The 61,650-nt window shown below is 52.1% G+C and overlaps 1 protein-coding gene and 1 long non-coding RNA gene across 3 annotated transcripts; both read left to right on the top strand.

The window, feature by feature from the left end:
- Positions 1 to 1,222: 1,222 nt before the first annotated feature.
- On the top strand, positions 1,223 to 11,006 carry LOC137385120 (uncharacterized). Its single transcript, XR_010977736.1, has 4 exons — positions 1,223 to 3,136; positions 5,905 to 6,082; positions 6,874 to 7,006; positions 10,873 to 11,006. It is a non-coding gene; the product is annotated as an uncharacterized lncRNA (long non-coding RNA).
- Positions 11,007 to 14,449: 3,443 nt separating this feature from the next.
- Positions 14,450 to 58,364, top strand: LOC137385119 (endogenous retrovirus group FC1 Env polyprotein-like). Of its 2 annotated transcripts, none has more exons than XM_068059914.1 (3): positions 14,450 to 14,590; positions 52,751 to 52,915; positions 56,032 to 58,364. In XM_068059914.1, exon 3 carries the CDS (start codon positions 56,937 to 56,939, stop codon positions 57,858 to 57,860), a length of 924 nt encoding a protein of 307 aa, XP_067916015.1. In that variant the 5' UTR covers positions 14,450 to 14,590; positions 52,751 to 52,915; positions 56,032 to 56,936; the 3' UTR covers positions 57,861 to 58,364. The 2 variants fall into 2 exon arrangements, with proteins under 2 accessions (XP_067916015.1, XP_067916014.1); XM_068059913.1 differs by having other exon boundaries at positions 52,747 to 52,915.
- Positions 58,365 to 61,650: the final 3,286 nt, after the last annotated feature.

The raw sequence follows: 61,650 nt of genomic DNA, 5'->3' as shown, positions 1-61,650 counted from the left end.
CTGCTCCCTGCTTACTCTTCCCCTTAGTCACACTGACTTCATTATCTAGTTCCTTACAAGCTTTAGTTACTACCTCCTTACTGTCCACTGACCTTCACATCCCCCTGCCACATTAGTGTAAACCCTCCCCAACAGCGTTAGCAAAAGCACCCCCAAGGACATTGGTTCCAGTCCGGCCCAGGTGTAGACCGTCCAATTTGTAATAGTCCCACCTCCCCAGAACCGGTCCCAATGTCCCAAAAATCTGAACCCCTCCTTCCTGCACCATCTCTCAAGCCACGCATTCATCCTGACTATTCTTCCATTTGTACTCTGACTAGCACGTGGCACTGGTAGCAATCCTGAGATTACTACCTCTGAGGTCCTACTTTTTAATTTGGCTCCTAACTCCCTCAATTCTGCTTGTCGGACCTCATCCCGTTTTTTACCTATATATTGTCTCTCCATGTTTTTCCTACCAAAATTCTGTTCCCGTCCCCTGTGGGATTTTTTTTTTCTTCAGCACTGCAATGTTCTCCTTAATCAATGCCGCCACTCGCCCCCCCACCACCCACCCCCCCAACCCCCACCACCCCCACTTTGTCCTTATCCTATCTTTCCTGAACACCTTGTATCCAGAAATATCTAACACCCAGTCCTGCCCTTCTTTGAGCCAGGTCTCTGTTGTAGCCACAACATCATACTTCCAAATCGCAATCTGCATCTGTAACTCACCAATCTTATTAACCACACTCCTAAACTCTGGAATTCTCTCCCAAAACCTCTCTATCTCTCCTCCTTTAAAACAAATGTCTGATCATTTTGCTATTGTCTTTATTCTTTGGCGGAGGATTCATATTTTCTCGGTTACACTCATGTGAAGAGACATGGCGTGTTTTACTAAGTAAAAAGCGTGATATAAATGAACGTTGCAATTGTTATAATGGACAATCCTTCCTTCCCAATCCTTCTCCAATGTATGTCTGGATGGTTCGGTGCATTTACAATAATCAGTGGGGTTCACTTGTCACTATTCCATTCGTGGTACTGAACACGAATCATCACAGTTTACTGTTTCAGCACAGGAAAGGAATCCCAGCACCGATTAACAGCGCGTTCACCTATAATAAGCACTGGGGCAGAGACTGTCACAGCTCAGTGACTATTCTCAAGTAATGGACCCTCAACTGTCCCCTGCAGAAATCGCTATGTCAGGGCGGTCTCAAGCCGTGTCCTCGAGATGATAAAAAGCGACGGCTTCTAAAGGCATTGCAGCAATGGTAATAACAAAGAGAGGGAGGAATGTGACACCTCATTTTTATATTTTAATATCCAGCTTTTCTCCAGAGAATGCAGGTCACACAGCATCTATGTGGAGGGAAACTGATTTAACGATTCAGATCGCTGACTGATCATCAGAACTGCTTTGTGTAAAGAAAGTTATTGTGTTGTTCATCGGACAACTCAACAACAATGTACAATTGTGGCCAAAATATCCTTCAACGCGCCGATATCATATCCTGACAGACCGACCTTCAATCAGACTGACCTGTCCGATATCAGTGGAAGACTCACAGAATGCTTATCATCTACTTCCTGCTCCCACTGCCAAACATAAGGAAGTGCTGCCTGAGTCCCTCAAGAAACCTGCTGGACAGCATCGGTTACCCTGACCAGAACCGCCTGATGCTGAAGGAACACTTAGGAGAGGGGAGAGACTGCGATTAAAATGGTCCAGAATCTCAGAACCAGCATTGTCACTGGGATTATCAAAAGAAAAGAAAACAAAATGATTTAATTTCATTATTTAGCATTACTGAGATATGGCAGAATGATTTGGAGAATTTGCAGTGTTTTTTTGATGAAGACACGTCACAAAAAGGATACAGTGAAACTGGAGGAGATGCAACAATGATGTACAAGGAGGTTATAAACATCAAGGACTGAACACCCTGGCGTATTGATTTTCCAGCAAAGTGAAGATTGGGTGGTGAAGTGATCGAGGTCTTTAAAATTATGAAGTATGGGGAGACGCAGTGAAGGTGTTTCCATTTGTGGTGGAGTGAAAAACTGTGCATCATGTAGCATAGAATTCCCCATGTATATATTTATATATAAAATGGGGAATTCAGGAAGAATTGCTTTACTCGGAAAGTGATGAGAATTTGGAACTTGCCACCACTGTTCGTTGATGTGAACAGTATAGATGCAGTTAAGAGGAAACTAGATAAGTACATGGGGAGAAAATAATTGAATGATGTACTGACAGCGTTATATGACGTAGGGTGGAAGGGGTTCTTGTGGAGCATAAACACCAGCTGGGATTCGTTGGGAGAAATGACCAGTTTCTGTATGGTAGATTCTATGCCATAACATGTGGAAAGGAAATTAGGATGTTTTACGCCAGGAGCCTTGGTAACTGTGGCGGAGAGCTCTGTGATACTGCACTGGCATATTTTACAGATATATTGCATTTTGTTTCCATTCTGGTGACCTGCGGTCACAGATCTCTAATATTGGGCACTGGGCACTCCTGGGAGACTCCTTCCTGAAGCCAGTGCTGCTCTGCTTCTCCCCATCATTTCCCTTTTCCTCTCCTTCACAGACACAGGTTCAGGGGAAAGTCCTAAATAAAACCATACTGTGCCGATAGTGATGGCGAAGCTGTTCGCTAACTGGAGATAGTAAAATTCTAAAAACGGGGACTCTTCAAAAAACAAGGTTTTCAAAGTACACAATACCAATGAATTAGTTCCAAAAGCAATTGCTCACCACAAAAACCACCGAGCCACAAGCAATATATATTTGATGGTTTATTAAATCGGATCATAGAGGGGAACTTCGAACAGTATTTCCAGCCCATTTTTGTACAGTGGTCAGGGCGGGTGCTTCCGGCGGATGGACCATCGGGAAATCAGAACCAGGTTTTCCCACCGCTCGATCCTACAATATGAACAACAGGACACACTCATGGGGTCCTAATATTGGTTTCAGGATTAAATGTAAATGCCAAATCGGACACTATCCCTGCGTCCGAATATTATTGTGAGGATATAATTGTAGATCCCAATAGGCCACTCGCACTGCATCCTAATAATGGTGTGAAGATTTAAATGAAAATCAACATAGGACTCTCTCCTCGTGCTCTAGTATTGATGTAAGGATTTAAAATTTAAACCCGAAAGGACAATCCGACCAGCTGCTAAAGCTAGCGCACGGAATGAAATGTAAATCCCAATAGGACACGCACACTGGGTTCTAATATTGTTGTGAGAATTTAGATATAAATTCCTCCTAGGATACTCCCTATGGGTCCTGACATTGCAGTGTGAATATAAATGTTATTCCCCAATCAGGTACTCTGCCTGGGTCAAAATGTTGATGTTAAGATGTAAGTGCAAATCCGGGATAGGGCACACTTCCTGAATCCTAATACCAGTGTGAGGATTTAAAATAGGAACCTCTTCTTGGGACTTAATAACTGAGTGAGGATTTAAATTAAATCAACATTAGAACATTGTCACTGGGTGCTGATACAGGTGAGAGGGTTGAAATGTAAATTCCATCGAACACGCTCATTGGGTCGGATTATTAATATGAGGATTAAAATATAAATCCCAATGGGACCCTCTCCCTGGTAACTAATATAGGTGTGAATATTTAAATGTAAATCACAATAGGATTCTCTCCTTGATTTCCAATATTATTTTAAGGATTTATACGGTAATCCCGAACAGGCACTATTCCTGGATCCCTAATATTGGCGCGTGGATTCAAACGTAAATTCAAATAGGTCACTCACATTAGAATCTAATACTGACGTGAGTTTTTCCATGTAAAGCTCCAACAGGAGCTATGTGTGTTAATATTGTTGTGAGGAAGTAAATGTCTATCCACAATAGGACACTGTTCCTGTGTCCTTATATTGGGGTGAGAATTTAAATGTAAATCTGTAATATGATACACTGTTTGGGTCCGAACACTGGTGTGAGGATTTAAATGTCAATGCCCAAAAGTACACACTCCCTGCTTCCAAATAATGGTTTGAGGAATTGAATCTGTATCCCAAATGAATCTATCTCCCTTAGTCTTCATATAGTTCTATGATCCTGTAGTTTTTTTTTGGAGGGGGGGAGGGTGGAGGGGGTAATGCGGTGTGCCTTTAAGGCTGGAAATGGAGCCATACTGCTTCAAGGCAACAAGCTCTAAAGACTGAGTCAAAGAGTGCATTCTCGTTGCCTGGGATACAGCCATTCGGGACTAGAAATCGAGAGATACATTGTTACAATTTAATTTTGAACTGGCTTTTGTGGAAACAGACTTTTCCAACTCAGAGAAACAGACAGACAGTTGTATGTTAGCACCTGAAATGCAAGCTCTCACAGCATTTAAACTGAAGGAAGAGAATTTAGTCTGTTTATTTATTATTCTTTATCAAAATTCTAAAAAGTAAAGCCAAAACAGAGATCTCTGATAATTTAAACTGAAGGAAGGGAAGCTAGACGGTGACAGTCTGTTATCCCTCAAAAACTCTAAAGCCAAACTGATCCATTAAAAAGCGTTTGCAAGTTGTTAATTGGTGAAATTCATTGCTGGAGAAGGAAAGCATTTCAAATTTCAATTGCTGAGTTAGACTACAGACTGTTCTACTGTTGAAGAACCTTTTTTTCCCCATCAGATGGCTGTGAGGACTTCAAGCAACCTTGGACTGTTCCACACCAGGCAGGAGCGTAAATCTGCAAGGGCACCATTTTTTTCTATTTTAAATGTTGTTTATATCTTTGTGGTGTTTAAGAATTTAGTTTTTCTAATTAAACAGTTAATTTGTTGATTTAAAAACACCTGGTTTGGTTAGCCTCATGGTGGGGGTGGAGTGGGGGCGATGTTTAATAGATGATACAATTTGGCTGGGTCTTTCTTTAATTTGGAAAGTTTAAGATGATAAGTTAGGCGATCTGTGGAGGGATGGGATTGAATTAACAGTGCATTTCACCCACCACAATCAGAATCATATATTATGATTGAGGGCTTTGACTGGAGCAGTCAGTCATAACAATAGGCACGAGGATTTAAATGTAAATCCCTAAAGGACAATATCTTTGTGTCCAAATATTATTGTGCGGATTTTAATGTGAATTCCAAATAGGACATTCTCCTTGGGTGGGTCCTAATATTGGTGTGAGGATTGAAATGTAAATACCGATAGGACACACACCTTGGGTCGAGTGGGAATGTCAGTTCACACAACACTGTATCTCAATGTGTTGGACTGCTTATGGGATCAACACATGATGGATTAAAACAGCTTTCAGTTCTGCTGAACAGGGTTGCTTTGTAAAGGACGAGAATCTGAAGGAATTAGTCAGTCATTCTTCCATGTCTTGAGGGACTGGGAGATGTTTACTCACTGTTTATAGAAATAATGTAACACAACTTGGGTGGACATTATAACCATAGTAATGGAATCATTGGGAGAGATTGATGAACCTGAGTTTATCTTCTTGACTCCATGTTACCTGAAGTTTACCTTGTGTGCGTTATCATTTATTTTAATTTCGTGTGAATATGCATGGAATGTATAGATCAAAGGTAGAATTGGTGTGAGTGTTTAGAGCAAGCTCCTGTTGCTGTAGTCAGGCTGGAATGGTAAAGTGTTGTAACTGAATTCTTGTGGCAAATTTTGAACTCAGTATCAAAGAAACATGTAACCATACTGGAATCATATTTTGTCATTTGGCTGAATATTCATGTTGAATTGCGTAACATAAGGATCTGATTCTGAAGTTGTTACAACTGATGCCTGTGTTTAAAGGAAAAGAACAAAATAGAACATCCAAGCAGTCCTAACACATTGATGACCCCGACGTGATGTTATAATATAAACAGACGTGATCTTTCAGATATGATTTATTTTTTTTATTTCAGATATCGTTAAGTCAATGTGTTTCTTCATATTTCGCCAAATCCAGTTCACAATGGATGACGTTTGGTGATTTCCTTATAAATGGATTGAACCTAAAGGTCCTTTTGAGATAGGAGAGGAAACAATGACAGGAGGATGGCGAGAGACACTGAAGCCCTTAGCTGAGTGTCCGGTGAAAATGTAAGGGATTAGAGTTCAAAAGTGACAAGAAGAAGAAGGCATTTTTGTTAGTGTCCAATGCTGTCAATTCAAAAGTTAGGCGAAGAGGCTGAGGCCAGAAATAAGGAAGTTACAGAACTTACAGAGCGACTAATGGCAGCTGAGGAAAAGATAGAAAACTGGAGATTTCAGGCATTTGGAGCAGCCAGGACTGTTCTGACGCAGAAAAGGCATCTTCAAATGAACAGATCAGGAATTACAATTTATAGAAATGAATATTTAAATTGCAGCATGTGTAGCTGGCTGAGACCAAGCAGGCAGAGTAGTTAGAGAGGCTCCTATCACCCCGTGTCCTGTGAAGAGAATGGAAGGGCAGCAAGTGATGGTATTAGCTAGCCCAGCAGAGATAGAAATTGTTGGTGTCTGGTGGTGTTTGGAGGATCCCCCAGCTCCAAAAGTAAAAAGAAAGGCATCTTTAGGACAAGGAATACGTCCAGTGATCCCTTCCTCACCCACTTTAACTTCTCCAACTTTGGAGCCTGGAGCCCACATGGTTCCAGTGGCAACGTTAGGTACAGAGGAGGAGCAGTTAGATACCTCTTTGGCTTATTGGATACATGTTACATCATAGCAGCATGCTTGAGCTTTCAGTAATATGGAGAATGGGTGAAGCACGATTGGGTGGACAAGGTGAGAGCCTCACTGTAAATATTTCACTTTCAATGGAGGATGTTGAAGGTAACACTGTCTTCAGGGTTCTGAACAAGAGTCACATCCGATTAGAAACGTCAACTCTGATCCTCTCTCCACAGATCACAGCATTGTTACAGCACAGAAGGAGGCCATTCGGTCCATTGTGTCTGCACTGGATCTCAGAATGAGAAATTTACCTAATGCCATTCCCCAGCCTTTGTCCCTGTAATGCTGCACATTCTTCCATTTCAGGTAACAGTCTAATTCCTTTTGAATGCCTTGATTGAACCTGCCTCCTCCACATGCTCAGGCAGTGCATTCTAGATCTTAACCACTCGCTGTGTGAAGAGGTTTTTCCTCATGTTGCTTTTGCTTCTTTTGCCAACCACTTTAAATCGTGCCTCTCATTCTCAATGCTGCCAGACCTGCTGAGTATTTCCAGCATTTCCTGTATTTATTTGCAACACTACTTTATTGGTTTTGGGTATTCCTGGTATGAGCGAGGAGGAGTACAGTTAGAGGACATGATTGATTGTCTTCACTTCCACCATCCTCGTGGGCAGTGAGTTCCAGGTCATTGCCACTCGCTGTGTAAAAAATGTTCTTAAGGACATCCCCTCTTTCCAACACTACAATGTCTTTCCGAATCAGTAATGCCAGCCCACTTGCCTTTTTTTCTTCTCTATCTTTATATGAACAATATATATCTTTGTATATCAAGTGCCAGTCCTCGCTATTTTTAAGCCACGTTTTTGTTATTTCCACCACATCATATTCCCATATTTGTGCTTATGGCTCACCAACATTATTCACCACATTTTGTGCTTTTACATACATGCATTGTAATCCAGTCTTTGAAGTCCTCATCACCCTTCTCAGTCTGCTCCTATCTAATGTGGAAGTGTATTATCAAACACTCTCAAATTATGCACCTTATTCCTCTTTTCTACTGCTATATGCTGCTGCACAAGCCCATGCCAATTTAGGTTAAACCCTCTCCAAACACTAGTGAACCTCCCTCCGAGGGCATTGTTTCCAGTCCTGTTGAAGTGCACCCCATCCCTTTTGAATAGGTTCTTCCTGCCCCAGAACTGTTCCCAATGCTCCAGGAATCTGAAGCTCCCCTTCCTGCATCATGCTTCAAGCCATGATTGTCCCTATCTTCCTGTTTCGACTCTCGCTAGTGCTTGGCACTGGGAGCAATTCAGAGATTACTACCTTCGAGGTCCTACTCTTTAACTTGCTCCCTAGCTACTGAAAATCTGATCATAGGACCTCAAGATCTGCCCTTGCTATGTAGTTGGCACCAATGTGGACCACAACTTCTGGCTCACTCACTTCCCCCTGCAGATTATCCTTTACTGTCTCTGTGATGTCCTTTACCTTGGCATCAGGGAGGCAACACACCATGCGGTTCTCACGATGATGGTTACAGATATGCCTGCCTCTCCCCTGACTATGGAATCTCCTGTAATGACTGCATTTCTCCACTTTGTTGCTCACTCCTGTATAGTCCCTTGCCCATTGCTGTCATGTTCTGGACTGCACTCCTTCAGGGTATCATCACCTCCAGCAGTCCCCTATGTCTTGATGTTCAGTCCCTGGTTAGAGGCAGTTCATTTTCCATGTTTCGATGTTTAGTCCATGGTTAGAGACAGTTTATTCTCCGTGTCTCAATCCTCAGTGCCCGGTTAGAAACAGTTCATTCTCCATGTCCCCCAATCTTCAGATCCCATTTAGGGACACTTCATTCTCCCTGTCTCGATGTTCAGTCCCAGTTTAGAGAAGTTCATTTTCCATCTTTTGATTTTCAGTCCCTGTTTGAAGGCTGTTCATTCTCCATCTCTCGATCTTCAGTCCCTAGTTAGAGACAATCCATGTTCCATGTCTCGATTTCAGTCCATTATCAGAAGCAGTTCTATGTCTTAATCTTCAGTCCATGGTTAGGCACAGTCCATTCCCCATGTCTTGATCTTCACTCTCAGGTTAGAGGCAATTTATTTTCCATGTCTTGAATTTCAGTCCCCATTTAGAGTTCATTCAGTCCCCATGTCTTGCCTGTTTTTGGACCACATTTGCTATTTTAGATTCAGTGGCCATTCCTTTATATTTTCTGGATGAACTACATCCAGGGGCCAAACTCCCAATTTCCAAGTCTACTTTAGTAGCGTCATCAACAAACAGTGAAAGTTGATGGGACAATATCCTCAGCAAAATGTTTTACCAGCAAAAGAAAGCAGTACAGTCACAACACTGACTGGGAAGTGTGACTATTGTAGTCAGTTCACTTCACTTAATATTCACCTATTACTGCACAACATGGGGCTGAACTATCACAGAAGAAAAATATTTCTGCGGCTGTGAGTTAATGTTTAGTGTGCACATTCCAATGTATAAGAGTTCATGACTGGGTTTCGAACAATCTTGCACTGACACTGTTGACTCTGAGAGACTGGATGTGAATCCAGTTAGCTGTAAAATCCAAAGTAGCGGTGGGTAAGGAACCTGTCTTACTGTAAGTGAGATATTTGCATAGTAATTCCTCACAAACAAAACAATTATTAATGGTACCTCATTGGGAACTTACAGAAGGAACTTCTACATTTGAGAGAGCGAGAACTCAAGAGAAAATAGAAGCCATCAGCAATTAATTTCTTCTCTTTTGCTATATATTACATCTCATTTACAAGCCTGTAATAAAATATAGATCAGAGAAAAGCAGAATAAGTAATTGAATGATTTAATGTAGAATGCATAATGCTAAAAAGCCTATTCTTTCTTTTTGAAGAAATGAAACACTGTCTCTAGAAATATGAACAGTAGTTGGGGGAATTTGAGGATTTATCGGGATCACTCTCCAGACATAATGTGATTGGGGGGATTGGAGATTGAAGATTTATCGGGATCACTCTCCAGACAGAATGGATGTCATTGGGGGGATTGGAGATTGAATATTTATTGGGGTCACCCTCCAGACACAATATATGTATTGAGGGGCTCCCACTTTGGCTGGAAGAGAAAATTCCACTGAATTGCTCCAGTGTTTCCCCAATGAACTGCAAATTTTACAACTATACTTTGCAGGCTTCAGATCTATGTTGTTTCTACAAACAGCCTGCAATTTATGTTCCAAAAAATGATTTAATGTGTCTGGGTAACAAAATTCTATCATTCTTCGTGTGCTGCTGGAAGATACATTATAGAAATGGGTCATTTCAGTTAGAAAGGATACTATTCACTACAAGTACAGAAACATTATTTTCTAATCAGAACAAAACTATTTTGCAGTTTCCTTTAAGATAATAAAGATAAAAACCAGGACATATGCATTGACTGTTTCCTCTGCGACACCCTGGTCTACTCCTCAGGCACCCCCAACCTACCTCCCCACTTCCAACCACATCTTCCGATGCAACCACAGGAGACACAATACTTGTCCCTTTACCTTCTTCCTTCTCATCGTCCCGGAGCTCAAGACGTTCCTTGCCTGGTGAAACTGTGATTTACTTGTACTTCTTTCAATTAGTAACTGCATTCACTGCTCACCACATCATCTCCTCCATGTTGGGGAGAATAAATGCAGATTGGGTGTCTGTTTTGTCAGTGAGTGTGACCACAAGCTCCTGCTTTCCTGTCATTTTCATTCTGGTCTCGATTTCCACACTGCTGTCTCTAGGAACATAGGAGCACGAGTCGGCCATTCAGCCCATTGAGCCTACCCTGCCATTCAATATGATCATGGCTGATCATCCACTTCAATGCCTTTTTCCCACATTATCCCCATATACCCTTATGTCATTTGGATTTAGAAATCTGTCAATCTCGGCTCTAAACATATTCAATGACTGAGCTTCCGCAGCCCTCTGGGGTAGAGAATTCCAAAGATTCACAACCCTCTGAGTAAAGAAATTTCTCCTCATCTCTGTCCTAAGAGGCTTCCCACTTATTTTGAATTCTCAGCCTGCTGCCTGGTTCTAGTGAAGTTTAGTGTAAAGCTCAAGGATCAGCAGATCATCTTTCAATTCAGTTCTTTACAGCCTCTACAGTCAACAACCAGTTTAATAGTTTTACAGCAGAACCTCTGCCCTCAGTCTATTTTATATTATTTTATTCAGCAGCTGTTGGTGGTGACCTCCATTTCCCCATTGACACCTCCTCTAGACAACCACAACTTATATTTATATTGTGTCTTTAACATAATGAAACATCCCAAGAAGCTTTGCGGAAGCATTGCAAAACAAAAGACGACACCGAGCCACATATTGGGTCAGATGACCAAAAGCTTGGTCAAAGAGGTAAGATTTAATGAATGTCTTGAAGAAGGAAACTGAAGCGGAGAGGCAGAGAGGTGTAGGGGAGTGTATTCCAGAGCCTGGGGCCTAGGCGATAAAGACATGGCCACCAATGGTGGAGCCATTAAAATCAGGGATGCTCAAGAGGCCAAAATTAGAGGAGGGCCAGTATCTTGGAGGGTTGTGGGATTGGAGTTGATTACAGAGATAGGGAGGTGTGAGGCCATGGAGGGATTTGAAAACAAAGATGAGAATTTTAACATGAAGGCACATTGCTTGACAGGGAGCCAATATATGTCAGCAAGCACAGTGGTGAAAGCGGAATGGGACTTGCAGTGAGTTATAACCATTTTTACTTTCTTTCCTTATCCCATTGTCATTTCTTCCAAAAATATACTTTATTCATAAAATCTGTAAAAGTACATTACATAACAATTCAAATTTGACATGACATAAAGTGTAATACAGATCAGTTTCTTTCAATACAATACATGAAGTGCCTCACTACACTTACCATTACAGGTTATATTTTACAATGAACACTTACATGTCATGTCAAACATTCTCTGGTGTATACAGTCCGAGGGATTTTATACTATTCCCAGTCCCTTGGTATGTTATGGCAGGAGGGAAGTGCAGTCACCTTTCCTCATTGAGCCTTTGCAGCTGTCTCTATAAACTTTAGTGCATTCTTCAGCAAGTAGTCCTGGACCTTGGACTGTGCCAGTTAGCAACACTCAGCCATCGGCAGCTCCTTGTACTGGAAGACCAGCAAGGTTGGTTTCCCCAGGCTCCATCATCCTTTTCCCCTGGACTCTCTCCTGGCTCCATCATCCCTTTCCCCTGGACTCTCTCCTGGCTCCATCATCCCTTTCCCCTGGACTCTCTCCTGGCTCCATCATCCCTTTCCCCTGGACTCTCTCCTGGCTTCATTATCTCTTTTACCAATTTTTTTCCCCGAAAATATACTTTATTCATAAAATTCCGTAAAAAATACAGTACAAAACAGTCCCAAGTAGACATTCCAGAAAGTGCAAAAGAAATCAATTTTCTTCAAAACAGAACGTGAGTTACCTCACAACTCTTCCATTCCATTTTACATGCAATGTTAATTTGCATTACACAGCAAAACCATATTTTGGTGTACACAGCCCAAGGGGTTTTACACAGGTTCCAGCCCCTCGGTTTACTATGGCGGGAAGACCTCTCACACAAACTTTCCCCATTGAGACTTTGCGGCGGCTGCACCAAGCTTTAGTGTGTCCCTCAGTACGTAGTCCTGGACCTTGGAATGTGCCAGTCTGCAACACTCAGTCGATGACAACTCTTTGCACTGGAAGACCAGCAAGTTTCGGGCAGTAAAAAGAGCATCTTTCACTGACGGTCCTCCAGCAGCAGTTGATGTTTATCTCCGTATGCATCCCTGGGAACAGCCCATACAGCACAGTGTTAGAGCTGCTCGGGATGAACCTCAACAAAAACCACTGCATCTCTTTCCACACCTGCTTTGCAAAGGCACATTCTAGAAGGAGGTGGGCAACAGTCTCTTCCCCACCATAGTCACCTCGAGGGCAGGCGGAGGCAGTGATATTCCGGGCGTGCAGGAAGGATCTGATGGGGTGGGCCCTTCTCACCGCCAGCCAAGCTACGTCTTGGTGCTTGTTTGAAAGTTCTGGTGATGAGGCATTCTGCCAAATGACTTTTGCAGTCTGCTTGAGGAACCATCCGACAGGATCCACCATTTCCTTTTCCCAGAGGGCCTTGAGGACATTCCACGCAGACCTGGAGGTCAAAGGTGTTTTTCTGCACAAACTTTTCCAAGAAGGATCGGTGGTACGGCATAGTCCAACTGGATGGAGGGTTCCGCGGCAATGTGGCCAGACCCATCCTTCACAACACTGGGAACAGAGAGAACCTCAGCACGTAGTGACACGTGGTGTTTGCGTACTGAAGTTCTACGCACAGCTGGATGCAGCTGCACACAAAAGTGGCTATCAGGATGAGGGCGACATTTGGTACGTTTTTTCCTGCCCTTATCCAAAGGTTTGAACATCGTGTCCCTCTAGACACAGTCCATTTTGGATCTCCAGATAAAGTGGAAAATGCTCGAGTGACCGTCACGGTGCAGGAGTGGGGTATGGGCCAGACCTGGGCACATACAGCAAAAACATTAGTGCTTTGCACCTGATGACCAGGTTCTTAACCACAATGGAGGATTTGGTACACGCCCCGGCCCCCCCAAACAATATCCCCAGCACCTTTAGGTAGTCTGATCTGACGGTGAAGGGGACAAAGGCTCAGTCGGCCCAGTTCCTAAAGAACATGGCCTTGCTCTTACCGCAATTTACTTTGTCTCCCGAGGTCAGTTCGAACTGGTCGCAGATGCTCAACAGCCTCCGAACAGAAGGTGGATCCGAGCAGAAGACGGCAACATCGTCCATGTACAGGGAAGTTTTAACCTGAGTGCCTTCGCTGCCTGGGATTGTCACCCCTCTTATGCTTGCATCCTTCCTAATAGACTCAGCAAAGGGTTCGATACAGCAAACAAACAAGACAGGGGCGAGAGGACAGCCCTGTCTGAATCCAGATTGGGTCAGGAAACTTTCTGATTCCCACCCATTGATTGAGACTGCGTTACTAATGTTTGTGTCCAGCAGTTTGATCCAATGGCGGATTCCCTCCCCAAACCCCATTTTGGAAAGCACGTCCATCATGTATGTGTGCGATTGCCTGTCAAAAGCCTTCTCCTGGTCCAAGCTGATGAAGCAGGTGTTCACCCCCCTGTCCTGCACAGAGGTGATCATATCCCTGAGTATCAGGAGACTATCAGTGATCTTCCTGCCGGGTACAGTACTGGTCTGATCAGGGTGATCCTGCTATGTCAGACTGCCATGATCTGCCCCCTGTCTCCCAACTCAACACCAACACCGCCCTCCACCTTCCCTTTCCTCCTGCACCCGCTTTCCTTGCCTCTGCACTCACTTTCCCTCTTCTGACCATGTCTCCCGGTCCTGAACTGTTAACTCTCTTTCTCTCTCTATATAATCAGCCTTTCTCTCTCTATATAATGCTCAACATTTCCACCATCATCTGGTGTGACGCTGGAGAGTGACTCCCCTCTTCAAACCCGCTCCTCCTACTGGCTGAGACCGGGGATTGACAGTCCGCTCCCACTAATCAGGACAGGGGGTCCGCAAAGTCCCGCCCACTTCAGTGACCGGCAGTTGGTCGCGCGCTCTCCGGAGGCTTGAAAGAAAAAACGAGTCTGCGGCTGAGCCGGCCGAGCAGCGAGCGTGTCGTCAGAGCCCCGCCGACGGCACATGTCCGCGATCTGACGCAGTGCGCCTGCGCCGAACTCCACGCACAGATTGATGTTGAATTTCAGTCAGTTCAAATAAATACTCAACGCGCAGGCGCAGTGTTACGGTCAACATATACTGCACAGGCGCAATGCTACGGCATACCGCACACGCAGGCGCAGTGTTACTTCCTGCCGTTGTCGGGGAATCGGAGTTACAACGCGAGGGAGCATTTGTGAGAGACGGTGAGAAATAATTCCAATTTGAGTATGAATGTGGAGCGTAGTATACAACATGACAGTGCTAATATCTATCATAGTGCCCGTGTTTTGATATAAATGCAGCGAATGCTTTGGGGTTGGTTCAACTGCATTTGAGAGAAAATGGCGCATTTCCTGCAACAGAAATCGCAGTGAAAACAAACAGCAAAACAGACCAGAAACAGTAAATAAACTGGGGAGGATGGACCGAGTGAGATTGGACAGTGTGTAACCCGGGGAGGATGGACTCAGTGTGATCAGACAGTGTGTAACCCGGGGAGGATGGACCCAGAGAGATCAGACAGTGTGTAACCCGGGGAGGATGGACCCAGTGAGATCAGACAGTGTGTAACCCGGGGAGGATGGACCCAGTGAGATCAGACAGTGTGTAACCCGGGGAGGATGGACCCAGTGTGATCAGACAGTGTGTAACCCGGGGAGGATGGACCCAGTGTGATCAGACAGTGTGTAACCCGGGGAGGATGGACCCAGTGTGATCAGACAGTGTGTAACCTGGGGAGGATGGACCCAGTGTGATCAGACAGTGTGTAACCCGGGGAGGATGGACCCAGTGTGATCAGACAGTGTGTAACCCGGGGAGGATGTACCCAGTGAGATCAGACAGTGTGTAACCCGGGGAGGATGGACCCAGTGAGATCAGACAGTGTGTAACCCGGGGAGGATGGACCCAGTGAGATCAGACAGTGTGTAACCCGGGGAGGATGGACCCAGTGAGATCAGACAGTGTGTAACCCGGGGAGGATGGACCCAGTGTGATCAGACAGTGTGTAACCCGGGGAGGATGGACCCAGTGTGATCAGTGTGTAACCCGGGGAGGATGGACCCAGTGTGATCAGACAGTGTGTAACCCGGGGAGGATGGACCCAGTGTGATCAGACAGTGTGTAACCCGGGGAGGATGGACCCAGTGAGATCAGACAGTGTGCAACCCGGGGAGGATGGACCCAGTGTGATCAGACAGTGAGTAACCCGGGCAGGATGGACCCAGTGAGATCAGACATTGTGTAACCCGGGGAGGATGGACCCAGTGAGATCAGACAGTGTGTAACCCGGGGAGGATGGACCCAGTGAGATCAGACAGTGTGCAACCCGGGGAGGATGGACCCAGTGAGATCAGACAGTGTGCAACCCGGGGAGGATGGACCCAGTGAGATCAGACAGTCTGTAACCCGGGGAGGATGGACCCAGTGTGATCAGACAGTGTGTAACCCGTGGAGGATGGACCCAGTGTGATCAGACAGTGTGTAACCCGGGGAGGATGGACCCAGTGTGATCAGACAGTGTGTAACCCGGGGAGGATGGACCCAGTGTGATCAGACAGTGTGTAACCCGGGGAGGATGGACCCAGTGTGATCAGTGTGTAACCCGGGGAGGATGGACCCAGTGTGATCAGACAGTGTGTAACCCGGGGAGGATGGACACAGTGTGATCAACAGTATGTAACCCGGGGAGGATGGACACAGTGTGATCAACAGTATGTAACCCGGGGAGGATGGACCCAGTGTGATCATACAGTGAGTAACCCGGGCAGGATGGACCCGGTCAGATCAGACAGTGTGCAACCCGGGGAGGATGGACCCGGTCAATCAGACAGTGTGTAACCCGGGGAGGATGGACCCAGTGTGATCAGACAGTGTGTAACCCGGGGGGGGGGGGTGGACCCAGTGTGTAACCCGGGAAGGGTGGACCCAGTGAGATCAGACAGTGTGTAACCCGGGAAGGATGGACCCAGTGAGATCAGACAGTGTGAAACCCGGGGGGGGGATGGACCCAGTGTGATCAGACAGTGTGTAACCCGGGAAGGATGGACCCGGTGAGATCAGTGTGTAACCCGGGGAGGATGGACCCAGTGTGATCAGACAGTGAGTAGCCCGGGCAGGATGGACCCAGTGAGATCAGACAGTGTGTAACCCGGGGAGGATGGACCCAGTGAGATCAGATAGTGTGTAACCCGGGGAGGATGGACACAGTGTGATCAGACAGTGTGTAACCCGGGGAGGATGGACCCAGTGTGATCAGACAGTGTGTAACCCGGGGAGGATGGACCCAGTGAGATCAGACAGTGTGTAACCTGGGGAGGATGGACCCAGTGAGATCAGACAGTGTGTAACCCGGGCAGGGTGGACCCAGTGAGATCAGACAGTGTGTAACCCGGGCAGGATGGACCCAGTGTGATCATGCAGTGTGTAACACTGGGAGTATGGACCCAGTGAGATCAGACAGTGTGTATCCCGGGGTGGATGGACCCAGTGAGATCAGACAGTGTGTAACCCGGGGTGGATGGACCCAGAGAGATCAGACAGTGTGTAACCCGGAGAGGATGGACCCAGTGAGATCAGACAGTGTGTATCCCGGGGAGGATGGACCCAGTGAGATCAGACAGTGTGTAACCCGGGGTGGATGGTCCCAGAGAGATCAGACAGTGTGTAACCCGGGGAGGATGGACCCAGTGAGATCAGACAGTGTGTAACCCGGGCAGGATGGACCCAGTGAGATCAGACAGTGTGTAACCCGGGCAGGATGGACCCAGTGAGATCAGACAGTGTGTATCCTGCGGAGGATGGACCCAGTGAGATCAGACAGTGTGTAACACTGGGAGTATGGACCCAGTGAGATCAGACAGTGTGTAACCAGGGGAGGATGGACCCAGTGAGATCAGACAGTGTGTATCCCGGGGAGGATGGACCCAGTGAGATCAGACAGTGTGTAACCCGGGGTGGATGGACCCAGAGAGATCAGACAGTGTGTAACCCGGGGAGGATGGACCCAGTGAGATCAGACAGTGTGTAACCCGGGAAGGATGGACCCAGTGAGATCAGACAGTGTGTAACCCGGGGAGGATGGACCCAGTGAGATCAGACAGTGTGGAACCCGGGGAGGATGGACCCAGTGAGATCAGACAGTGTGTAACCCGGGAAGGATGGACCCAGTGAGATCAGACAGTGTGTAACCCGGGGAGGATGGACCCAGTGAGATCAGACAGTGTGGAACCCGGGGAGGATGGACCCAGTGAGATCAGACAGTGTGTAACCCGGGAAGGATGGACCCAGTGAGATCAGACAGTGTGTAACCCAGGGTGAATGGACCCAGTGAGATCAGACAGTGTCTAACCCGGGGAGGATGGACCCAGTGAGATCAGACAGTGTGTAACCCGGGGAGGATGGACCCAGTGAGATTAGACAGTGTGTAACCCGGGAAGGATGGACCCAGTGAGATCAGACAGTCTGTCACCCGGGGAGGATGGACCCGGTGAGATCAGACAGTGTGTAACCCGGGGAGGATGGACCCAGTGTGATCAGACAGTGTGTAACCCGGGGAGGATGGACCCAGTGAGATCAGACAGTGTGTAACCGGGGGAGGATGGACCCAGTGTGATCAGACAGTGTGTAACCGGGGGAGGATGGATCCAGTGAGATCAGACAGTGTGTAACCCGGGGAGGATGGACCCAGTGAGATCAGACAGTGTGTATCCTGGGGAGGATGGTCCCAGTGTGATCATACAGTGTGTAACACTGGGAGTATGGACCCAGTGAGATCAGGCAGTGTGTAACCGGGGGTGGATGGACCCAGTGTGATCAGACAGTGTGCAACCCGGGGAGGATGGACCCAGTGAGATCAGACAGTGTCTAACCCAGGGAGGATGGACCCAGTGAGATCAGACAGTGTGTAACCCGGGGAGGATGTACCCAGTGAGATCAGACAGTGTGTAACCCGGGGAGGATGGACCCAGTGTGATCAGATAGTGTGCAACCAGGGGAGGATGGACCCAGTGTGATCAGACAGTGTGTAACCCGGGGAGGATGGACACAGTGTGATCAGACAGTGTGTAATCCGGGGAGGATGGACCCAGTGAGATCAGACAGTGTGCAACCCGGGGAGGATGGACCCAGTGAGATCAGACAGTGTGCAACCCGGGGAGGATGGACCCAGTGAGATCAGACAGTGAGTAACCCGGGGAGGATCGACCCAGTGTGATCAGACAGTGTGTAACCCGTGGAGGATGGACCCAGTGTGATCAGACAGTGTGTAACCCGGGGAGGATGGACCCAGTGTGATCAGACAGTGTGTAACCCCCGGAGGAATGACCCGGTGTGATCAGTGTGTAACCCGGGGAGGATGGACCCTGTGTGATCAGACAGTGAGTAACCCGGGGAGGATGGACCCTGTGTGATCAGACAGTGAGTAACCCGGGGAGGATGGACCCAGTGTGATCAGACAGTGTGCAACCCGGGGAGGATGGACCCAGTGAGATCAGACAGTGTGCAACCCGGGGAGGATGGACCCAGTGAGATCAGACAGTGTGCAACCCGGGGAGGATTGACCCAGTGTGATCAGTGTGTAACCCGGGGAGGATGGACCCAGTGTGATCAGACAGTGTGTAACCCGGGGAGGATGGACCCAGTGAGATCAGACAGTGTGCAACCCGGGGAGGATGGACCCAGTGTGATCAGACAGTGAGTAACCCGGGCAGGATGGACCCAGTGAGATCAGACATTGTGTAACCCGGGGAGGATGGACCCAGTGAGATCAGACAGTGTGTAACCCGGGGAAGATGGACCCAGTGTGATCAGACAGTGTGTAACCCGGGGAGGATGGACCCAGTGAGATCAGACAGTGTGTAACCCGGGGAGGATGGACTCAGTGTGATCAGACAGTGTGTAACCCGGGGAGGATGGACCCAGTGTGATCAGACAGTGTGTAACCCGGGGAGGATGGACCCAGTGTGATCAGACAGTGTGTAACCCGGGGAGGATGGACCCAGTGTGATCAGACAGTGTGTAACCCGGGGAGGATGTACCCAGTGAGATCAGACAGTGTGTAACCCGGGGAGGATGGACCCAGTGAGATCAGACAGTGTGTAACCCGGGGAGGATGGACCCAGTGTGATCAGACAGTGTGTAACCCGGGGAGGATGGACCCAGTGAGATCAGACAGTGTGTAACCCGGGGAGGATGGACCCAGTGAGATCAGACAGTGTGTAACCCGGGGAGGATGGACCCAGTGTGATCAGACAGTGTGTAACCCGGGGAGGATGGACCCAGTGAGATCAGACAGTGTGTAACCCGGGGAGGATGGACCCAGTGTGATCAGACAGTGTGTAACCCGGGGAGGATGTACCCATTGAGATCAGACAGTGTGTAACCCGGGGAGGATGGACCCAGTGTGATCAGACAGTGTGTAACCCGGGGAGGATGGACCCAGTGAGATCAGACAGTGTGCAACCCGGGGAGGATGGACCCAGTGAGATCAGACAGTCTGTAACCCGGGGAGGATGGACCCAGTGTGATCAGACAGTGTGTAACCCGTGGAGGATGGACCCAGTGTGATCAGACAGTGTGTAACCCGGGGAGGATGGACCCAGTGTGATCAGACAGTGTGTAACCCGGGGAGGATGGACCCAGTGTGATCAGACAGTGTGTAACCCGGGGAGGATGGACCCAGTGTGATCAGTGTGTAACCCGGGGAGGATGGACCCAGTGTGATCAGACAGTGTGTAACCCGGGGAGGATGGACCCAGTGAGATCAGACAGTGTGCAACCCGGGGAGGATGGACCCAGTGTGATCAGACAGTGAGTAACCCGGGCAGGATGGACCCAGTGAGATCAGACATTGTGTAACCCGGGGAGGATGGACCCAGTGAGATCAGACAGTGTGTAACCCGGGGAAGATGGACCCAGTGTGATCAGACAGTGTGTAACCCGGGGAGGATGGACCCAGTGAGATCAGACAGTGTGTAACCCGGGGAGGATGGACCCAGTGAGATCAGACAGTGTGTAACCCGGGGAGGTTGGACCCAGTGAGATAAGACTGTGTATGCCGGGGAGGATGGATCCAGTGTGATCAGACAGTGTGTAACTCGGGGAGGATGGACCCAGTGAGATCAGACATTGAGTAACCCGGGGAGGATGGACCCAGTGTGATCAAACAGTGTCTAACCCAGGGAGGATGTACCCAGTGAGATCAGACAGTGTGTAACCCGGGGAGGATGGACCCAGTGTGATCAGACAGTGTGCAACCAGGGGAGGATGGACCCAGTGTGATCAGACAGTGTGTAACCCGGGGAGGATGTACCCAGTGAGATCAGACAGTGTGTAACCCGGGGAGGATGGACCCAGTGAGATCAGACAGTGTGCAACCCGGGGAGGATGGACCCGGTGAGATCAGACAGTGTGCAACCCGGGGAGGATGGACCCGGTGAGATCAGACAGTCTGTAACCCGGGGAGGCTGGACCCAGTGTGATCAGACAGTGTGTAACCCGTGGAGGATGGACCCAGTGTGATCAGACAGTGTGTAACCCGGGGAGGATGGACCCAGTGTGATCAGACAGTGTGTAACCCGGGGAGGATGGACCCAGTGTGATCAGTGTGTAACCCGGGGAGGATGGACCCAGTGTGATCAGACAGTGTGTAACCCGGGGAGGATGGACACAGTGTGATCAACAGTATGTAACCCGGGGAGGATGGACACAGTGTGATCAACAGTATGTAACCCGGGGAGGATGGACCCAGTGTGATCATACAGTGAGTAACCCGGGCAGGATGGACCCGGTCAGATCAGACAGTGTGCAACCCGGGGAGGATGGACCCGGTCAATCAGACAGTGTGTAACCCGGGGAGGATGGACCCAGTGTGATCAGACAGTGTGTAACCCGGGGGAGGGGGTGGACCCAGTGTGTAACCCGGGAAGGGTGGACCCAGTGAGATCAGACAGTGTGTAACCCGGGAAGGATGGACCCAGTGAGATCAGACAGTGTGAAACCCGGGGGGGGGATGGACCCAGTGTGATCAGACAGTGTGTAACCCGGGAAGGATGGACCCGGTGAGATCAGTGTGTAACCCGGGGAGGATGGACCCAGTGTGATCAGACAGTGAGTAGCCCGGGCAGGATGGACCCAGTGAGATCAGACAGTGTGTAACCCGGGGAGGATGGACCCAGTGAGATCAGATAGTGTGTAACCCGGGGAGGATGGACACAGTGTGATCAGACAGTGTGTAACCCGGGGAGGATGGACCCAGTGTGATCAGACAGTGTGTAACCCGGGGAGGATGGACCCAGTGAGATCAGACAGTGTGTAACCTGGGGAGGATGGACCCAGTGAGATCAGACAGTGTGTAACCCGGGCAGGGTGGACCCAGTGAGATCAGACAGTGTGTAACCCGGGCAGGATGGACCCAGTGTGATCATGCAGTGTGTAACACTGGGAGTATGGACCCAGTGAGATCAGACAGTGTGTAACCAGGGGAGGATGGACCCAGTGAGATCAGACAGTGTGTATCCCGGGGTGGATGGACCCAGTGAGATCAGACAGTGTGTAACCCGGGGTGGATGGACCCAGAGAGATCAGACAGTGTGTAACCCGGAGAGGATGGACCCAGTGAGATCAGACAGTGTGTATCCCGGGGAGGATGGACCCAGTGAGATCAGACAGTGTGTAACCCGGGGTGGATGGTCCCAGAGAGATCAGACAGTGTGTAACCCGGGGAGGATGGACCCAGTGAGATCAGACAGTGTGTAACCCGGGCAGGATGGACCCAGTGAGATCAGACAGTGTGTAACCCGGGCAGGATGGACCCAGTGAGATCAGACAGTGTGTATCCTGGGGAGGATGGACCCAGTGAGATCAGACAGTGTGTAACACTGGGAGTATGGACCCAGTGAGATCAGACAGTGTGTAACCAGGGGAGGATGGACCCAGTGAGATCAGACAGTGTGTATCCCGGGGAGGATGGACCCAGTGAGATCAGACAGTGTGTAACCCGGGGTGGATGGACCCAGAGAGATCAGACAGTGTGTAACCCGGGGAGGATGGACCCAGTGAGATCAGACAGTGTGTAACCCGGGAAGGATGGACCCAGTGAGATCAGACAGTGTGTAACCCGGGGAGGATGGACCCAGTGAGATCAGACAGTGTGGAACCCGGGGAGGATGGACCCAGTGAGATCAGACAGTGTGTAACCCGGGAAGGATGGACCCAGTGAGATCAGACAGTGTGTAACCCGGGGAGGATGGACCCAGTGAGATCAGACAGTGTGGAACCCGGGGAGGATGGACCCAGTGAGATCAGACAGTGTGTAACCCGGGAAGGATGGACCCAGTGAGATCAGACAGTGTGTAACCCAGGGTGAATGGACCCAGTGAGATCAGACAGTGTCTAACCCGGGGAGGATGGACCCAGTGAGATCAGACAGTGTGTAACCCGGGGAGGATGGACCCAGTGAGATTAGACAGTGTGTAACCCGGGAAGGATGGACCCAGTGAGATCAGACAGTCTGTCACCCGGGGAGGATGGACCCGGTGAGATCAGACAGTCTGTAACCCGGGGAGGATGGACCCAGTGTGATCAGACAGTGTGTAACCCGGGGAGGATGGACCCAGTGAGATCAGACAGTGTGTAACCGGGGGAGGATGGACCCAGTGTGATCAGACAGTGTGTAACCGGGGGAGGATGGATCCAGTGAGATCAGACAGTGTGTAACCCGGGGAGGATGGACCCAGTGAGATCAGACAGTGTGTATCCTGGGGAGGATGGTCCCAGTGTGATCATACAGTGTGTAACACTGGGAGTATGGACCCAGTGAGATCAGGCAGTGTGTAACCGGGGGTGGATGGACCCAGTGTGATCAGACAGTGTGCAACCCGGGGAGGATGGACCCAGTGAGATCAGACAGTGTCTAACCCAGGGAGGATGGACCCAGTGAGATCAGACAGTGTGTAACCCGGGGAGGATGTACCCAGTGAGATCAGACAGTGTGTAACCCGGGGAGGATGGACCCAGTGTGATCAGATAGTGTGCAACCAGGGGAGGATGGACCCAGTGTGATCAGACAGTGTGTAACCCGGGGAGGATGGACACAGTGTGATCAGACAGTGTGTAATCCGGGGAGGATGGACCCAGTGAGATCAGACAGTGTGCAACCCGGGGAGGATGGACCCAGTGAGATCAGACAGTGTGCAACCCGGGGAGGATGGACCCAGTGAGATCAGACAGTGAGTAACCCGGGGAGGATCGACCCAGTGTGATCAGACAGTGTGTAACCCGTGGAGGATGGACCCAGTGTGATCAGACAGTGTGTAACCCGGGGAGGATGGACCCAGTGTGATCAGACAGTGTGTAACCCCCGGAGGATGGACCCGGTGTGATCAGTGTGTAACCCGGGGAGGATGGACCCTGTGTGATCAGACAGTGAGTAACCCGGGGAGGATGGACCCTGTGTGATCAGACAGTGAGTAACCCGGGGAGGATGGACCCAGTGTGATCAGACAGTGTGCAACCCGGGGAGGATGGACCCAGTGAGATCAGACAGTGTGCAACCCGGGGAGGATGGACCCAGTGAGATCAGACAGTGTGCAACCCGGGGAGGATTGACCCAGTGTGATCAGACAGTGTGCAACCAGGGGAGGATGGACCCAGTGAGATCAGACAGTGTGTAACCCGGGGAGGATGTACCCAGTGAGATCAGACAGTGTGTAACCCGGGCAGGATGGACCCAGTGAGATCAGACAGTGTGTAACCCGGGGAGGATGGACCCAGTGAGATCAGACATTGTGTAACCCGGGTAGGATGGACCCGGTGAGATCAGACAGTGTGTAACCCGGGGAGGATGGACCCAGTGAGATCAGACAGTGTGTAACCCGGGCAGGGTGGACCCAGTGAGATCAGACAGTGTGTAACCCGGGCAGGATGGACCCAGTGTGATCATGCAGTGTGTAACACTGGGAGTATGGACCCAGTGAGATCAGACAGTGTGTAACCAGGGGAGGATGGACCCAGTGAGATCAGACAGTGTGTATCCCGGGGTGGATGGACCCAGTGAGATCAGACAGTGTGTAACCCGGGGTGGATGGACCCAGAGAGATCAGACAGTGTGTAACCCGGGGAGGATGGACCCAGTGAGATCAGACAGTGTGTATCCCGGGGAGGATGGACCCAGTGAGATCAGACAGTGTGTAACCCGGGGTGGATGGACCCAGAGAGATCAGACAGTGTGTAACCCGGGGAGGATGGACCCAGTGAGATCAGACAGTGTGTAACCCGGGCAGGATGGACCCAGTGAGATCAGACAGTGTGTATCCTGGGGAGGATGGACCCAGTGTGATCATACAGTGTGTAACACTGGGAGTATGGACCCAGTGAGATCAGACAGTGTGTAACCAGGGGAGGATGGACCCAGTGAGATCAGACAGTGTGTATCCCGGGGAGGATGGACCCAGTGAGATCAGACAGTGTGTAACCCGGGGTGGATGGACCCAGAGAGATCAGACAGTGTGTAACCCGGGGAGGATGGACCCAGTGAGATCAGACAGTGTGTAACCCGGGAAGGATGGACCCAGTGAGATCAGACAGTGTGTAACCCGGGGAGGATGGACCCAGTGAGATCAGACAGTGTGGAACCCGGGGAGGATGGACCCAGTGAGATCAGACAGTGTGTAACCCGGGAAGGATGGACCCAGTGAGATCAGACAGTGTGTAACCCGGGGAGGATGGACCCAGTGAGATCAGACAGTGTGGAACCCGGGGAGGATGGACCCAGTGAGATCAGACAGTGTGTAACCCGGGAAGGATGGACCCAGTGAGATCAGACAGTGTGTAACCCGGGGAGAATGGACCCAGTGAGATCAGACAGTGTCTAACCCGGGGAGGATGGACCCAGTGAGATCAGACAGTGTGGAACCCGGGGAGGATGGACCCAGTGAGATCAGACAGTGTGTAACCCGGGGAGGATGGACCCAGTGAGATCAGACAGTGTGTAACCCGGGGAGGATGGACCCAGTGAGATTAGACAGTGTGTAACCCGGGAAGGATGGACCCAGTGAGATCAGACAGTCTGTAACCCGGGGAGGATGGACCCAGTGTGATCAGACAGTGTGTAACCCGGGGAGGATGGACCCAGTGAGATCAGACAGTGTGTAACCGGGGGAGGATGGACCCAGTGTGATCAGACAGTGTGTAACCGGGGGAGGATGGATCCAGTGAGATCAGACAGTGTGTAACCCGGGGAGGATGGACCCAGTGAGATCAGACAGTGTGTATCCTGGGGAGGATGGTCCCAGTGTGATCATACAGTGTGTAACACTGGGAGTATGGACCCAGTGAGATCAGGCAGTGTGTAACCGGGGGTGGATGGACCCAGTGTGATCAGACAGTGTGCAACCCGGGGAGGATGGACCCAGTGAGATCAGACAGTGTCTAACCCAGGGAGGATGGACCCAGTGAGATCAGACAGTGTGTAACCCGGGGAGGATGTACCCAGTGAGATCAGACAGTGTGTAACCCGGGGAGGATGGACCCAGTGTGATCAGATAGTATGCAACCAGGGGAGGATGGACCCAGTGTGATCAGACAGTGTGTAACCCGGGGAGGATGGACACAGTGTGATCAGACAGTGTGTAATCCGGGGAGGATGGACCCAGTGAGATCAGACAGTGTGCAACCCGGGGAGGATGGACCCAGTGAGATCAGACAGTGTGCAACCCGGGGAGGATGGACCCAGTGAGATCAGACAGTGAGTAACCCGGGGAGGATCGACCCAGTGTGATCAGACAGTGTGTAACCCGTGGAGGATGGACCCAGTGTGATCAGACAGTGTGTAACCCGGGGAGGATGGACCCAGTGTGATCAGACAGTGTGTAACCCCCGGAGGATGGACCCGGTGTGATCAGTGTGTAACCCGGGGAGGATGGACCCTGTGTGATCAGACAGTGAGTAACCCGGGGAGGATGGACCCTCTGTGATCAGACAGTGAGTAACCCGGGGAGGATGGACCCAGTGTGATCAGACAGTGTGCAACCCGGGGAGGATGGACCCAGTGAGATCAGACAGTGTGCAACCCGGGGAGGATGGACCCAGTGAGATCAGACAGTGAGTAACCCGGGGAGGATGGACCCAGTGTGATCAGACAGTGTGTAACCCGGGGAGGATGGACCCAGTGTGATCAGACAGTGTGTAACCCGGGGAGGATGGACCCAGTGTGATCAGTGTGTAACCCGGGGAGGATGGACCCAGTGTGATCAGACAGTGTGTAACCCGGGGAGGATGGACACAGTGTGATCTACAGTATGTAACCCGGGGAGGATGGACACAGTGTGATCAACAGTATGTAACCCGGGGAGGATGGACCCAGTGTGATCATACAGTGAGTAACCCGGGCAGGATGGACCCGGTCAGATCAGACAGTGTGCAACCCGGGGAGGATGGACCCGGTCAATCAGACAGTGTGTAACCCGGGGAGGATGGACCCAGTGTGATCAGACAGTGTGTAACCCGGGGGGGGGGGTGGACCCAGTGTGTAACCCGGGAAGGGTGGACCCAGTGAGATCAGACAGTGTGTAACCCGGGAAGGATGGACCCAGTGAGATCAGACAGTGTGAAACCCGGGGGGGGGATGGACCCAGTGTGATCAGACAGTGTGTAACCCGGGAAGGATGGACCCGGTGAGATCAGTGTGTAACCCGGGGAGGATGGACCCAGTGTGATCAGACAGTGAGTAGCCCGGGCAGGATGGACCCAGTGAGATCAGACAGTGTGTAACCCGGGGAGGATGGACCCAGTGAGATCAGATAGTGTGTAACCCGGGGAGGATGGACACAGTGTGATCAGACAGTGTGTAACCCGGGGAGGATGGACCCAGTGTGATCAGACAGTGTGTAACCCGGGGAGGATGGACCCAGTGAGATCAGACAGTGTGTAACCTGGGGAGGATGGACCCAGTGAGATCAGACAGTGTGTAACCCGGGCAGGGTGGACCCAGTGAGATCAGACAGTGTGTAACCCGGGCAGGATGGACCCAGTGTGATCATGCAGTGTGTAACACTGGGAGTATGGACCCAGTGAGATCAGACAGTGTGTAACCAGGGGAGGATGGACCCAGTGAGATCAGACAGTGTGTATCCCGGGGTGGATGGACCCAGTGAGATCAGACAGTGTGTAACCCGGGGTGGATGGACCCAGAGAGATCAGACAGTGTGTAACCCGGAGAGGATGGACCCAGTGAGATCAGACAGTGTGTATCCCGGGGAGGATGGACCCAGTGAGATCAGACAGTGTGTAACCCGGGGTGGATGGTCCCAGAGAGATCAGACAGTGTGTAACCCGGGGAGGATGGACCCAGTGAGATCAGACAGTGTGTAACCCGGGCAGGATGTACCCAGTGAGATCAGACAGTGTGTATCCTGGGGAGGATGGACCCAGTGAGATCAGACAGTGTGTAACACTGGGAGTATGGACCCAGTGAGATCAGACAGTGTGTAACCAGGGGAGGATGGACCCAGTGAGATCAGACAGTGTGTATCCCGGGGAGGATGGACCCAGTGAGATCAGACAGTGTGTAACCCGGGGTGGATGGACCCAGAGAGATCAGACAGTGTGTAACCCGGGGAGGATGGACCCAGTGAGATCAGACAGTGTGTAACCCGGGAAGGATGGACCCAGTGAGATCAGACAGTGTGTAACCCGGGGAGGATGGACCCAGTGAGATCAGACAGTGTGGAACCCGGGGAGGATGGACCCAGTGAGATCAGACAGTGTGTAACCCGGGAAGGATGGACCCAGTGAGATCAGACAGTGTGTAACCCGGGGAGGATGGACCCAGTGAGATCAGACAGTGTGGAACCCGGGGAGGATGGACCCAGTGAGATCAGACAGTGTGTAACCCGGGAAGGATGGACCCAGTGAGATCAGACAGTGTGTAACCCAGGGTGAATGGACCCAGTGAGATCAGACAGTGTCTAACCCGGGGAGGATGGACCCAGTGAGATCAGACAGTGTGTAACCCGGGGAGGATGGACCCAGTGAGATTAGACAGTGTGTAACCCGGGAAGGATGGACCCAGTGAGATCAGACAGTCTGTCACCCGGGGAGGATGGACCCGGTGAGATCAGACAGTCTGTAACCCGGGGAGGATGGACCCAGTGTGATCAGACAGTGTGTAACCCGGGGAGGATGGACCCAGTGAGATCAGACAGTATGTAACCGGGGGAGGATGGACCCAGTGTGATCAGACAGTGTGTAACCGGGGGAGGATGGATCCAGTGAGATCAGACAGTGTGTAACCCGGGGAGGATGGACCCAGTGTGATCAGATAGTGTGCAACCAGGGGAGGATGGACCCAGTGTGATCAGACAGTGTGTAACCCGGGGAGGATGGACACAGTGTGATCAGACAGTGTGTAATCCGGGGAGGATGGACCCAGTGAGATCAGACAGTGTGCAACCCGGGGAGGATGGACCCAGTGAGATCAGACAGTGTGCAACCCGGGGAGGATGGACCCAGTGAGATCAGACAGTGAGTAACCCGGGGAGGATCGACCCAGTGTGATCAGACAGTGTGTAACCCGTGGAGGATGGACCCAGTGTGATCAGACAGTGTGTAACCCGGGGAGGATGGACCCAGTGTGATCAGACAGTGTGTAACCCCCGGAGGATGGACCCGGTGTGATCAGTGTGTAACCCGGGGAGGATGGACCCTGTGTGATCAGACAGTGAGTAACCCGGGGAGGATGGACCCTGTGTGATCAGACAGTGAGTAACCCGGGGAGGATGGACCCAGTGTGATCAGACAGTGTGCAACCCGGGGAGGATGGACCCAGTGAGATCAGACAGTGTGCAACCCGGGGAGGATGGACCCAGTGAGATCAGACAGTGTGCAACCCGGGGAGGATTGACCCAGTGTGATCAGACAGTGTGCAACCAGGGGAGGATGGACCCAGTGAGATCAGACAGTGTGTAACCCGGGGAGGATGTACCCAGTGAGATCAGACAGTGTGTAACCCGGGCAGGATGGACCCAGTGAGATCAGACAGTGTGTAACCCGGGGAGGATGGACCCAGTGAGATCAGACATTGTGTAACCCGGGTAGGATGGACCCGGTGAGATCAGACAGTGTGTAACCCGGGAAGGATGGACCCAGTGAGATCAGACAGTGTGTAACCCGGGCAGGGTGGACCCAGTGAGATCAGACAGTGTGTAACCCGGGCAGGATGGACCCAGTGTGATCATGCAGTGTGTAACACTGGGAGTATGGACCCAGTGAGATCAGACAGTGTGTAACCCGGGGAGGATGGACCCAGTGAGATCAGACAGTGTGTATCCCGGGGAGGATGGACCCAGTGAGATCAGACAGTGTGTAACCCGGGGTGGATGGACCCAGAGAGATCAGACAGTGTGTAACCCGGGGAGGATGGACCCAGTGAGATCAGACAGTGTGTAACCCGGGCAGGATGGACCCAGTGAGATCAGACAGTGTGTAACCCGGGCAGGATGGACCCAGTGAGATCAGACAGTGTGTATCCTGGGGAGGATGGACCCAGTGTGATCATACAGTGTGTAACACTGGGAGTATGGACCCAGTGAGATCAGACAGTGTGTAACCAGGGGAGGATGGACCCAGTGAGATCAGACAGTGTGTATCCCGGGGAGGATGGACCCAGTGAGATCAGACAGTGTGTAACCCGGGGTGGATGGACCCAGAGAGATCAGACAGTGTGTAACCCGGGGAGGATGGACCCAGTGAGATCAGACAGTGTGTAACCCGGGAAGGATGGACCCAGTGAGATCAGACAGTGTGTAACCCGGGGAGGATGGACCCAGTGAGATCAGACAGTGTGGAACCCGGGGAGGATGGACCCAGTGAGATCAGACAGTGTGTAACCCGGGAAGGATGGACCCAGTGAGATCAGACAGTGTGTAACCCGGGGAGGATGGACCCAGTGAGATCAGACAGTGTGGAACCCGGGGAGGATGGACCCAGTGAGATCAGACAGTGTGTAACCCGGGAAGGATGGACCCAGTGAGATCAGACAGTGTGTAACCCGGGGAGAATGGACCCAGTGAGATCAGACAGTGTCTAACCCGGGGAGGATGGACCCAGTGAGATCAGACAGTGTGGAACCCGGGGAGGATGGACCCAGTGAGATCAGACAGTGTGTAACCCGGGAAGGATGGACCCAGTGAGATCAGACAGTGTGTATCCCGGGGAGGATGGACCCAGTGAGATCAGACAGTGTGGAACCCGGGGAGGATGGACCCAGTGAGATCAGACAGTGTGTAACCCGGGAAGGATGGACCCAGTGAGATCAGACAGTGTGTAACCCAGGGTGAATGGACCCAGTGAGATCAGACAGTGTCTAACCCGGGGAGGATGGACCCAGTGAGATCAGACAGTGTGTAACCCGGGGAGGATGGACCCAGTGAGATTAGACAGTGTGTAACCCGGGAAGGATGGACCCAGTGAGATCAGACAGTCTGTCACCCGGGGAGGATGGACCCGGTGAGATCAGACAGTCTGTAACCCGGGGAGGATGGACCCAGTGTGATCAGACAGTGTGTAACCCGGGGAGGATGGACCCAGTGAGATCAGACAGTGTGTAACCGGGGGAGGATGGACCCAGTGTGATCAGACAGTGTGTAACCGGGGGAGGATGGATCCAGTGAGATCAGACAGTGTGTAACCCGGGGAGGATGGACCCAGTGAGATCAGACAGTGTGTATCCTGGGGAGGATGGTCCCAGTGTGATCATACAGTGTGTAACACTGGGAGTATGGACCCAGTGAGATCAGACAGTGTGTAACCGGGGGTGGATGGACCCAGTGTGATCAGACAGTGTGCAACCCGGGGAGGATGGACCCAGTGAGATCAGACAGTGTCTAACCCAGGGAGGATGGACCCAGTGAGATCAGACAGTGTGTAACCCGGGGAGGATGTACCCAGTGAGATCAGACAGTGTGTAACCCGGGGAGGATGGACCCAGTGTGATCAGATAGTGTGCAACCAGGGGAGGATGGACCCAGTGTGATCAGACAGTGTGTAACCCGGGGAGGATGGACACAGTGTGATCAGACAGTGTGCAACCCGGGGAGGATGGACCCAGTGAGATCAGACAGTGTGCAACCCGGGGAGGATGGACCCAGTGAGATCAGACAGTGAGTAACCCGGGGAGGATCGACCCAGTGTGATCAGACAGTGTGTAACCCGTGGAGGATGGACCCAGTGTGATCAGACAGTGTGTAACCCGGGGAGGATGGACCCAGTGTGATCAGACAGTGTCTAACCCCCGGAGGATGGACCCGGTGTGATCAGTGTGTAACCCGGGGAGGATGGACCCTGTGTGATCAGACAGTGAGTAACCCGGGGAGGATGGACCCTGTGTGATCAGACAGTGAGTAACCCGGGGAGGATGGACCCAGTGTGATCAGACAGTGTGCAACCCGGGGAGGATGGACCCAGTGAGATCAGACAGTGTGCAACCCGGGGAGGATGGACCCAGTGAGATCAGACAGTGTGCAACCCGGGGAGGATTGACCCAGTGTGATCAGACAGTGTGCAACCAGGGGAGGATGGACCCAGTGAGATCAGACAGTGTGTAACCCGGGGAGGATGTACCCAGTGAGATCAGACAGTGTGTAACCCGGGCAGGATGGACCCAGTGAGATCAGACAGTGTGTAACCCGGGGAGGATGGACCCAGTGAGATCAGACATTGTGTAACCCGGGTAGGATGGACCCGGTGAGATCAGACAGTGTGTAACCCGGGGAGGATGGACCCAGTGAGATCAGACAGTGTGTAACCCGGGCAGGGTGGACCCAGTGAGATCAGACAGTGTGTAACCCGGGCAGGATGGACCCAGTGTGATCATGCAGTGTGTAACACTGGGAGTATGGACCCAGTGAGATCAGACAGTGTGTAACCAGGGGAGGATGGACCCAGTGAGATCAGACAGTGTGTATCCCGGGGTGGATGGACCCAGTGAGATCAGACAGTGTGTAACCCGGGGAGGATGGACCCAGTGAGATCAGACAGTGTGTAACCCGGGGAGGATGGACCCAGTGAGATCAGACAGTGTGTATCCCGGGGAGGATGGACCCAGAGAGATCAGACAGTGTGTAACCCGGGGTGGATGGACCCAGAGAGATCAGACAGTGTGTAACCCGGGGAGGATGGACCCAGTGAGATCAGACAGTGTGTAACCCGGGCAGGATGGACCCAGTGAGATCAGACAGTGTGTAACCCGGGCAGGATGGACCCAGTGAGATCAGACAGTGTGTATCCTGGGGAGGATGGACCCAGTGTGATCATACAGTGTGTAACACTGGGAGTATGGACACAGTGAGATCAGACAGTGTGTAACCAGGGGAGGATGGACCCAGTGAGATCAGACAGTGTGTATCCCGGGGAGGATGGACCCAGTGAGATCAGACAGTGTGTAACCCGGGGTGGATGGACCCAGAGAGATCAGACAGTGTGTAACCCGGGGAGGATGGACCCAGTGCGATCAGACAGTGTGTAACCCGGGGAGGATGGACCCAGTGTGATCAGACAGTGTGTAACCCGGGGAGGATGGACCCAGTGTGATCAGATAGTGAGTAACCCGGGGAGGATGGACCCAGTGTGATCAGACAGTGTGTAACCCGGGGAGGATGGACCCAGTGCGATCAGACAGTGTGTAACCCAGGGGAGGATGTACCCAGCGTGATCAGACAGTGTGTAACCCCGGAAGGATGGGCCCAGTGAGATCAGACAGTGTGTAACCCGGGGGGGGGTATGGACCCAGTGTGATCAGACAGTGTGTAACCCGGGAAGGATGGACCCGGTGAGATCAGACGGTGTGTAACTCGGGGAGGATGGACCCGGTGTGATCAGTGTGTAACCCGGGGAGGATGGACCCAGTGTGATCAGACAGTGAGTAGCCCGGGCAGGATGGACCCAGTGAGATCAGACAGTGTGTAACCCGGGGAGGATGTACCCAGTGAGATCAGACAGTATGTAACCCGGGGAGGATGGACCCAGTGTGATCAGACAGTGTGTAACCCGGGGAGGATGGACCCAGTGTGATCAGACAGTGTGTAACCCGGGGAGGATGGACCCAGTGAGATCAGACAGTGTGTAACCCGGGGAGGATGGACCCAGTGAGATCAGACAGTGTGTAACCCGGGGAGGATGGACCCAGTGTGATCAGACAGTATGTAACCCGGGGAGGATGGACCCAGTGTGATCAGACAGTGTGTAACCCGGGGAGGATGGACCCAGTGTGATCAGACAGTGTGTAACCCGGGGAGGATGGACCCAGTGAGATCAGACAGTGTGTAACCCGGGGAGGATGGACCCAGTGAGATCAGACAGTGTGTAACCCGGGGAGGTTGGACCCAGTGAGATAAGACTGTGTATGCCGGGGAGGATGGATCCAGTGTGATCAGACAGTGTGTAACCCGGCAGGATGGACCCAGTGAGATCAGACAGTGTGTAACCCGGGGAGGATGGACCCAGTGTGATCAAACAGTGTCTAACCCAGGGAGGATGTACCCAGTGAGATCAGACAGTGTGTCACCCGGGGAGGCTGGACCCAGTGTGATCAGACAGTGTGCAACCAGGGGAGGATGGACCCAGTGTGATCAGACAGTGTGTAACCCGGGGAGGATGTACCCAGTGAGATCAGACAGTGTGTAACCCGGGGAGGATGGACCCAGTGTGATCAGACAGTGTGTAACCCGGGGAGGATGGACCCAGTGAGATCAGACAGTGTGCAACCCGGGGAGGATGGACCCAGTGAGATCAGACAGTGTGCAACCCGGGGAGGATGGACCCAGTGAGATCAGACAGTCTGTAACCCGGGGAGGATGGACCCAGTGTGATCAGACAGTGTGTAACCCGTGGAGGATGGACCCAGTGTGATCAGACAGTGTGTAACCCGGGGAGGATGGACCCAGTGTGATCAGACAGTGTGTAACCCGGGGAGGATGGACCCAGTGTGATCAGACAGTGTGTAACCCGGGGAGGATGGACCCAGTGTGATCAGTGTGTAACCCGGGGAGGATGGACCCAGTGTGATCAGACAGTGTGTAACCCGGGGAGGATGGACACAGTGTGATCAACAGTATGTAACCCGGGGAGGATGGACACAGTGTGATCAACAGTATGTAACCCGGGGAGGATGGACCCAGTGTGATCAAACAGTGAGTAACCCGGGCAGGATGGACCCGGTCAGATCAGTCAGTGTGCAACCCGGGGAGGATGGACCCGGTCAATCAGACAGTGTGTAACTCGGGGAGGATGGACCCAGTGTGATCAGATAGTGAGTAACCCGGGGAGGATGGACCCTGTGTGATCAGACAGTGAGTAACCCTGGCAGGATGGACCCGGTGAGATCAGACAGTGTGTAACCCGGGGAGGATGGACCCGGTGAGATCAGACAGTGTGTAACCCGGGGAGGATGGACCCAGTGTGATCAGACAGTGTGTAATCCGGGGGGGGATGGACCCAGTGTGTAACCCGGGGAGGATGGACCCAGTGAGATCAGACAGTGAATAACCCGGGGGAGGATGGACCCAGTGTGATCAGACAGTGTGTAACCCGGGGAGGATGGACCCAGTGAGATCAGACAGTGTGTAACCCGGGGTGGGGATGGACCCAGTGTGATCAGACAGTGTGTAACCCGGGAAGGATGGACCCGGTGAGATCAGTGTGTAACCCGGGGAGGATGGACCCAGTGTGATCAGACAGTGAGTAGCCCGGGCAGGATGGACCCAGTGAGATCAGACAGTGTGTAACCCGGGGAGGATGGACCCAGTGAGATCAGATAGTGTGTAACCCGGGGAGGATGGACACAGTGTGATCAGACAGTGTGTAACCCGGGGAGGATGGACCCAGTGAGATCAGACAGTGTGTAACCTGGGGAGGATGGACCCAGTGAGATCAGACAGTGTGTAACCCGGGCAGGGTGGACCCAGTGAGATCAGACAGTGTGTAACCCGGGCAGGATGGACCCAGTGTGATCATGCAGTGTGTAACACTGGGAGTATGGACCCAGTGAGATCAGACAGTGTGTAACCAGGGGAGGATGGACCCAGTGAGATCAGACAGTGTGTATCCCGGGGAGGATGGACCCAGTGAGATCAGACAGTGTGTAACCCGGGGTGGATGGACCCAGAGAGATCAGACAGTGTGTAACCCGGGGAGGATGGACCCAGTGAGATCAGACAGTGTGTAACCCGGGAAGGATGGACCCAGTGAGATCAGACAGTGTGTAACCCGGGGAGGATGGACCCAGTGAGATCAGACAGTGTGGAACCCGGGGAGGATGGACCCAGTGAGATCAGACAGTGTGTAACCCGGGAAGGATGGACCCAGTGAGATCAGACAGTGTGTAACCCGGGGAGAATGGACCCAGTGAGATCAGACAGTGTCTAACCCGGGGAGGATGGACCCAGTGAGATCAGACAGTGTGTAACCCGGGGAGGATGGACCCAGTGAGATTAGACAGTGTGTAACCCGGGAAGGATGGACCCAGTGAGATGAGACAGTCTGTCACCCGGGGAGGATGGACCCGGTGAGATCAGACAGTCTGTAACCCGGGGAGGATGGACCCAGTGTGATCAGACAGTGTGTAACCCAGGGAGGATGGACCCAGTGAGATCAGACAGTGTGTAACCGGGGGAGGATGGACCCAGTGTGATCAGACAGTCTGTAACCGGGGGAGGGTGGACCCAGTGAGATCAGACAGTGTGTAACCCGGGGAGGATGGACCCAGTGAGATCAGACAGTGTGTATCCTCGGGAGGATGGTCCCATTGTGATCATACAGTGTGTAACGCTGGGAGTATGGACCCAGTGAGATCAGGCAGTGAGTAACCGGGGGAGGATGGACCCAGTGTGATCAGACAGTGTGCAACCCGGGGAGGATGGACCCAGTGAGATCAGACAGTGTCTAACCCAGGGAGGATGGACCCAGTGATATCAGACAGTGTGTAACCCGGGGAGGATGTACCCAGTGAGATCAGACAGTGTGTAACCCGGGGAGGATGGACCCAGTGTGATCAGACAGTGTGTAACCCGGGGAGGATGGACACAGTGTGATCAGACAGTGTGTAATCCGTGGAGGATGGACCCAGTGAGATCAGACAGTGTGCAACTCGGGGAGGATGGACCCAGTGAGATCAGACAGTGTGCAACCCGGGGAGGATGGACCCAGTGAGATCAGACAGTGAGTAACCCGGGGAGGATCGACCCAGTGTGATCAGACAGTGTGTAACCCGTGGAGGATGGACCCAGTGTGATCAGACAGTGTGTAACCCGGGGAGGATGGACCCAGTGTGATCAGACAGTGTGTAACCCGGGGAGGATGGACCCAGTGTGATCAGACAGTGTGTAACCCCCGGAGGATGGACCCGGTGTGATCAGTGTGTAACCCGGGGAGGATGGACCCTGTGTGATCAGACTGAGTAACCCGGGGAGGATGGACCCAGTGTGATCAGACAGTGTGCAACCCGCGGAGGATGGACCCAGTGAGATCAGACAGTGTGCAACCCGGGGAGGATGGACCCAGTGAGATCAGACAGTGTGCAACCCGGGGAGGATGGACCCAGTGAGATCAGACAGTGTGCAACCCGGGGAGGATTGACCCAGTGTGATCAGACAGTGTGCAACCAGGGGAGGATGGACCCAGTGAGATCAGACAGTGTGTAACCCGGGGATGATGTACCCAGTGAGATCAGACAGTGTGTAACCCGGGCAGGATGGACCCAGTGAGATCAGACAGTGTGTAACCCGGGGAGGATGGACCCAGTGAGATCAGACATTGTGTAACCCGGGGAGGATTGACCCGGTGAGATCAGACAGTGTGTAACCCGCGGAGGATGGACCCAGTGAGATCAGATAGTGTGTAACCCGGGGAGGATGGACACAGTGTGATCAGACAGTATGTAACCCGGGGAGGATGGACCCAGTGTGATCACACAGTGAGTCACCCGGGCAGGATGGACCCAGTCAGATCAGACATTGTGCAACCCGGGGAGGATGGACCCGGTGAGATCAGACAGTGTGTAACCCGGGGAGGATGGACCCAGTGAGATCAGATAGTGTGTAACCCGGGGAGGATGGACACAGTGTGATCAACAGTATGTAACCCGGCGAGGATGGACCCAGTGTGATCAGACAGTGAGTAACCCGGGCAGGATGGACCCGGTCAGATCAGACAGTGTGCAACCCGGGGAGGATGGACCCGGTGAGATCAGACAGTGTGTAACCCGGGGAGGATGGACCCGGTGTGATCAGACAGTGTGTAACCCGGGGAGGATGGACCCAGTGTGATCAGATAGTGAGTAACCCGGGGAGGATGGACCCAGTGTGATCAGACAGTGTGTAACCCGGGGAGGATGGACCCAGTGCGATCAGACAGTGTGTAACCCAGGGGAGGATGTACCCAGTGTGATCAGACAGTGTGTAACCCGGGGAGGATGGACCCAGTGCGATCAGACAGTGTGTAACCCGGGGGGGGAATGGACCCAGTGTGATCAGACAGTGTGTAACCTGGGAAGGATGGACCCAGTGTGATCAGACAGTGTGTAACCCGGGGAGGATGGACCCAGTGTGATCAGATAGTGAGTAACCCGGGGAGGATGGACCCAGTGTGATCAGACAGTGTGTAACCCGGGGAGGATGGACCCAGTGCGATCAGACAGTGTGTAACCCGGAGAGGATGTACCCAGTGTGATCAGACAGTGTGTAACCCGGGGAGGATGGACCCAGTGTGATCAGACAGTGTGTAACCCGGGGAGGATGGACCCAGTGTGATCAGATAGTGAGTAACCCGGGGAGGATGGACCCAGTGTGATCAGACAGTGTGTAACCCGGGGAGGATGGACCCAGTGCGATCAGACAGTGTGTAACCCAGGGGAGGATGTACCCAGTGTGATCAGACAGTGTGTAACCCGGGAAGGATGGGCCCAGTGAGATCAGACAGTGTGTAACCCGGGGGTGGGTATGGACCCAGTGTGATCAGACAGTGTGTAACCCGGGAAGGATGGACCCGGTGAGATCAGACGGTGTGTAACTCGGGGAGGATGGACCCGGTGTGATCAGTGTGTAACCCGGGGAGGATGGACCCAGTGTGATCAGACAGTGAGTAGCCCGGGCAGGATGGACCCAGTGAGATCAGACAGTGTGTAACCCGGGGAGGATGGACCCAGTGTGATCAGACAGTATGTAACCCGGGGAGGATGGACCCAGTGTGATCAGACAGTGTGTAACCCGGGGAGGATGGACCCAGTGTGATCAGACAGTATGTAACCCGGGGAGGATGGACCCAGTGTGATCAGACAGTGTGTAACCCGGGGAGGATGGACCCAGTGTGATCATACAGTGTGTAACACTGGGAGTATGGACCCAGTGAGATCAGACAGTGTGTAACCAGGGGAGGATGGACCCAGTGAGATCAGACAATGTGTATCCCGGGGAGGATGGACCCAGTGAGATCAGACAGTGTGTAACCCGGGGTGGATGGACCCAGAGAGATCAGACAGTGTGTAACCCGGGAAGGATGGACCCAGTGAGATCAGACAGTGTGTAACCCGGGGTGGATGGACCCAGTGAGATCAGACAGTGTGTAACCCGGGCAGGATGGACCCAGTGAGATCAGACAGTGTGTAACCCGGGGAGGATGGACCCAGTGAGTTCAGACATTGTGTAACCCGGGGAGGATGGACCCGGTGAGATCAGACAGTGTGTAACCCGCGGAGGATGGACCCAGTGAGATCAGATAGTGTGTAACCCGGGGAGGATGGACACAGTGTGATCAGACAGTATGTAACCCGGGGAGGATGGACCCAGTGTGATCACACAGTGAGTCACCCGGGCAGGATGGACCCAGTCAGATCAGACATTGTGCAACCCGGGGAGGATGGACCCGGTGAGATCAGACAGTGTGTAACCCGGGGAGGATGGACCCAGTGAGATCAGATAGTGTGTAACCCGGGGAGGATGGACACAGTGTGATCAACAGTATGTAACCCGGCGAGGATGGACCCAGTGTGATCAGACAGTGAGTAACCCGGGCAGGATGGACCCGGTCAGATCAGACAGTGTGCAACCCGGGGAGGATGGACCCGGTGAGATCAGACAGTGTGTAACCCGGGGAGGATGGACCCGGTGTGATCAGACAGTGTGTAACCCGGGGAGGATGGACCCAGTGTGATCAGATAGTGAGTAACCCGGGGAGGATGGACCCAGTGTGATCAGACAGTGTGTAACCCGGGGAGGATGGACCCAGTGCGATCAGACAGTGTGTAACCCAGGGGAGGATGTACCCAGTGTGATCAGACAGTGTGTAACCCGGGGAGGATGGACCCAGTGCGATCAGACAGTGTGTAACCCGGGGGGGGAATGGACCCAGTGTGATCAGACAGTGTGTAACCTGGGAAGGATGGACCCAGTGTGATCAGACAGTGTGTAACCCGGGGAGGATGGACCCAGTGTGATCAGATAGTGAGTAACCCGGGGAGGATGGACCCAGTGTGATCAGACAGTGTGTAACCCGGGGAGGATGGACCCAGTGCGATCAGACAGTGTGTAACCCGGAGAGGATGTACCCAGTGTGATCAGACAGTGTGTAACCCGGGGAGGATGGACCCAGTGTGATCAGACAGTGTGTAACCCGGGGAGGATGGACCCAGTGTGATCAGATAGTGAGTAACCCGGGGAGGATGGACCCAGTGTGATCAGACAGTGTGTAACCCGGGGAGGATGGACCCAGTGCGATCAGACAGTGTGTAACCCAGGGGAGGATGTACCCAGTGTGATCAGACAGTGTGTAACCCGGGAAGGATGGGCCCAGTGAGATCAGACAGTGTGTAACCCGGGGGTGGGTATGGACCCAGTGTGATCAGACAGTGTGTAACCCGGGAAGGATGGACCCGGTGAGATCAGACGGTGTGTAACTCGGGGAGGATGGACCCGGTGTGATCAGTGTGTAACCCGGGGAGGATGGACCCAGTGTGATCAGACAGTGAGTAGCCCGGGCAGGATGGACCCAGTGAGATCAGACAGTGTGTAACCCGGGGAGGATGGACCCAGTGTGATCAGACAGTATGTAACCCGGGGAGGATGGACCCAGTGTGATCAGACAGTGTGTAACCCGGGGAGGATGGACCCAGTGTGATCAGACAGTATGTAACCCGGGGAGGATGGACCCAGTGTGATCAGACAGTGTGTAACCCGGGGAGGATGGACCCAGTGTGATCATACAGTGTGTAACACTGGGAGTATGGACCCAGTGAGATCAGACAGTGTGTAACCAGGGGAGGATGGACCCAGTGAGATCAGACAATGTGTATCCCGGGGAGGATGGACCCAGTGAGATCAGACAGTGTGTAACCCGGGGTGGATGGACCCAGAGAGATCAGACAGTGTGTAACCCGGGAAGGATGGACCCAGTGAGATCAGACAGTGTGTAACCCGGGGAGGATGGACCCAGTGAGATTAGACAGTGTGTAACCCGGGAAGGATGGACCCAGTGAGATCAGACAGTCTGAAACCCGGGGAGGATGGACCCGGTGAGATCAGACAGTCTGTAACCCGGGGAGGATGGACCCAGTGAGATCAGACAGTGAGTAACCCGGGTAGGATGGACCCAGTGTGATCAGACAGTGTGTAACCGGGGGAGGATGGATCCAGTGAGATCAGACAGTCTGTAACCCGGGGAGGATGGACCCAGTGAGATCAGACAGTGTGTAACCCGGGGAGGATGGACCCAGTGAGATCAGACAGTGTGCAACCCGGGGAGGATGGACCCAGTGAGATCAGACAGTGAGTAACCCGGGGAGGATCGACCCAGTGTGATCAGACAGTGTGTAACCCGTGGAGGATGGACCCAGTGTGATCAGACAGTGTGTAACCCGGGGAGGATGGACCCAGTGTGATCAGACAGTGTGTAACCCGGGGAGGATGGACCCAGTGTGATCAGACAGTGTGTAACCCCCGGAGGATGGACCCGGTGTGATCAGTGTGTAACCCGGGGAGGATGGACCCTGTGTGATCAGACAGTGAGTAACCCGGGGAGGATGGACCCAGTGTGATCAGACAGTGTGCAACCAGGGGAGGATGGACCCAGTGTGATCAGACAGTGTGCAACCAGGGGAGGATGGACCCAGTGAGATCAGACAGTGTGTAACCCGGGGAGGATGTACCCAGTGAGATCAGACAGTGTGTAACCCGGGCAGGATGGACCCAGTGAGATCAGACAGTGTGTAACCCGGGGAGGATGGACCCAGTGAGTTCAGACATTGTGTAACCCGGGGAGGATGGACCCGGTGAGATCAGACAGTGTGTAACCCGCGGAGGATGGACCCAGTGAGATCAGATAGTGTGTAACCCGGGGAGGATGGACACAGTGTGATCAGACAGTATGTAACCCGGGGAGGATGGACCCAGTGTGATCACACAGTGAGTCACCCGGGCAGGATGGACCCAGTCAGATCAGACATTGTGCAACCCGGGGAGGATGGACCCGGTGAGATCAGACAGTGTGTAACCCGGGGAGGATGGACCCAGTGAGATCAGATAGTGTGTAACCCGGGGAGGATGGACACAGTGTGATCAACAGTATGTAACCCGGGGAGGATGGACCCAGTGTGATCAGACAGTGTGTAACCCGGGGAGGATGGACCCAGTGCGATCAGACAGTGTGTAACCCGGGGAGGGAATGGACCCAGTGTGATCAGACAGTGTGTAACCTGGGAAGGATGGACCCAGTGTGATCAGACAGTGTGTAACCCGGGAAGGATGGACCCGGTGAGATCAGACGGTGTGTAACTCGGGGAGGATGGACCCGGTGTGATCAGTGTGTAACCCGGGGAGGATGGACCCAGTGTGATCAGACAGTGAGTAGCCCGGGCAGGATGGACCCAGTGAGATCAGACAGTGTGTAACCCGGGGAGGATGGACCCAGTGTGATCAGACAGTATGTAACCCGGGGAGGATGGACCCAGTGTGATCAGACAGTGTGTAACCCGGGGAGGATGGACCCAGTGTGATCAGACAGTATGTAACCCGGGGAGGATGGACCCAGTGTGATCAGACAGTGTGTAACCCGGGGAGGATGGACCCAGTGTGATCATACAGTGTGTAACACTGGGAGTATGGACCCAGTGAGATCAGACAGTGTGTAACCAGGGGAGGATGGACCCAGTGAGATCAGACAATGTGTATCCCGGGGAGGATGGACCCAGTGAGATCAGACAGTGTGTAACCCGGGGTGGATGGACCCAGAGAGATCAGACAGTGTGTAACCCGGGAAGGATGGACCCAGTGAGATCAGACAGTGTGTAACCCGGGGAGGATGGACCCAGTGAGATTAGACAGTGTGTAACCCGGGAAGGATGGACCCAGTGAGATCAGACAGTCTGAAACCCGGGGAGGATGGACCCGGTGAGATCAGACAGTCTGTAACCCGGGGAGGATGGACCCAGTGAGATCAGACAGTGAGTAACCCGGGTAGGATGGACCCAGTGTGATCAGACAGTGTGTAACCGGGGGAGGATGGATCCAGTGAGATCAGACAGTCTGTAACCCGGGGAGGATGGACCCAGTGAGATCAGACAGTGTGTAACCCGGGGAGGATGGACCCAGTGAGATCAGACAGTGTGCAACCCGGGGAGGATGGACCCAGTGAGATCAGACAGTGAGTAACCCGGGGAGGATCGACCCAGTGTGATCAGACAGTGTGTAACCCGTGGAGGATGGACCCAGTGTGATCAGACAGTGTGTAACCCGGGGAGGATGGACCCAGTGTGATCAGACAGTGTGTAACCCGGGGAGGATGGACCCAGTGTGATCAGACAGTGTGTAACCCCCGGAGGATGGACCCGGTGTGATCAGTGTGTAACCCGGGGAGGATGGACCCTGTGTGATCAGACAGTGAGTAACCCGGGGAGGATGGACCCAGTGTGATCAGACAGTGTGCAACCCGGGGAGGATGGACCCAGTGTGATCAGACAGTGTGCAACCAGGGGAGGATGGACCCAGTGTGATCAGACAGTGTGCAACCAGGGGAGGATGGACCCAGTGAGATCAGACAGTGTGTAACCCGGGGAGGATGTACCCAGTGAGATCAGACAGTGTGTAACCCGGGCAGGATGGACCCAGTGAGATCAGACAGTGTGTAACCCGGGGAGGATGGACCCAGTGAGTTCAGACATTGTGTAACCCGGGGAGGATGGACCCGGTGAGATCAGACAGTGTGTAAACCGCGGAGGATGGACCCAGTGAGATCAGATAGTGTGTAACCCGGGGAGGATGGACACAGTGTGATCAGACAGTATGTAACCCGGGGAGGATGGACCCAGTGTGATCACACAGTGAGTCACCCGGGCAGGATGGACCCAGTCAGATCAGACATTGTGCAACCCGGGGAGGATGGACCCGGTGAGATCAGACAGTGTGTAACCCGGGGAGGATGGACCCAGTGAGATCAGATAGTGTGTAACCCGGGGAGGATGGACACAGTGTGATCAACAGTATGTAACCCGGCGAGGATGGACCCAGTGTGATCAGACAGTGAGTAACCCGGGCAGGATGGACCCGGTCAGATCAGACAGTGTGCAACCCGGGGAGGATGGACCCGGTGAGATCAGACAGTGTGTAACCCGGGGAGGATGGACCCGGTGTGATCAGACAGTGTGTAACCCGGGGAGGATGGACCCAGTGTGATCAGATAGTGAGTAACCCGGGGAGGATGGACCCAGTGTGATCAGACAGTGTGTAACCCGGGGAGGATGGACCCAGTGCGATCAGACAGTGTGTAACCCAGGGGAGGATGTACCCAGTGTGATCAGACAGTGTGTAACCCGGGGAGGATGGACCCAGTGCGATCAGACAGTGTGTAACCCGGGGGGGGAATGGACCCAGTGTGATCAGACAGTGTGTAACCTGGGAAGGATGGACCCAGTGTGATCAGACAGTGTGTAACCCGGGGAGGATGGACCCAGTGTGATCAGATAGTGAGTAACCCGGGGAGGATGGACCCAGTGTGATCAGACAGTGTGTAACCCGGGGAGGATGGACCCAGTGCGATCAGACAGTGTGTAACCCGGAGAGGATGTACCCAGTGTGATCAGACAGTGTGTAACCCGGGGAGGATGGACCCAGTGTGATCAGACAGTGTGTAACCCGGGGAGGATGGACCCAGTGTGATCAGATAGTGAGTAACCCGGGGAGGATGGACCCAGTGTGATCAGACAGTGTGTAACCCGGGGAGGATGGACCCAGTGCGATCAGACAGTGTGTAACCCAGGGGAGGATGTACCCAGTGTGATCAGACAGTGTGTAACCCGGGAAGGATGGGCCCAGTGAGATCAGACAGTGTGTAACCCGGGGGTGGGTATGGACCCAGTGTGATCAGACAGTGTGTAACCCGGGAAGGATGGACCCGGTGAGATCAGACGGTGTGTAACTCGGGGAGGATGGACCCGGTGTGATCAGTGTGTAACCCGGGGAGGATGGACCCAGTGTGATCAGACAGTGAGTAGCCCGGGCAGGATGGACCCAGTGAGATCAGACAGTGTGTAACCCGGGGAGGATGGACCCAGTGTGATCAGACAGTATGTAACCCGGGGAGGATGGACCCAGTGTGATCAGACAGTGTGTAACCCGGGGAGGATGGACCCAGTGTGATCAGACAGTATGTAACCCGGGGCGGATGGACCCAGTGTGATCAGACAGTGTGTAACCCGGGGAGGATGGACCCAGTGTGATCATACAGTGTGTAACACTGGGAGTATGGACCCAGTGAGATCAGACAGTGTGTAACCAGGGGAGGATGGACCCAGTGAGATCAGACAATGTGTATCCCGGGGAGGATGGACCCAGTGAGATCAGACAGTGTGTAACCCGGGGTGGATGGACCCAGAGAGATCAGACAGTGTGTAACCCGGGAAGGATGGACCCAGTGAGATCAGACAGTGTGTAACCCGGGGAGGATGGACCCAGTGAGATTAGACAGTGTGTAACCCGGGAAGGATGGACCCAGTGAGATCAGACAGTCTGAAACCCGGGGAGGATGGACCCGGTGAGATCAGACAGTCTGTAACCCGGGGAGGATGGACCCAGTGAGATCAGACAGTGAGTAACCCGGGTAGGATGGACCCAGTGTGATCAGACAGTGTGTAACCGGGGGAGGATGGATCCAGTGAGATCAGACAGTCTGTAACCCGGGGAGGATGGACCCAGTGAGATCAGACAGTGTGTAACCCGGGGAGGATGGACCCAGTGAGATCAGACAGTGTGCAACCCGGGGAGGATGGACCCAGTGAGATCAGACAGTGAGTAACCCGGGGAGGATCGACCCAGTGTGATCAGACAGTGTGTAACCCGTGGAGGATGGACCCAGTGTGATCAGACAGTGTGTAACCCGGGGAGGATGGACCCAGTGTGATCAGACAGTGTGTAACCCGGGGAGGATGGACCCAGTGTGATCAGACAGTGTGTAACCCCCGGAGGATGGACCCGGTGTGATCAGTGTGTAACCCGGGGAGGATGGACCCTGTGTGATCAGACAGTGAGTAACCCGGGGAGGATGGACCCAGTGTGATCAGACAGTGTGCAACCCGGGGAGGATGGACCCAGTGTGATCAGACAGTGTGCAACCAGGGGAGGATGGACCCAGTGTGATCAGACAGTGTGCAACCAGGGGAGGATGGACCCAGTGAGATCAGACAGTGTGTAACCCGGGGAGGATGTACCCAGTGAGATCAGACAGTGTGTAACCCGGGCAGGATGGACCCAGTGAGATCAGACAGTGTGTAACCCGGGGAGGATGGACCCAGTGAGTTCAGACATTGTGTAACCCGGGGAGGATGGACCCGGTGAGATCAGACAGTGTGTAGCCCGCGGAGGATGGACCCAGTGAGATCAGATAGTGTGTAACCCGGGGAGGATGGACACAGTGTGATCAGACAGTATGTAACCCGGGGAGGATGGACCCAGTGTGATCACACAGTGAGTCACCCGGGCAGGATGGACCCAGTCAGATCAGACATTGTGCAACCCGGGGAGGATGGACCCGGTGAGATCAGACAGTGTGTAACCCGGGGAGGATGGACCCAGTGAGATCAGATAGTGTGTAACCCGGGGAGGATGGACACAGTGTGATCAACAGTATGTAACCCGGGGAGGATGGACCCAGTGTGATCAGACAGTGTGTAACCCGGGGAGGATGGACCCAGTGCGATCAGACAGTGTGTAACCCGGGGAGGGAATGGACCCAGTGTGATCAGACAGTGTGTAACCTGGGAAGGATGGACCCAGTGTGATCAGACAGTGTGTAACCCGGGGAGGATGGACCCAGTGTGATCAGATAGTGAGTAACCCGGGGAGGATGGACCCAGTGTGATCAGACAGTGTGTAACCCGGGGAGGATGGACCCAGTGCGATCAGACAGTGTGTAACCCGGAGAGGATGTACCCAGTGTGATCAGACAGTGTGTAACCCGGGGAGGATGGACCCAGTGTGATCAGACAGTGTGTAACCCGGGGAGGATGGACCCAGTGTGATCAGATAGTGAGTAACCCGGGGAGGATGGACCCAGTGTGATCAGACAGTGTGTAACCCGGGGAGGATGGACCCAGTGCGATCAGATAGTGTGTAACCCAGGGGAGGATGTACCCAGTGTGATCAGACAGTGTGTAACCCGGGAAGGATGGACCCAGTGAGATCAGACAGTGTGTAACCGGGGGGGGGTATGGACCCAGTGTGATCAGACAGTGTGTAACCCGGGAAGGATGGACCCGGTGAGATCAGACGGTGTGTAACTCGGGGAGGATGGACCCGGTGTGATCAGTGTGTAACCCGGGGAGGATGGACCCAGTGTGATCAGACAGTGAGTAGCCCGGGCAGGATGGACCCAGTGAGATCAGACAGTGTGTAACCCGGGGAGGATGGACCCAGTGAGATCAGATAGTGTGTAACCCGGGGAGGATGGACCCAGTGTGATCAGACAGTATGTAACCCGGGGAGGATGGACCCAGTGTGATCAGACAGTGTGTAACCCGGGGAGGATGGACCCAGTGTGATCATACAGTGTGTAACACTGGGAGTATGGACCCAGTGAGATCAGACAGTGTGTAACCAGGGGAGGATGGACCCAGTGAGATCAGACAGTGTGTATCCCGGGGAGGATGGACCCAGTGAGATCAGACAGTGTGTAACCCGGGGTGGATGGACCCAGAGAGATCAGACAGTGTGTAACCCGGGAAGGATGGACCCAGTGAGATCAGACAGTGTGTAACCCGGGGAGGATGGACCCAGTGAGATTAGACAGTGTGTAACCCGGGAAGGATGGGCCCAGTTAGATCAGACAGTCTGAAACCCGGGGAGGATGGACCCGGTGAGATCAGACAGTGAGTAACCCGGCTAGGATGGACCCAGTGTGATCAGACAGTGTGTAACCGGGGGAGGATGGATCCAGTGAGATCAGACAGTCTGTAACCCGGGGAGGATGGACCCAGTGAGATCAGACAGTGTGTAACCCGGGGAGGATGGACCCAGTGAGATCAGACAGTGTGTAACCCGGGGAGGATGGACCCAGTGAGATCAGACAGTGTGTAACCCGGGGAGGATGGACCCAGTGAGATCAGACAGTGTGTATCCTGGGGAGGATGGACCCAGTGTGATCATACAGTGTGTAACACTGGGAGTATGGACCCAGTGATATCAGACAGTGTGTAACCGGGGGAGGAGGGACCCGGTGAGATCAGGCAGTGTGTAACCGGGGGAGGATGGACCCAGTGTGATCAGACAGTGTGCAACCCGGGGAGGATGGACCCACTGAGATCAGACAGTGTCTAACCCGGGGAGGATGGACCAAGTGAGATCAGACAGTGTGTAACCCGGGGAGGATGTACCCAGTGAGATCAGACAGTGTGTAACCCGGGGAGGATGGACCCAGTGTGATCAGACAGTGTGCAACCAGGGGAGGATGGACCCAGTGTGATCAGACAGTGTGTAACCCGGGGAGGATGGACCCAGTGTGATCAGACAGTGTGTAACCCGGGGAGGATGGACCCAATGAGATCAGACAGTGTGCAACCCGGGGAGGATGGACCCAGTGAGATCAGACAGTGTGCAACCCGGGGAGGATGGACCCAGTGAGATCAGACTGAGTAACCCGGGGAGGATGGACCCAGTGTGATCAGACAGTGTGTAACCCGTGGAGGATGGACCCAGTGTGATCAGACAGTGTGTAACCCGGGGAGGATGGACCCAGTGTGATCAGACAGTGTGTAACCCGGGGAGGATGGACCCAGTGTGATCAGACAGTGTGTAACCCGGGGAGGGTGGACCCGGTGTGATCAGTGTGTAACCCGGGGAGGATGGACCCAGTGTGATCAGACTGTGAGTAACCCGGGCAGGATGGACCCAGTGAGATCAGACATTGTGTAACCCGGGGAGGATGGACCCGGTGAGATCAGACAGTGTGTAACCCGGGGAGGATGGACCCGGTGAGATCAGACAGTGTGTAACCCGGGGAGGATGGACACAGTGTGATCAGACAGTATGTAACCCGGGGACGATGGACCCAGTGAGATCAGACAGTGTGTAACCCGGGGAGGATGGACCCAGTGTGATCAGACAGTATGTAACCCGGGGAGGATGGACCCAGTGTGATCAGACAGTGTGTCACCCGGGGAGGATGGACCCAGTGTGATCAGACAGTGTGTAACCCGGGGAGGATGGACCCAGTGAGATCAGACATTGAGTAACCCGGGGAGGATGGACCCAGTGTGATCAGACAGTGAGTATCCCGGGCAGGATGGACCTGGTGAGATCAGACAGTGTGTAACCCGGGGAGGATGGACCCGGTGAGATCAGACAGTGTGTAACCCGGGAAGGATGGACCCAGTGTGATCAGACAGTGTGTAACCCGGGGGGGGATGGACCCAGTTTGTAACCCGGGATGGATGGACCCAGTTATATCAGACAGTGTGTAACCCGGGAATGATGGACCCAGTGTGATCAGACAGTGTGTAACCCGGGGAGGATGGACCCAGTGTGATCAGACAGTGTGTAACCCGGGGAGGATGGAACCAGTGTGATCAGACAGTGTGTAACCTGGGGAGGATGGACCCAGTGAGATCAGGCAGTGTGTAACCCGGGGAGGATGGACCCAGTGAGATCAGACAGTGTGTAACCCGGGCAGGATGGACCCAGTGAGATCAGACAGTGTGTATCCTGGGGAGGATGGAGCCAGTGTGATCATACAGTGTGTAACACTGGGAGTATGGACCCAGTGAGATCAGACAGTGTGTAACCAGGGGAGGATGGACCCAGTGAGATCAGACAGTGTGTATCCCGGGGAGGAAGGACCCAGTGAGATCAGACAGTGTGTAACCCGGGGTGGATGGACCCAGTGAGATCAGACAGTGTGTAACCCGGGGAGGATGGACCCAGTGAGATAAGACAGTGTGGAACCCGGGGTGGATGGACCCGGTGAGATCAGACAGTGTGTAACCGGGGGAGGATGAACCCACTGTGATCAGACAGTGTGCAACCCGGGGAGGATGGACCCGGTGAGATCAGACAGTGTGTAACCGGGGGAGGATGGACCCGGTGAGATCAGACAGTGTGTAACCCGGGAAGGATGGACCCAGTGAGATCAGACAGTGTGTATCCCGGGAAGGATGTACCCAGTGAGATCAGACAGTGTGGAACCCGGGGAGGATGGACCCAGTGAGATCAGACAGTGTGGAACCCGGGGAGGATGGACCCAGTGAGATCAGACAGTGTGTAACCCGGGAAGGATGGACCTAGTGAGATCAGACAGTGTGTAACCCGGGGAGAATGGACCCAGTGAGATCAGACAGTGTCTAACCCGGGGAGGATGGACCCAGTGAGATCAGACAGTGTGTAACCCGGGGAGGATGGACCCAGTGAGATCAGACAGTGTGTAACCCGGGGAGGATGGACCCGGTGAGATCAGACAGTCTGTAACCCGGGGAGGCTGGACCCAGTGAGATCAGTCAGTGAGTAACCCGGGTAGGATGGACCCAGTGAGATCAGACAGTGTGTAACCCGGGGAGGATGGACCCAGTGAGATCAGACAGTGTGAAACCCGGGGAGGATGGACCCAGTGAGATCAGACAGTGTGTAACCGGGGGAGGGTGGATCCAGTGAGATCAGACAGTCTGTAACCCGGGGAGGATGGACCCAGTGAGATCAGACAGTGTGTAACCCGGGGAGGATGGACCCAGTGAGATCAGACAGTGTGTAACCCGGGGAGGATGGACCCAGTGAGATCAGACAGTGTGAAACCCGGGGAGGATGGACCCAGTGAGATCAGACAGTGTGTATCCTGGGGAGGATGGACCCAGTGTGATCATACAGTGTGTAACACTGGGAGTATGGACCCAGTGAGATCAGACAGTGTGTAAACCGGGAAGGAAGGACCCAGTGAGATCAGACAGTGTGTAACCCGCGAAGGATGGACCCAGTGAGATCAGACAGTGTGTAACCTGGGGAGAATGGACCCAGTGAGATCAGACAGTGTGTAACCCGGGCAGGATGGACCCAGTGAGATCAGACAGTGTGTATCCTGGGGAGGATGGAGCCAGTGTGATCATACAGTGTGTAACACTGGGAGTATGGACCCAGTGAGATCAGACAGTGAGTAGCCCGGGCAGGATGGACCCAGTGAGATCAGACAGTGTGTCACCCGGGGAGGATGGACCCAGTGAGATCAGACAGTGTGTCACCCGGGGAGGATGGACCCAGTGTGATCAGACAGTGTGTAACCCGGGGAGGATGGACACAGTGTGATCAGACAGTATGTAACCCGGGGAGGATGGACCCAGTGTGATCAGACAGTGTGTAACCCGGGGAGGATGGACCCAGTGTGATCAGACAGTGTGTAACCCGGGGAGGATGGAACCAGTGAGATCAGACAGTGTGTCACCTGGGGAGGATGGACCCAGTGAGGTCAGACAGTGTCTAACCCGGGCAGGATGGACCCAGTGAGATCAGGCAGTGTGTAACCCGGGGAGGATGGACCCAGTGACATCAGACAGTGTCTAACCCGGGGAGGATGGACCCAGTGTGATCAGACAGTGTGTAACCCGGGGAGGATGGACCCAGTGAGATGAGACAGTGTGTAAGCAGGGGAGGATGGACCCAGTGAGATCAGACAGTGTGTAACCGGGGGAGGATGGACCCGGTGAGATCAGACAGTGTGTTACCCGGGAAGGATGGACCCAGTGAGATCAGACAGTGTGTATCCCGGGAAGGATGTACCCAGTGAGATCAGACAGTGTGGAACCCGGGGAGGATGGACCCAGTGAGATCAGAGAGTGTGGAACCCGGGGAGGATGGACCCAGTGAGATCAGACAGTGTGTAACCCGGGAAGGATGGACCTAGTGAGATCAGACAGTGTGTAACCCGGGGAGAATGGACCCAGTGAGATCAGACAGTGTCTAACCCGGGGAGGATGGACCCAGTGAGATCAGACAGTGTGTAACCCGGGGAGGATGGACCCAGTGAGATCAGTCAGTGAGTAACCCGGGTAGGATGGACCCAGTGTGATCAGACAGTGTGTAACCGGGGGAGGGTGGATCCAGTGAGATCAGACAGTCTGTAACCCGGGGAGGATGGACCCAGTGAGATCAGACTGTGTGTAACCCGGGGGGGATGGACCCAGTGAGATCAGACAGTGTGGAACCGGGGGAGGATGGACCCAGTGTGATCTGACAGTGTGTCTCCCGGGAGACTGGACCCAGTGAGATCAGACAGTGTGTAACCCGGGGAGGATGGACCCAGTGTGATCAGACAGTGTGTCACCTGGGGAGGATGGACCCAGTGAGATCAGACAGTGTGTAACCCGGGGAGGATGGACCCAGTGAGATCAGACAGTGTGTAACCTGGGGAGGATGGACCCAGTGAGATCAGACGTTTGCCTCTAGTACAGAGGTAAAATGCCACATTTCCATATTCATTTGTGAAGGTTTGTGGGAATTCCAGGTGGGTGAGTTGGGGATCTGAGAAAGGGACTGAATTCACCAGACACACAAGGCCCTGATCCTGAAGACGTGGAGGATCCCAGCAGCCGTTGGTCCCTCTGTTACCTCAGCAATCCAAGAGACAGTTTCTATTACCGTGTCAGTATGTCCACGGTGCCGAGAAAAAAGTCACGTTTCTGCCGCAAACACTGGTTGTTTTCCTGTAGCCCAGTTGGACAGACCGGGGATCTGTGGAAAGGAACAAAATCAAACAGAAAAATTTGTCTCTTAAATTTCACTTTGATGGGTTAGAAGACAAGTGTACATTACATTACCTCACACCGCCTGCATCCTTCTCATTTTCTGTTATGCTGTAGTTAGATCTCCTGGTGAATGACGGAGTGATGAGAAACGTCCACAGCTGGATGTAAACAGGGATTGTCAACTGAGGAACAACAGCAGGTGAACTAGCACAGGATTGTGAAAGCACCAACCAGAGAGAACCCTTTGATTCAAAGAGCTTCCATAGATCGACTGGGGAGAAAGGTAAGAGAAAGTCCAATTTACTCTGAGAAACACTGGTCCTGTAGACAGTAAAAAGCTAATGAGGTAATTTAGGAAATGGTGAGAATGAGACTGGGAGAGTCTGACCATCGAGAACAATTACCCAGAATGAGGCCGTGCAGTGGAATGTGAAGTGAGATCAGTTTCTGTCTCAAAATACACAAAAACCAGAAACACCTTCATAACCACACAGAGGTCCAAGTGAATCTTGTGTACAATTTTGAGTAAAGGGATTTGATCTGAGGGGTGACTCTCGTCTTGGGCAGAGCCCAGCAGATGGACACCTGTCTGTTTATTACGTGGGGCTGAACTCACACCAACATCATCCGTCCGATCAGTGTTAAAATGTCTCAGATTTGGGGACAAATCAAATAGGAGATTGAACTGTGAAACTCATTCCTGTCAATTCACTGAACACGATGCAGAGACAAACCTCAAAGATCAGCATGGCCTCTGACCAGCAGATGTGGTGTATTGTCAGATAGTGAATGCTGAACACAGCTTCATTACCTTTCAACAAGCCCAATGTTTAGTACTGGAGATGGTAAAAGACATTAAACACCGGGTGAGTGTTTACCTCCTATTTCATTGGTCTCAGAGACACACAATACAGAAATCGAACAACAGTGGTCAAAGCAAGCAGGGAATGTGCTTCCAAAATCAATGTTGGATACAAAGCCAACATCAGTTTCCTAGTGTATTCTGAAATAGAATCCAAACCAAGAAAACACAGAATCTAGTCTGAAATGGGGTGAGGAATGATATTAGAAATAAAGCAGAAAATGCTGGAAATACTCAGTGGATCAGAGAGTATCTGTGGAGAGAGGAAGGTGGGGTTAATGTTTCAGATCCTGATCCTGTTCTCAGGAATGGTCATCAACCTGAACCATTAACCTCACCATCCTCTCCCCACAGACACTGTCTGACCCACTGAGGGTTTCCAACATTTTATTGGTTTTTTTCAGACTTCCAGCATCTCCAATATCTTGCTGTCTCTAAAATATAAGTTTACTTTTGAGTTGGTTTCCTTCCTTGCCGGCCCTGTGGAGGGTTCTACGACGGCCCCCTCGTTGAGACCGTCCCCTCCCCTAACCCCTGGACCTCCACTACAGCCGCCCATGCCCACCCCCCGACACAGCCCACGTTCATCCACTGACCCGATCACTACCCGGACAAGACTGAGAACCAAAAACGAACCTAAACCCGCTTCGGAACCATCCAAGTTACTCCCTAAAGAACTATACCAACGAGAAGATGACTCCGATATGGGGAACACGGACACTGACGACGAGGGCGATATTTGGTACGGTCAGAAGGAGCCCATGTTTCGCTGGAACCCTCCTTGTTCCCCGCCATTCTTGACACACGCACTTGTCCAGGCCTCCTCCAGTCTCACATTACAGAAACTGGTCCATATTTATACCACGCACTCAGTGGTGGCCTTACTCACAAGCCAACAGACCCAGCACCTCACTACTGCCCGGCAAAGTCGCTATGAGATATCGCTACTGCAGAATTTCTTTATATCCTTTCACTATTGTTCAGCCATCAACCCAGCCCTCTTTCTTGAAGATCCTCCGTCCACTCTGTCCAGTCCCCCTCATGATTGTATCGAGTTAAACCACCACCTCACGGTCTCCCGTTCCGACCTCTCCGACCAGCCCTTTCTGAACACGGAGCTGATCCTATACGTAGACGGCAGTTCCTCATTGACACCTGACGGCCAACGCTCTGCTGGATACGCTATTGTGGATGATCACCACGTCCTGGAAGCAGCTGCCTTCCTGGAATCTACTTCAGCTCAGAAAGCTGAACTCTTTGCCCTGACCCGTGCATGTATTCTGGCCCAGGACAAGGTTGTGAACCTTTATACGGACTCCCAATACGCTTTCGGAGTCGCCCATGATTTTGCCCAACTTTGGTCCCAGCGCGGATTTTTCACATCTGCCGGCACGTCCATTTGCAATGAGGTCTACGTTGAGAATCTTTTACAGGCTATCCAGTTGCCCCGACAATTGGCGATCATTAAATGTCCTGCTCACGTTCCCCTTGATTCTGATGTCGCTCAAGGTAACAATAGAGCTGATTTGGCAGCCAAACATGCTCGCACCTTTTGTGCTTTGGTAGTCCCTCAAATGATGAACAGGAAAAAACCTGATTCAGTGATTCCCACTTCTGATACCGAGGCTTTACCGAGCATTGAGGTTGTTTCTGAATGTCAGAGGGACACCTCTGACTCAGAAAAACAGGTTTGGCAGTCCTCGGGTTATACCTTTGACAACAAATCCAACCTTTGGACTTCCCCTGCAGGGCAGGTCTGTCTGCCCGATGCATTTTTACCATTATTCCTGGACTCTGTCCACACATGTACACATCTTGGCAAGGAGGGAATGGTAAAATTATTATTGCAATCCTGGTGGAGCCCGAATTTCTCTTCAAGCGCTGAAAGAGTGGCTGCAAGGTGCACAACTTGTCAGAAATACAACATTGGCCAGGGCGCAAAATGTAAGCAGGGCTCCACACCCTTGCCAGATGGACCTTTTTCAACTGTTCAGATTGATTTTATTGAATTACCCCGTGTACATAGTTACAAATATTGTCTTGTTTTATTCGATGTATTTATGAGGTGGATAGAAGCTTACCCCACAGTAGATAATACTGCTGAAACAGTGGTGAAAATATTGATGAAGGATGTCATTCCAAGGTTCGGCATACCTCACGCTATAAGTTCAGATAATGGTCCACATTTTGTGGGACAAATAAACGTTGAATTATGTTCGGCATTAAAAATTAGACAACAATTCCACTGTCCACAGCGGCCACAAGCTGCTGGAGTAGTGGAAAGAGCTAACCAAACATTGAAAACCAAACTTGCAAAATTGACAATCGAAACTAGACTAAATTGGCTTCAGGTCTTACCAATCGCCCTGTTTCATATGAGGATCACTCCTCAAACAACTCATGGACTCTCGGCGGCCGAAATATTATATGGCCGACCAATGAGGACTCCATGAACCACTGACCCTGTGGGAACTCTAGATCTGTAATGAGTGACCAGATGATATCTTAAATGATGGCACTAACCTCTGCTCTCAAAGCTCTCCATTCGCAGGTTAGAGCGGTCCAGAAAAAAAATGCCAAGGGACTGATGAATCACCAGCCGACTGGTCGAGCGATCTGAAACCCGGCGATTTCATCCTGATTAAAGAGTGGAACAAGCGGAAGCTCGGCACCCGGTGGAGAGGACCGTACCATATCATCCTGACAACCCCTACAGCTGTCAAGTTAAAAGGAAAACCAAAATGGGTTCACAAGAGCCATTGCAAAAAAGTCTCCTCAGCTTTGGACTCTTAGTTGCGATAACCTACATTGTCACGGTCACCCAGGTCAAAGGATTGAAGGATAATCTTTTCCACCAGGTCCATACCAAATTGTATGGAAATCGGACTGTATGTTACCCCTTGGCCAGATCGGTTGAGGCCTTATTTGTGGCCACTCCTGGTTGGAACCCTCTCCAACTGTACACTGTCGAGACATCAGGTCAACCCTGTGAGGGACAGGAGGGCAGATACAACAGGAGTATGCAGGGAAGATGTGTAGAATTAATAGATCCCACTCATCCCAATTGCAGGGGGGTGCAGGGGACAGGGGGGACTAGCTGTTCAAAGAGGGAGGATTTTCCCCTGTGTTTTACGGGACAGGGCTGGGGATGTGCCTATGCCCTCGTCCCTAAGAACGCTACTTGTGTACAGAGACAGTGTGCTCGCCAGCATTGCCAAATACACCGAGGCCAGTTTTCATGTACATGTGATAAGGAAAGATGTTTCAACGTCACGGCAGGCAGGCAATTCATTTGCGGCCATTGTAATGGAACCCATGTGAGCTCAGACGCATGGTCGTATCCATTCGATTCGCACCAAATGATCGGGTCAAATGGAAGATCAACCGACCCCCGCAACTGGTGGTACGTCCAGTTCACACAGATCAATAACAAAATTATTACATGTTACCGAGCCAAGAGGGGATTCATGTTTCTCCTCAACGGCACTTACACAACGGCAACACCAACTCTCCCGATTCGTTTTGCAGTCGGAGCAATAGGACCACTCACCGTCCCATGCCCCCAAGAGACTCTCACACTCGCAGGAGAATAGTGGCCCGGGCTATCAGTTCAGACTTCTGCGCCGATTGGAAGGATCCTATTACCCTGGGATCGTCACTGGGCTACGGATTCCTTAGTGCTCTCTCGCTGGGAGGATCGGCGGGAGTCGTAGCTGCTAAGAATAGGAATTATCTCATTTGCGGCCTAACTATCCTGGGAAATAGCACTAGAAGGGGTCTGGAAGCCATCAATCGAGAGCTGTCCGAACTGCGACTATACACCCAACAGACCCGTTATGCTATAGACTACCCCCTGGCCCAGCAAGGGGGAGTGTGTATGATCGTGGGGGACAAATGTATTACCAATGTACGGGATGAATCGCTCAACATCACCGAGGCCATTAACGCCATTAAAGACCAGCTTGATGATTTCAGGCAGGGCCCTAAAGTAGGAGAGGATTGGCTGAACTGGCTGTTTGGCGGTGGCTGGGGAACCTGGATTATGCATTCTTTGGTAATAGTCGTGGTTATGCTCCTTTTTTCCGCCTTCCAAAGCATCATTAAGTGCCTCCTGATCCGATATTGTGGGGAAATGACTACCATGACCCAGCTCCCCGTACGTTATCGTCCCACCGCTTCGGAGCCTCCCAGAAGCACCTCTGCTACTGACGAGGTGGAAATCAGGGAGGTTACCCGACTGGCAGGTATTGATGTTGAAGGACTTAATGATCACGACTACTTTAAGCCCCCTACCTCTCCGCTCCGCATGTTTTGTTGTCATGATATGATAAAAGGAGGAAATGTGGAAAATTGCTCGGACTCCTAGCCCTGACCCAGAAAAGACAATGAAAACAAGTTTTAGAGAAAACGAGACTAAACTCCCGGCTGCATGATCTGCGAGGTCATGTCAGCAGTAAAATGTTCCATCTGGTTTGTTCGGATAAGAAAGCTCAGCAGACAAAAATGACTCATTCACTAACTATTGCAAGTTCGTGACCTCCAGATTGGGTGTGCTAACGCTTCAGAAACAGTGATAACAGGATGCAGCTTGTACCTAATCTAACCACACTAACTGTCTCAAGGTGTAGACGGAACCCATGACAGATATGGGGATGTGAGCAAAGAATAATCTGCTGAACCTTCTGCTTCTGTAAATTGCTTATGCAACCACACTAAATTTAGAATAACAAGTGACGCTCTGAAATGTATAAATGCTACTCGCATTGTTTAAACTGAACTCACTTGTGACACTGTCAGTGGGGCGTGTGCTCCTGCGCAGTAGAATCAGCTGAGTTCAGCTTGCAAGCAATAAAGAGTAATTGATTTCGAATGGTGTCGAGACTTCTTTACCTATACAGGTCCGAACCGATTCCTACACATCCTGCTTCGGTGCCTCTCCTTCATTGTCCAGCTCAATGGGACTGAACTCACTTGTTTCCACTCTTACCCATCCAATGATAGCCAGAGAATCTTGTTCAGTGGCTTCTCTTCCTGCCCCTGCACCATTGCCTCTGGAGACCCCCATGGATCTCTCCTCACCCCCTCCTATTTCTCATCCTTATGCTGCTCCTTGGAGACACAATGTAAAGACAAGGGCTCAGCTTTCACATGTCCACTGACAACACTCTGCTGCACCTCTCTCGACACCTCCACTGCCTCTGCTTTTTCATGCAACTAGTTTGACCGCAAGTCTTAAATTGAGGTATTACAGCACAGAAGGAGGCCATTTGGCCCATTGCGTCCATGCTGGCTCTCTGTAGTGCAATCCAGTCAGCCCCATACCCCTGTTCTATCCCCATAGCTTTTCAAATTTATTTCTCTCAAGTGCCCATCCAATTTCATTGATAAATCATTGATCATCTCCACTTCCACTGTCCTGAGAGACAGCGAGTTTCAGCTCATTGACACTTGCTGTGAAGAAAATTCTCCCTCATATTTTCCACTCCCCCCTGCATCTCTTACACAAAATCTTAGATCTGTGGCCCCTAGTCCTCATAGCATCAACTAATGGGAACAGCATTTCTTTATCGATCTTATCCAAACCTGTCATAATCTTGGTAAAATTGCCGCTATGAGGAAAGATTGGTTCGTCTAGGGTTGTTTTCCTCAGAACCGAGGAGGCTGAGGGCTGACTAATTGAGGTGTATAAAATTATGAGGGGCCAAGATAGAGTAGACAGGAAGGACCTGTTTCCCCTCGCGGAGAGGTCACTTACCGAGGGCACAGATTTAAGGTGATTGATAGAAGAATTAGAGGGGACATGAAGAAAATATTGTCCAACCAGAGGGTGGTGATGTCTGGAATTCACTGCCCGGATCAGTGGTGGAGGCAGAAACCCTCAACCCATTTAAAAGTTACCTGGACCTGCAGCTGAAATGCAGTAACCTGCAAGGAGCAGATGCTGGAAGGTGGGATTAGATTGGGTGGCTAGTTTTTTTTTCAGCTGGCGCAGACATGATGGGCTGAATGGCTTCCTTCTGTGCTGTAACTTTTCTATGGTTCTAAACCTCTATCGAGTCTCCACTGGACATAATCTTCCTTAGATACTGAGGTGGTGCCAGAGGACTGGAGAATTGCAAATGTTACACCCTTGTTCAAGAAAGGGTGTCAGGATGAGCCCAGCAATTACAGGCCAGTCAGTTTAATGTCGGTGGCGTAAAGGCTTTTGGAAATGATTTATTTTATTTGTTTGGAGGATGTGGGCGTTGCTGACTAGGTCAACATTTATTGCCTGTCCCTAATCGCCCTTAGTGACTTGCTGGGACATTTCAGAGGGCAAATTGTGCTGAACTTATTGCTGGAGTTTTTTGATGAGGAAACAGTGCGTTGATGAGGATAATGTGGTTCATGTGAAGTACATGGACCTCTAAAAGGCATTTGATAAAGAGCCACATAACAGGCTTGTCGGCAAAGTTAGAGCCCATGGAATAAGAGGGAGAGTAGCAGCATGGGTCTGAAATTGGCTGAGTGTTGGTTTCTCAGACTGGAGGAAGGTATACAGTGGGGTTCCCGAGGGATTTTTGTTAGGATCACTACTTTTTCTGATATCTATCAATGACCTTGACTTGGGAGTACAGGGCACAATTTCAAAATTTGCGGATGACACAAAACTTGGAAGTATTGTGTACTGTGAGGAGGATAGTGATAAACTTCACAAGGACATTGACAGGACAGTGGAATGTGTGGACAAGTGGAAGATAAAACTTAATACAGAGAAGTGTGAAGTGATACATTTTGGTAGGAAGGACGAGGAGAGGCAATATAAAATAAAGGGTATATTTCTAAATAGGGTGCAGGAGCAGAGGGACCTGGGGGTATATGTGCACAAATGATTGAAGGTGGCAGGATAGGTTGAGAAAGCTGTTCAAAAGCAGCGCAGTGGTTAGCACTGCAGCCTCACAGCTCCAGCGACCCGGGTTCAATTCTGGGTACAGCCTGTGTGGAGTTTGCAAGTTCTCCCTGTGTTTGCGTGGGTTTCCTCCGGGTGCTCCGGTTTCCTCCCACAACCAAAAGACTTGCAGGTTGACAGGTAAATTGGCCATTATAAATTGCCCCTAGTATAGATAGGTGGTAGGGGAATATAGGGACAGGTAAGGATGTGGTAGGAATATGGGATTAGTGTAGGATTAGTATAAAGGGGTGGTTAATGGTCGGCACAGACTTGGTGGGCTGAAGGGCCTGTTTCAGTGCTGTATCCCTAAATCTAAATCTGACAGGTACATGGACTTTATAAGTAGAGATATTGAGTACAAAAGCAAGGAAGGAAGTTATGGTAATCCAGTATAAAACACTGGTTTGGCCTCAACTCGAATATTATGTCCAGTTCTGGGAACCACACTTCAGGAAAGATGAGTAGAGATTAGAGAGGGTGCAGAGAACATTCACGAGAATGGTTCCAGGGATGAGGAACGTCAGTTACATGGATAGATTGGAGAAGCTGGGTATGTTCTTCTGGAGAAGAGGAGATTTGATAGAGGTGTTCAAAATCACGAGGCGTCCGGACAGAGTAAATGGGGAGAAACTGTTCCTGTTAACAGAAGGATTGGGGTGGCACAGTGGCGCAGTGGTTAGCACTGCAGCCTCACAGCTCCAGCGACCTGGGTTCAGTTCTGGGTACTGCCTGTGTCAAGTTTGCAAGTTCTCCCTGTGACCACGTGAATTTTCGCCGGGTTCTCCGGTTTCCTCCCAAAGACTGGCAGGTTGATAGGTAAATTGGCCATTATAAATTGACCTTCGTATAGATACGTGGTAGGGGAATTGAGGGAAGATGGGGATGTGGTAGGAATAAGCGATTAATGTAGGATTGGTATAAATGGGTGGTTGATGGTCGGCACAGACTCGGTGGGGCGAAGGGCCTGTTTCAGTGCTGTATCTCTAAATAAAATAAAATAATAAAAATAAAGAAAGGATCAAGAACCAGAAGGAACTGATTTAAACTGATTGGCAAAAGAAGCAACGGTGACATGAGGAAAAACTTTACTATGCAGTGAGTGGTTAGGATCTGGAATGCACTCGCTGAGAGTATGGTGGAGGCAGATTCAGTCATGGCTTTCACAAGAAACAATTATCTGAAGAGAAAAATATTGTCGAGGAAAAGGCAGGGGACGAGGTGAGTT

The sequence above is a fragment of the Heterodontus francisci genome, chromosome 28, assembly GCF_036365525.1.
Source record: "Heterodontus francisci isolate sHetFra1 chromosome 28, sHetFra1.hap1, whole genome shotgun sequence".
NCBI lineage: Eukaryota > Metazoa > Chordata > Chondrichthyes > Heterodontiformes > Heterodontidae > Heterodontus > Heterodontus francisci.
The sequence above is the reverse complement of the archived record's forward strand: the minus strand, read 5'-3'. Positions and strand labels throughout refer to the sequence as shown.

Excerpts from the sequence above, each read along its gene's own strand:
- LOC137385119 (XM_068059914.1), top strand. The coding sequence starts at position 56,937 with ATGTTACCGAGCCAAGAGGGGATTCATGTTTCTCCTCAACGGCACTTA.